Source organism: Nomascus leucogenys, chromosome 23 (genome assembly GCF_006542625.1).
Source record: "Nomascus leucogenys isolate Asia chromosome 23, Asia_NLE_v1, whole genome shotgun sequence".
In the NCBI taxonomy this organism is placed as follows: Eukaryota; Metazoa; Chordata; class Mammalia; order Primates; family Hylobatidae; genus Nomascus; species Nomascus leucogenys.
The window spans coordinates 25,939,358-25,990,028 of record NC_044403.1 but is presented as its reverse complement, the minus strand read 5'-3'; the positions used below and the strand labels follow the sequence as shown (position 1 = coordinate 25,990,028).

At 49.1% G+C, this 50,671-nt stretch overlaps 2 protein-coding genes and 1 non-coding gene across 19 annotated transcripts; 1 reads left to right on the top strand and 2 right to left on the bottom strand.

Annotated features, from left to right (window-relative positions):
- Window positions 1–1,158: 1,158 nt before the first annotated feature.
- Window positions 1,159–25,636, bottom strand: ZNF384 (zinc finger protein 384). 13 transcript variants are annotated; one of them, XM_030804886.1, is made up of 13 exons: window positions 24,390–24,466; window positions 24,121–24,182; window positions 23,194–23,253; window positions 14,145–14,215; window positions 13,636–13,873; window positions 13,353–13,400; window positions 12,817–13,150; window positions 11,854–11,946; window positions 7,895–8,119; window positions 7,029–7,211; window positions 5,431–5,509; window positions 3,709–3,867; window positions 1,159–2,804 (listed from the first exon to the last, which is right to left on the bottom strand). In XM_030804886.1, exons 4-13 carry the CDS (start codon window positions 14,208–14,210, stop codon window positions 2,391–2,393), a joined length of 1,839 nt encoding a protein of 612 aa, XP_030660746.1. In that variant the 5' UTR covers window positions 14,211–14,215; window positions 23,194–23,253; window positions 24,121–24,182; window positions 24,390–24,466; the 3' UTR covers window positions 1,159–2,390. The 13 variants fall into 13 exon arrangements, with proteins under 13 accessions (XP_030660746.1, XP_012357811.2, XP_030660749.1 ...); XM_012502357.2 differs by lacking the exon at window positions 24,121–24,182 and having other exon boundaries at window positions 24,390–25,636; XM_030804889.1 differs by lacking the exons at window positions 24,121–24,182; window positions 24,390–24,466 and adding an exon at window positions 23,480–23,965.
- A 1,585-nt stretch (window positions 25,637–27,221) lies between these two features.
- PIANP (PILR alpha associated neural protein) lies at window positions 27,222–35,809 on the bottom strand. 5 transcript variants are annotated; one of them, XR_004028343.1, is made up of 7 exons: window positions 35,550–35,809; window positions 33,012–33,071; window positions 32,283–32,788; window positions 31,437–31,518; window positions 30,417–30,638; window positions 28,377–28,556; window positions 27,222–27,471 (listed from the first exon to the last, which is right to left on the bottom strand). XR_004028343.1 is itself a non-coding variant. In XM_030804894.1 (6 exons), exons 2-6 carry the CDS (start codon window positions 33,026–33,028, stop codon window positions 28,547–28,549), a joined length of 837 nt encoding a protein of 278 aa, XP_030660754.1. In that variant the 5' UTR covers window positions 33,029–33,071; window positions 35,550–35,809; the 3' UTR covers window positions 27,222–28,546. The 5 variants fall into 5 exon arrangements, 4 of the variants coding, with proteins under 4 accessions (XP_030660754.1, XP_030660753.1, XP_003273794.1 ...); XM_030804894.1 differs by having other exon boundaries at window positions 27,222–28,556; XM_030804893.1 differs by lacking the exons at window positions 27,222–27,471; window positions 28,377–28,556 and adding an exon at window positions 28,804–30,044 and having other exon boundaries at window positions 33,012–33,066; window positions 35,550–35,806.
- A 6,937-nt stretch (window positions 35,810–42,746) lies between these two features.
- LOC115832956 lies at window positions 42,747–42,848 on the top strand. Its single transcript, XR_004028368.1, has one exon. It is a non-coding gene; the product is annotated as a U6 spliceosomal RNA (small nuclear RNA).
- The last annotated feature ends 7,823 nt before the right edge of the window (window positions 42,849–50,671 follow it).

Below are 50,671 nucleotides of genomic sequence, written 5' to 3'. Positions count from 1 at the left end.
AGTGCAGTTGTGCAATCTCGGATCACTGCAACCTCCGCCTCCCAGGTTCAAGTCATTCTTCTGCCTCAGCCTGTAGCTGGGACTACAAGTGCATGCCACCACACCTGGCTAATTCTTGTATTTTTATTTTTTTGAGACAGAGTCTCACTGTCGCCCAGGCTGGAGTGCCACGGCACGATCTTGGCTCACTGCAACCTCTGCCTCCTGGGTTCAAAAGATTCTCCTGCCTCAGCCTCCTGAGTAGCTGGTATTGCAGGCGCCCACCACTATGCCCAGCTTATTTTTTGTATTTTCAGTAGAGACGGGGTTTCACCATACTGGCCAGGCTGGTCTCAAGCTCCTGACCTCGTGATTTGCCTGTCTCGGCCTCCCAAAATGCTGGGATTACAGGCGTGAGCCACCGCGCACGGCCATCAATTTTTGTATTTTTGGTAGAGATGGGGTTTCACCATGTTGGCCAGGCTGGTCTTGAACTCCTGACCTCAAGTGGTCTGCCTGCCTCGCCCTCCCAAAACGCTGGGATTACAGGCGTGAGCCACTCCACCAAGCCTTAAAGCAAGTTTCTTAATTCTCAAAAAAGGTATCTTCAGAGTTATCTATTCCAATCCCTTCACTAACAGTTGAAGAAGCACCCTGGCCAACACTGGTTGATGGTAGGCAAAGGGCTGAAGTCCAGGTTTCATGACCACATTCTGCTCCACAGTACTACAGCTCTCCTGCATAAATCAATCTTGCATCCCTTAACCAGTTATGATTCCACAAGGTAATAAGCATACATATGTATACATATTGCCAACTGCAAGCCCGTTCCACAGACTCAGGCAGGAGTGTAGGTCCTTTCAAGAGGCTTCCATTTTTCTTCCATAGGGAGCTTAGCTGTTTTGTTAACACATAACCAAAGCCTTGCTCTCACATATTTAGGCAATGCAATCCCCATGACAGAATGTGTATGTAGAAGTCCTCATAAACCAGGATTTCACTGGAGACATCATGAAACTGTACCCTTCCATGACTGGAGAATTGCACAAATGGGGCATCACCACACAAGCACTTGCTCATCACACACACTCTGGTATAAATCCTCAGTACTGTTCTTGGACATCTCCCCAAATACCTTTTCCGCATGCTCGCTCACATCAGTAGCTCCACTGCCTCTGATCCTTTTACATGAATTTATTTCTATACAATGTTCTAAAAACACCCCTTGGTTTGTACATAAGTTTTTTTCTTTTTTTCTTCATTTTTAAATTGCTTTATAACAACTGGTTTCCTGATTTTTTTTTTTTTTTTAATTTCCTTTCCTCTGAAATCTGCCATGATTAAAAAAAAAAAAAAAAAGACGAAAAATGCTGTGGCTAGAGGACAGGGGTGGAAAGAGGGAAAAAAAGGACAAAAATAAACATCAAATATGAAAATTCTGAGATAATGCATTTATAAACACATAGATGGTTACAACAAAGATGGCCGTGATGAGTGGGTATAATATATTTATATATATATATTTATATATAAATCCGTGTCCGGCATCTGACCGTGGCACCTAGGGAGCTAAGTCCAGTCCTTGTGTTTGCCTTGAACTCTCCCTTCTCCGCAACACCCCTGTTTCGGAGTTTCACAGATAACACAAAGCCTCCCACAGCTCCTTGGCGGGTGGGTTGGGGAGACTGAGAGTATAGGGTCTTTGTAGGCAGAGGAGAGAGGCTCCAAGGAAATCCGTAAAACCATAACCCACACTTCTCAGCCACCTGTGACCAACTTGGGAATTTCTGGCCCCTTGGGGACCACATCTCAGCCCTCGCCCCCTTCAAATAAAAGGAGGTCTAGCCCCTACCCCAAATCTCCTTCTACCAGCAGTCAATAGGAAGTGAAATGAGACGATGTAGGGGAAGAAATGGCTCTCAGGGACTCAGGCATTTGGGAAACCTCTGTTCTTTTGCAGGCAAGAATAGAACAAGAGGCTGGTTGCATCTGGGGCTCCCTCTTCTCTGTTATCTGGGAGGGCCAGCCTCTAGTCTTACATCAGCCCAAACTTTGAGGATAAGGAGGGTAAGGATAGGGTAAGTGACCACACTGGACAAGTTTCTATGAGGTCATAGCAAATCCTTCCCTTGAGCACCAACCCCCAATTTTACAAGCTTTGCTTGGGAGGGGAGGCTGCTGGATGACACCATCAGCTCAGTATTCCTTTGCAATCAGGAGGGCTGATGTTCCTTTTGAAGAAGAGTTCAGAAAAAGGATGGTATCCTGTGAAGGAAAGCTGTGACTGAGGCCCAAGGAGATGGAGCCAAGGCCTGTCAAGGAAGAAAACGACTTTTCCCACTAAGAGGAGTTGGAGAAAGAAGAAACCAGGACTACTTCTTCCTCTTCCCAGTGGGTGGCAGCACGGATCTCTAAGAGCTGGCCAGGTGCTCCACCTGGATGGTGCTGGTGGTGACAGTGAGGCAGATGTCCTTATGATGTTCCGCCGTCTTATAGGGGGTCAGGTCAAAGGAACACTGGGGTGGAGGGTTGGGATTGCTGTCCCCACCACCCCCACCCTGGGGGGCTGCCCCAGGAGACTGGAAGTGTGGTGGTGGCTGTTGCTGCTGCTGCTGCTGTTGCTGCTGTGATGCCTGGGAGGCTTGGGCCTGGGCCTGGGCTTGAGCCTGAGCCTGAGCCTGGGCTTGAGCTTGAGCCTGGGCCTGAGCCTGGGCCTGAGCCTGGGCCTGAGCCTGGGCCACTGCTGCCGCCGCTGCTGCTGCCTGCACTTGTTGCTGAAGATCAGGAGGGTTGTGTTTGCGCATATGTTTCATAAGGTATGTTTCCTGAGGGAGATGGTAAAAAGAAGTTGAGGGATAAAGAGGAAGGAAAAGAGATTACTTGTAACTAGCACCCCAGGCTCTGATTCTGCTGTAAGCAGAGTAAGCTTTACACTGGTTTTCTGGAGCCAAGACTGAGCAAAACTCAAGTAGCACTTTCAGTGGCTCACTACTGAGAAAAAAAAAGGGGGAACCTTGAGAAGTCACTGAACATTCAACTGGCAAAGGAATGAGCTGCTATTTTTTTGAAAGACCCCTGAATGAAACAACTTTACAACCTTTTCTGGAGTCTCATGGAAAATATCTAACTGGGCCAGGTGTGGTGGCTCACACCTGTAATCCCAGCACTTTGGGAGGCTGAGGCAGGTGGATCACTTGAGGTCAGGAGTTTGAGACCAGCCTGGGCAACATGGTGAAACCCTGTCTCTACTAAAAATACAAGAAGTTGCTGGGCATGGCGACATGCACCTGTAATCCCAGCTACTTGGGAGGCTGAGGCAGGAGAATCGCTTGAACCCAGACGGTGGAGGTTGCAGTGAGCCGAGATCACACCACTGCACTCCAGCCTGGGTGACAGGGCGAGACTGTGTCTCAAAAAAACAAAAGAAAAAAGAAAATGCCTAACTGAAATCTGGCTCCCCTCAAAATTTCAAGTGGCTTTATTTTGCCTTATGTTTAAGTAAAATGAAGAATTACGGCTTATCAATCTCTACAGGATTAGGGGATCAGGCATCCCCTAAATTCCTCAGCTATGGGTCTAATTAATTTCTGAATATTCACCTGTTCTGCTAAGTTGGAGCTAGGGAGGCAGGGTATTCGCTGCAACAGATCTCTACCCAGAAAATGGGGTGAAGTGGACTGTACTCTTAGAGGACTATGAGGAAGGAAAGAGAAGAAACGGAGCACTCACTGATGTGTATGCCCGACTGCAGATAGTGCAGGTGTACACCTTGGCATGCTTCACTGTGTGCGTAGACAGGTGCACCTCTAGTGAGGCTGCATCCGTGTATGCCCGATGACAGTTGTGGCACTTGAAGGGTTTATCTTTGTTGTGTTGCCGTCTGTGGGACTGAGAAAATTGGGAGAAACCAGAATGAATACATTGTACTCTTCCCTCCTGCCCCCTTGACCTTGATGGAAAGCAAAAAGGTAGATGTCAGGCCTCCCAGCTTCTCTCTCCATCTGAAGAAAGTAGAAATTGTTTCAAATGAAACTTAAGAAGCTACAGGCTAAGGGTGGAAGCATACCTCATGTAGCACATACCAGGATCCCAAGACAGCTTATGCCCGTCTCACCAGTCCAGTGGTTCTTCAAGTGAGGCATGGGAATCTTTAGGGAACACTAAGACCTTCGCAGGGGGCCCACAGGGTCAAAACTTTTTTTTTTTTTTAGATGGAGTCTCACTCTGTCGCTCAGGTTGGAGTGTAGTGGCATAATCTTGGCTCATTGCAACCTCCACTTCCCGGGTTCAAGCGATTCTCCTGCCTCAGCCTGCAAGTAGCTGGGACTACATGCACATGCCACCAGGCCTGGCTAATTTTTTTTGTATTTTTAGTAGAGACGAGGTTTCATTGTGTTGGCCAGGCTTGTCTCAAACTCCTGAGCTCAGGTGATCCACCCGCCTCAGCCTCCCAAAGTGCTGAGATTACAGGTGTGAGCCACCACGCCCAGCCAAATCTTTTCAAAATAATAAAACAATGTTTGCCTTTGTCTCTCTTGAACCCGGGAAGTGGAAGTTGCAGTAAGCTGAAATCACACCACTGCACTCCAGCCTAGGTGACACAACGAGCCTCTGTCTCATACACACATGCGCGCACACACACACACACACACACACACACAAAGACGAAAAACCTAACTGAAATCTTGTTTCCCTCAAAATTTCAAGTGGTTTCATTGTGCCTTATGTTTTACATGTAACCTTTACAGAGGTTACATGATGTGTGATTAACACAATAGGCCAGATACAGCAGATCTGAGAATCTACTCATCTTCTAGCTTAAGACATTAGAGACCCCTGTGCCAGGTGCAGTGACTCATGCCAGCAATCCCAGCACTTTGGGGAGGCTAAGGCGGGAGGATGGCCTGTGTCCAGGAGTTCGAGACCAGCCTAGGCAAGATAGCAAGACCCCATCTCTACAAAAATTAAAAAAACAGCCAGGTGTGGTGGTGCATGCCTATAATCCCAGCTACTTGGGAGGCTGAGGTGGGAGGATCACTTGAGAACGGGAGGCGGAGGCTGCAGTGGGCCATGGTCACACCACTGCACTCAGCCTGGGTGACAGAGCAAGGTCCTGTCCCAAAAATAAAAAATAGACACCTGCAAAAATGTATAATAATGCCATTCTTCTCACTCAGTTGCTTTTGGAGGGTCTTGGAATATGTTATTTATGTTAACACACAATGGGTTTATTTTTGTTCTTTCTAAACAGATTACTATTATAAATATTTTTCAGGTTTTTCAGTTTTACAACGTCTATGTAGATAGCTCTTACCCACATAAACAAAAACTCTTTGGGTCCCTCAATAATTTTTGAGTGTAAAGGAGTCCTGAAAACGTTTGAGAACCACTACTATTCAAATGGCCCCAAGTCTCAGACTCAAGGTCTTGTGTGGAGGGTGGAACATTTACCTGCAGATTGGAGAGTTGTGTGAAGGCTTTCTCACAGCCTGGGTGTGCACATTTGTATGGTCTATCACCAGTGTGGATTCTGCACAGGATAAGAGAAGAAAGGGAAAGAATGTCAGCAAGGCCATTTAGGAACTGGCTCAACAAATCTTCTCTGGGCCAATCCTGCTCTCCTAAGGAGGCACATCAGATGGGCCTCCAAGAGGCACCAGCCTTCCTCTCTGATGTGGATCAGGTACTGATGCTTTGCTTCTGGTCAATGCCTGCATCACTCAGCTCAAGCTGAGGCTCCTCTCTGCTGGGGGAGGAGAGACTGAGGACTTGGTACCCAAGGGACAGGCAGCCCACAATTTGGCATACATGCCAGCTCCTACAGTAACTGTCCTAACGAACATTCAAGAACATAACATAAACACAATGGCAAGGAAAAAGAAAAGCACAACGCATCTTCCTTGGCCCCACCTTATAGCCAGAAACAGTCCCCTCAGGCTTGAGCATCACTTCCAGAGAATGTTACGGTAACAAAGAAAAGCAGAGTTACAGATTGTGGAGAGTAGTAGTGATATTAATGGAAACTCATGAAAACTAAGTGCTTTTTGCAGCCCAGCCCCCTAATGGCAGGAAATGCCTAGTTTAGTACCAATGTGACCTCTTTCCCCAACACCACAGGGCCCTCTGCTAAGATGAGCCAAGGACTTGAGGGTGCAGTGACACCCACTCCTCATCAGCAACCTTTCAGAACCTTATCTATGACTAGGTGCTTTTCTGGACCTCTGGTATAAAATCTCAAAAACATCACAGGACGTGTCTCTTATTTGTGAGGAAAGCCTGACTCCTCCTCTTCTCAAAGCAAGATGTCTGATCACTTTAAGCTGAGATCATCACATCCACAAGAAGCTGGGTGAGACGGTCTATGGCCTGTAAGTCTGGACTCCAGGTCAACTTGAGATAGCACCGAAGGAGATCATCACTTCTTCTAATTGGCAGGTTCACTTCTTCCTAGTCACTCCAGATTCACGGGATAAACACTGGGCATCTTTATGAAGCATGAGCTTTTTCATTTTCTGTTTGCTGATTCTCTCTGAACATTTAGTACACGTTTTCTTTTGTCCTCTACTCTTGGCATCCCTCAGAGCTTTGCTTGTTGCTGTGGGTGTCACCAGGCTGGTGCCCAGCTAATGTCTGATTTTATTTCCTGTTCATAATTGGTGCCCCAAGGGCTAGAGGTATGGTCTTCTCCACTCAAATGCCTCTGCTTTGGCATCAAGGGGCAAATCTTCCAAGATGGGTACATGAGTATTTTCAGGGAGGAAAATTAGAGAAAAGTTGTTTCCACTCCAGGTACGTGTCTGTCTCCCATGGATCAGTGAATATCATATAGTCACTGCAGCTCCCTGACGTAGCTCTTGCCCCAGAGAAGCTCTGTGTCCACTTGAATCTCCAATGTTGTTTGGTCTTCCTTCTCCCAGATGCCAGCCAGGTCTCTCCTCCAGCCAGGTCTCTCCCCCGCCCCCCGCATGCGGGTTGTTGTGTGTGTCCGGGGCGGGGGTGGGGAGGGCATGCCAGCGGGGCGGGGTCAGTAGCCCGCCACTCTCCCTTACCGTGTGTGCTGCTGGAGGTGGGAGAGCTGGCGGAAGGCCTTCTGGCAGTAGGAACAGTTGTAGGGCTTGGCCCCCGAGTGGATACGGAGGTGCTGGGCCAGGTAGGAGGTGTTGGCGAAGGTCTTGGAGCAGTGCGGGCACTTGTGGGGCTTGATGGTCTCCGTGTGCATCTTGGAGTGGATCCTGCCGGAGAGGAGAGGAGGGAAGGGGGGAGGAGGAAGCAGTTCGACACCAGGGGCTCAGCTCTCTGCTGGGTGAAATGATGTTGCTTGACGGATGAGAGCACCCCCTTCCTCCCTCCTCCCAAAAACACTCCAGCCTGGATAGGCAAATGAAGAGGACACCCAGATCTAGGTTGTTGCTGATCGTAAGTCGGTGGCTAGAATGGCAGTGAGATGATGAAGAGCTGCAACCCATGGCTCCTGGTAACCTTAAAGTAGTCAATCTCATCAACCCTCCGCTTTTTCCTAAGGTTAACACACTCACCACAGATACCCTGCTTCCAAATAGTAATTTGAACAAAGACCAATACCGCCTGTTCCCCATGGACCTGACGTTGAATGCACACCTTGGCTCTGAACTGAAGCATATAGTAAAAGCGGGCCTGCTCTGCAGAAGATTTCCAAACACAGACACAGAGAGAAACCACAAAAATTGTTCCAGACTTTGGAATTGGAGACCACCATTTTCAAGGCCCCCCAAATAGCTAGGATATATAATTTCCACAGACAGTAATAGGAGGTTGAGACTACCAATGGGCAAAGGTGAAAGGGAAAAAAAAACACATGTGGAGAGAGGAGTAGGTGCAGGCAACTTGGTCTTAGGGTTCATGGCCAGGTGGTGGGGTAAACCAAGAGCAGCCTTACCGGGTGTGCTGCTGAAGGTGGGAGAGCTGGCGGAAGGATTTCTCACAGAAGTTACAACTGTAGGGCTTAGCCCCTGAGTGTATACGGATGTGCTGGGCCAGGTAGGAGCTGTTGGCGAAGGTCTTGGAGCAATGTGGGCACTTGTGGGGCTTGGTCTCGGTGTGTGACTTGGAGTGGATCTGCATCTCCGACTTGGAGTAGAATGTCAGTGAGCACATCCGGCACCTGAGCCAAGTGAGGGCAATGGTTAGAACCCATCCCATCAAGAAGGTGTGGCTGAACCCTCCCCTCTACTTCCAATAGATGCCCACCTATCTGAGCTCTCTCCTACTCCAACTTGAGAGTAGAGCTCTATGTATTCATCTTTATGGCCTAAGCTTCTAACATGGTGCCCAGCACATTATAAATATTCAATAAATGTTTGCAGAATGACTGGACTGCCTCGATGTGCAAAAATGTATTTCAACCAGATAAAACAGAAAAACAGTATGAACTCTGGGCAGATGTGAATTTCAGTGGGCCAGGAATATCAGTTAACTTGTTTGCCTTCTGCCTACAGCTTGATTTCAAACATTTAAGGAATTCCTTTCTCTAATGTTCGTATGTGTGAAGTACATGCCTCTGTATTCCTCAAGACCCCTAGATGATAATGAGGAACAACTAACTAGATCCTCTCCTGTCTCCGCAGATAATTTTCTTCCCTCAGATTTTCCCCTACTTCCTTTTTGGCAGCGATTCCTAGAGGGACGGGGGTGAGGAAGTATCAGAATTATTTGGAGGGGCTTTTTCAAACTATGTATGTCTGCTCTCCACCCTCTTATCTGATGTTGCATCCATCATCTACCCACCCCTTGCCCACAGCCCCTTGATAATCAAGTGAAAACCACTTTTGCAATGACCAACATAGCTGCTAGGGGAAGGTGCCATCCCTCAAGCATTTGGGAGAAAAATGTTTACAAAACACCTATCTTCCATGCTAAACCTTTCCTCTTCCCTAGCACACGGAGCCAGTGTCAGCACTCTGGGTTGACATCAGTAGCACCTGATCGTACTTTCACTCATCCCAAGTTGGTAATCCTTTCCACTCTGGTATTGTCCACCAAATACCAATAAGGAGGCCTCTGAGCAAGTTAAGCCACAACTATTCAGACTTTACTGAGTAAAACCTATCTTTCATTTTTGTAAACAATTCACCAGTATAAAATGGGAGCTAGTAGAAAAGGCAATGGCCTGGAAGCCAGGCAATTAGCACAAGTCCCTCTTCTTTGGGTTCTCCCTAACTTATCTCCTTAAGACAGGCTTCAGATGGTGTGGGATGATGATTTCTGCATTTTTTTCATCTCAGGAGAATGTTTTAGTTACCAGCTTATTGATCCCTGGCGGTTGTCTGAGATGTCCAATCATTGCAGGAGAGAGGGGGAGACTCTGTTTATAGTGAGCATAATCCAAAGGACACAGCCAGTGGGAATCGGGATGCCTGGGTTCTACTCAGGGTTCAGTTACAAACTTGCTCATTAATAGACCTCAATTTTCTGGTCTGTAAAATGGAGAGATAAATTGTTGCCCCCAGAAGGGCCAGCAAACGCCTAGGACAGTCAAAGGTAAGCCAAGTGTTCTCCAGTAATAAAACTGCATTCATCTTAAGCCTTAGTGCTGATGTACGAGCTCATGCTAGTAAATATTTCATTAAGACTGAGGTTAGAAGCTGGACACATTGTCACTTGAAGGGCAACTGTACTAAAGTTGCAAACTAATTTCCCTTGATGCTACAATTTCTCAGACAGGTAGAACATATTTATTTTAACCCAAATAAAATCTCGTCAATTTGTGTGTGAGGGTGTTCAATACACAATTCTGCCCTTAACATTAAGGTTAATTTTAAAAAATAATAATAACCCACTTAGTCAAAGTTTCCAATAAGAGAACTTGCAAAACTTTAATTCATTTATAATGTGCTGGCAAGGGAATGAGCAATCTCAGAAAACACTAGGTATAATAATGATGATGACCACAATGATAATAGTTGCCATTTGTTGTTATGTCTGACAGTGCCAGGCACTAGGTTAGACACTTCAGACACATTGTTTCTACTCCTCACAACCTGGCAAGTCTTATCCATGTTTTACAGAAGGGAACACAAAGACTCAGAAAGTAAGGAATTTGCCAAAGGGCAGTTACTCACTACGAAGCCATGATGCCAGCCTACTTTAAGATTCCTAACACCAGAGGTATTCAAGCAGAGGCTGGAATCATCTGCCAGGAAGGGACTGACCAAGGAGATCATTAAAATATTTCCAACTTGAAAATTCTATGAAGTCAAATAAGAGAGTCCTCTAATGCAAGGTACTGGGTGGTTGGAAAGAAATTTAGTTTTGTAGAGTTGTGGCAGTCAGCAGGGGATAGAAAAGCCAGCATCCATATCACGGGGTGCCTTCCTCCAGGGGCACCATTCACATCCAACACAATGCGAATGGGTTCCCTTGGAAGCATGCAATGCAATGGCCTTGGTTATAATGATTACAATGGCCACTTTGAATTATCATCCATTTTTCCTAAAATGTTCAAAACAATTTCAAATATTCTGACTTTGCCTCAAAACATTTCTACAAGACAGATGAAGGCATGGCTGATCTTCCCATTTTACATATGGGAACAAAGAGTGGGAGATATGTTGACTTGCCCAGAGTAACAGAACCCAACTGCCCCAATACCCAGTCCAATGCTACTGACCACTGAAGAGGGTATGGCTGACCCACACATGCATCAAAACAGAAATTCACTGTGATAAAAAGATTTCTTTTGCCGGGCACAGTGGCTCACACCTGTAATCCCAGCACTCTGGGAGGCCAAGGCAGGCAGATCACCTGAGGTCAGGAGTTCGAGACCAGCCTGGCCAACGTAGTGAAACCCTGTCTCTACTAAAAATACAAAAGAATTAGCTGGGCGTGGTGGCGCACCTGTAGTCCCAGCTACTCAGGAGGCTGAGGCATGAGAATCGCTTGAACCTGGGTGGCGGAAGTTAGAGTGAGTTGAGATTGTGCCACTGCACTCCAGCCTGGGCGACAGAGCAAGACTCCATCTCAAAAAAAAAAAAAAAAAAAAAAAAAATTCTTTGGAATGTCAAGAGTTCTGAGTTTCTGAAGAAATTCTGTTTACCTAGGATACAATAAGTCTCCCTTCAATTTCAAAGTTCTTTGTAGTCACCTGGGTGGATGGTCATTCAGGAATTCCAAAAATACTGAATGTGTGAAAAGCCCTATGAGGCTTTCTTCCAACTGTATATTCACATTTCTTTTAACATATACAGTTTGGAAAGTCCAGAGATAGCTTTAATGTGGGTCACAGTGAAGCAAGGGCAGAATGAGAGGACCCTGATCCATTAGAAGGGCTCTACAGGATGTTAAAGGATCCTTCCACTACTTCTACAAATTGTGTATAGATGTATCTCCACGTCACAATGGCCTCACTTTAAACGAACACATAAGAATCCAGATTTCTATACGATAATTTAAAAGAGATTTTAATTTTATGAACTGATATATAAGAGAATGCCTTTAAATGAATCAAACTTGTCAGGTACCTTTATAATATGATATGATGGAAACATTTTCCAGGAACACTTTTATTGTATAAAGTGGGGTACACCTGTAATAATAAAGCTGCAGTGAACTTTTGGATTATGAGCTGGAATTCTGCAGTGCTCAATTCTGCATAGCAACACTCCTCTCATTTTCACTTATAAAGAGCGGTTTAAACACTCTGTAGGCTACTCTCCACGGCAGAACTATACAACACAAATAAAAATAAATGCTAAATAACTATTTCTTAACCTTCTTTTGAAGTTGCCAACATTTCAAATCTTATCTGATATATACTCCCAACAAATGGGAGGCATAAACAGAATTATCCCCATTTTACAGATGAGGAAACTGAGGCCCAGAGAGGGGAAAAGGACTTGCCCAGGGTCACACAGCAAATTCGTGGTGGAGCCGGGAACTGAATCCATGAGCCCAAGGCTCTGTCCATTTCCTGTGCCGCAGTTCCCTTCGCTCCTAAAATGGGAACAACATTGCCCATCTGGGTACACTAAGGAACTAAGGACAGACCCAGACTCCCAGCCATGCACATCTGCCCCTGTCTATATTAAAGCTGTGACAGTAGTTATCCCACTCTATACAGTGCTACCAAACTCCCCAAACCCACTAGGGCACGTGACAGTTCTCAAAGGGATTAAAAGATGTTCAACTTTCGAAGGGCAGGGAGTTTACTTATGTAATTATTTTTGTAGAGTATCACATGCAAATATGCATATAATGCTTTTTGGTAAAGGAGAACTTAAAGGAAGTGGAGAATCAAAATGACTTTCATAAATTAGAAAGTGAGCAAAGTCATTCTTTAAGTATATATTCCAAAGGGGGAGGCATCCTATTCCTCCTACCTTCTTCTTATGAAGGCCCCTCCCATCATCCCAACCATGCAGGGTAAGGCAGGCTCAGTGTTCAAACATGACCCAGGAACTGGTGGATGGCACATAGGTTAGGTGCTTACCAGAAAGGTTTCTTAGAAAAATAGGAATGGAACATGTAGAAAGCAAAAAGGAGCTGCAGCCAAGAGTCTCAAACCCAGCATAAAGCCTTATTACAAGAGAGAAATTCTACTTTGTTACTAAAAAATAAGTCAGTGTTAACGATCCCCAAAACCAGGGTTAAAAAAAGGAAAGGGTGAAATGGGTCTCTGCATCCTAACAAGATGCTAGCAGCTCTGCCTCCTATCCTATGATGGGACACCTGACATGCAAGTGGCTCAGAGCTGGGAAGCTGTCAGAATGTAGCGCCTGACTGGGGCAGAACACAATGAGGGTAGAGGGAGAATCACCAAGCCAGGGATCCTCGCCCCATCCTGCCCCTGGCTCTGAGTCTTACCTGTAGGTCTTGCCGTCTTTCTGATGGTCATCATCATCCTCAGGGGAGAGGACATAAGGGTCATTCATCTCGGGCAGCCCTGATTCCAGCATCCGCTTCTTCTTCCGGCCCCGGGGTGGCTTAGGAGCCACACTGCCACCTCCACCACCACCTCCGCCTCCTTCCTCGGTTAGGGTTGATGCTACCTTCTTGGAGAGGTCAGGGACAACCTGCAGGGCTTGTGAGCCAGGGGGAAGAGCTGAGACAATCATGGGAGCCGAAATGGGGAAGGTCTGAGCTGATGATGCTGTGGTCACAAGAGAGCCTGAGGGGGACGTGATTACCAAACCCGGACCTAGGATTGGGAGAAAAAGGAGATGGCGTCATGTTGTTCAGTCCTGATCCTAATCCTATTTCATTTCCCCCAGATCACTGTATAATTAACCCCTCACCCCCCCGCCGACCCAACCCAGAGTACACAGGAAACCCCAAACCCTGTAGAAAAATAATGGTCTCCTAACCCTTGTCCCCACCCCCCTGGTAACAGTGAGATTTACCCCTTGATTGACTCCCTTCTCTTCTCCACCTCTGAGAACAGGAGACTCCTTGATTCAGAGAAGGAAAGAATGTCACCTCCTCAAAGGCAGGGACCGCATCTTCTACTTCTTTGTATCCCCCACAATGCCTAGCACATTGCTAGGCACACAGTAGGCACTTAATAAAAATTTGATTGAATAATCAAACACATATCCCACTCCCCATGTCCTTGGAGCCCTCCAGCCTGGGGTACTGATCATGGAAGATCAACACCTCAGATTGGAGAAGAGCAGAGTTGCTCACCAGCAGTCATCAGTCCTGTAGACGGCACAGGGACCACTGTGATATTCTGGGTAACGGACGCTTGGCTGTGTGGGGTCAGCTGGTCTGACTTGGACTCTGTGTCCATACTGATGCCTGAGGGCAGGGACACTGAGGCAGGCACTGTCAGCAAGGTGGGGTAGTGAGGTGGAGCTAGACCACAGCCCTTCTCTGGCAACAGTTGATCCTTCATCTTGTTGATGAACATTGTGTTCTCAATCTAAGAGAAAAGGAAGGGGAAGGGAGCACCCTCTTCAGCCTGAGAGGCTGATTCTGCTTGCTCGTGAGCACACTTCAGTGTCTGTCCTCCTTAGGGATCAGGGATGAGCACTTCATGCCTCCGGCCTTCTACAGAGAAGCCAAGGCAGAAACACTGGATAATTCTCAGGGGTGGGGGACCCAGTAAAACAGCATGTGGTGTACTTTCAGTCTCCACAGCAACACAACTTACTACTGAGAGTTGGAGAGAGCAAGAAAGCAACACCACTTACCTGACCTGAGACTGTGGGGATAGAAGGCCAGAAGTACGGGTTAGAATTGAAGTGAGATTCTTCCATTCTACCTGAAGAAAAAATGAGAGAACACATCACACTCAGGAATTACTCTGAAAAAGCTAAGCAATGGAGAAGGGGAACTGAAGAGTTCCTGGTCTCGTCTGGCACCTGATCACATGGCTGGGGACTGGCAGTCAAGACCTTAGTGTCTAGCACATTACTCCCTTGGTCAGAGCCTCTTGTCACTGTATCCCCGTCCAACAGAGGCTATCCTACTTAATGACTGTGAAAGAACTTACACGTATCACATTTACTCACACAATGTTATTCATGCCCCCTAAAGAAAAACTGGTATTACTTTCTTTTGCTGGCAAAAAGAAACTGAGGTCACGAGAGGGGAGATGATGTAGCTAAGGTCACAAAAAACAAATCACTGACTGACTTGAAAACGGCCAGGTACCAGTACCTATCATGATTCCTCTTTCTCTTATTCTTCAAAACTATATTCCTTGAAATAAAAATTTTATTTTTTTTCTGTTTTTGAGACAAGGTCTTACTCTGTCACCCAGGCTACACTGTAGTGGCACAATCATAGCTCACTGTAGCCTCAATCTTCCAGGCTCAGCCTCCCAGGGAGCTGGGACTACAGGCCGTGTGCCACTATGCTAGACTAATTTCTTTTTTCTTTTTTTTTTTTCAAGTAGAGACAGGGTTTTTCCATGTTGCCCAGGCTGGTCTTGAACTCCTAGGCTCAAGGGATCAGCCCACCTTGGTCTCCCAAAGTGCTGGGATTACAGGCGTGAACCACCGTGCCCAGCCAATAAAAATTTCAAGAGTTCCAACCAATATGTCTACAGTTCTGTGTAGTTTGAGAAGGTTCCAGGCCAGAACACAATACGACTACGAAAATTAAAAAATGAAGACTGGGCGTGGTGGTTCACACCTGTAATCCCAGCACTTTGGGAGGCTGAGGCAGGTGGATCATTTGACCTCAGAAGTTCAAGACCAGGCTGACCAACATGGTGAAACCCCATCTCTACTAAAAATACAAAATTAGCTGGGCATGGTGGCACATGCCTGTGATCCCAGCTATTTGGGAGGCTGAGGCAGGAGAATTGCTTGAACCGGGAGGCAGAGGTTTCAGTAAGCTGAGATTGCGCCACTGCACTCCAGCCTGGGGAACAAGAGGGAAATTCCGTCTCAAAAAAAAAAAAAAAAAAAAAAATCAGAATCAAAACATATTTTGAGTACCAACTACTATCTGAAGACCACACCCCACCAATCCCACCAAGGTCTAAGAACATCCATGGTGCCACATTGGGTACCACACATGCCGTGCTGAGCAGTGAGAATCAAGGCATTACTAGTTTTAAAAAGTGTTCTGGCACTAGTAGTATCCCAGGTTTCCAAAGGGATTCAGAATAGGCATAATAGTGGGCCAGAATACACACACAGTGCCAGACTCCTGCTTTGTATTTCTCAAAAACTGTGCTTCCGGCTGGGCATGGTAGCTCACGCCTGTAATCCTAGCACTTTGGGAGGTCAAGACAGGTGGATCCCCTGAGGTCAGGAGTTCGAGACCAGCCTGGCCAACATGGTGAAACCCCATCTCTACTAAAAGTACAAAAAATTAGCCAGGGCATGGTGGTGCGCGCCTGTAATCCCAGCTACTTGGGAGGCTGAGGCAAGAGAATTGCTTGAACCCAGGAGGCGAAGGTTGCAGTGAGCCAAGATTGCGCCATTGCCTGGGCAACAAGAGTGAAACGCCATCTCAAAAAAAAAAAAAAATCTTTCTGAGAAACAAGAAGAAAAGTAACCCCTTCGAATTATGCCAACAAATAACAGATGGGTACAGAACACAGGCATCCCACCACCCAGTTTCACATTCTGATCACTTCTAGCAAGGTTTAATTGGCAGTATGTTGGTCAAGAGTAGCTTCCCAAAATCCTGGACCAGCAAAGATAGAGCCCCACAAAAGGCAAATAAGAGAGTGTGAGACTGGTGAAATGGGGAAATGAGAAACAAAAAAAATACATAAATAAACAGTATTACCAGGCTGCTACTCTGAGCAAAGCACAACCAAGGTTCAGGTGGGGAAGACCCGTGACAGGAAAGTTAGACCCACTGAGGATACACTGGAGGCAAACACTAAGATACTGAGAGCTAAAGGGTAGGCTGGGCACAGAACTCAGTTTTAAGTACTAAGGAAACAGGGAAGGATCTTCAACAAAGGAGCTGAAGCTGAAAATCACTCTAACATAACACTGTTCCTTATCCTTTTATAGAAAACATCACTTTTTTTGTTCTATTAAACAGCACCCCCAATTTTCATAAAATCTATGAAGAGAAAAACTGAATTTCAGCCTTTTTTAAAAGTAGCGAGGGTGGAATGTACCAAATCTGTGACTACAACAGCTTCATATAAGTAGGCTCACTATTAAATGACCAAAGATCAAGTATACATCAATTCTGTTTTCTGAGTTATAAAACACAATAAAACTAATCAGTCTCTGATACAGGTACTAACTTGGTCCTTCCAGCCACAGCTTTACAAAGGGGTCTTATGGCTGGGTGTGGTGGCTCATGCTTGTAATCTCAACACTTTGGGAGGCCTAGGTAGGAGGATCACTTGAGGTCTGGAGTTTGAGACCAGGCTGAGCAATATATTTGAGACCGTGTCTCTAAAACAAAATTGAAAAAAGAAAAAAAAAAAAAGAGGCGAGTGTGGTCGTGCATACCCATAATCCTAGGTATTTGGAAGGCTGAGGTGGGAAAACTGCTTGAGCCCAGGAGTTCAAGACTGCAGTGAGCTATGAACACACTACTGTACTCCAACCTGGGTAACAGGGCAAGACACCATCTCCAAAAAAAAAAAAAAAAAAAAAAAAAAAACATGCAAGTTGTGGTGGCTCACGTCTGTAATCCCAGCGCTTCGGGAGGCTGAGGTGGACAGATTGCGTGAGTCCACCAGCACAGGCAACATGGTGAAACCCTATCTCTACAAAAAATACAAACATTAGCCAGGCATGGTGGCAGGTGCACGTAATCTCAGCTACTTGGGAGGTTAAGGCAGTAGAATCATTTAAGCCCAAGAGGCAGAGGCTGCAGTCAGTAGAGACTGCACCCCAGCCTGGGTAACAGAGAGAAACCTTGTCTCAAAAACAAACAAAAAACAAAACGAAGCAAAGATGGGAGTCTCACGTTCTCTTCAGGCAACAGAATCAAGATACAATCAGATCACAGTTTAAGAGAATTCAATCTTGGCAAACTTTTTGGGAAGGAGCAATCACATCTTTTACATCTGTATCTTATAAATATCCCCAACATATGACTTTATCATCAAAGACACAATTACATATTTACTGAATTGAACAACGGTACACTACCTACATATAGATTTTGCATACAATGCTAGGGCTTCCAGTCTTAATCCACAATCCCTGTCTAACCTTCTAGTGGAAAGAAATGAAACAGACAAGAGATAAGAGTGGTGATAAATGGTGGGAATTAAGTAGAGAATCAGGATGGAGAGAATGGGTGCGGTGGCTCATGCCTGTAATTCCAGCACTTTGGGAGGCTGAGGCAGGTGGATCACTTGAGGTCAGGACTTCGAGACCAGACTGGTCAACATGGTGAAACCCCATCTCTACTAAAAATACAAAAATTAGCCAGGCATGATGGCACATGCCTGTAATCTCAGCTACTCAGGAGGCTGAGGCAGGAGAATTGCTTGAACCCGGGAGGCAGAGGTTGCAGCGAGCCGAGATCTAACCACTGCACTGCAGCCTGGGCAACAGAGCAAGACTCTGTCTCAAAAAAAAAAAAAAAAAAAGATTAAAAATAATAATTAGGAGGGAGAATAAACGAAAGAAAGGGCCAATGTATAATTTTCCCCCAAAGAATCAAGGAAGTTGGCTGGCTGTGGTGGCTCATGCCTGTAATCCTAACACTTTGGGAGGGCGAGGTCGGTGGGTCACTTGAGCTCAAGAGTTCAAGATCAGCCTGGCCAACACGGCAAAACCCCATCTCTAATAAAAATACAAAAATTAGCAAGGTGTGGCTGGGCGCGGTGGCTCACGCTTGTAATCCCAGCACTTTGGGAGGCTGAGGCGGGCGGATCATGAGGTCAGGAGATCAAGACCACGGTGAAACCCCGTCTCTACTAAAAATACAAAAAACTAGCCGGGCGTGGTGGCGGGCGCCTGTAGTCCCAGCTACTCGGAGAGGCTGAGGCAGGAGAATGGCGTGAACCCAGGAGGCGGAGCTTGCAGTGAGCTGAGATCGCGCCACTGCACTCCAGCCTGGGTGCCTGGGTGACAGAGCAAGACTCCGTCTCAAAAAAAAAAAAAAAAAAAAAATTAGCAAGGTGTGGTGGCACACACCTGTAGTCCCAGCTACTTGGGAGGCTGAGGCAGGAGAATCACCTGAGTGCAGTAAGTCGAGATTGCACCACCACAGTCTAGCCTGGGTGGCAGAGCAAGACCCTGTCTCAAAAAAAAGAATCAAGGAAGGAGATGCACTATGGATGTGAAAACATAGGAAGGAGGAGGCTGAGCACGGTGGCTCATGCCTGTAATCCCAGCACTTTAGGAGGCCAAGGTGGGTGGATCACGAGGTCAGGAGTTCAAGACCAGTCTGGCCAATATGGTGAAACCTCGTCTCTACTGAAAATACAAATATTAGCCAGGCATGGTGGTGCACGCCTGTAGTCCCAGCTACTCAGGATGCTGAGAAAGGAGAATCACCTGAACCTGGAAGGTGGAGGTTGCAGTGCGCCAAGATCGCACCACTGCACTTGAGCCTGGGCAACAGAGCGAGAATCCGTCTCAAAAAAAAAAAAAAAAAAAAAAAAGGGTGGACAATATCCCCACTATCATTATCATTAAAACTTATTAAAGACTTATTGTGTTCAAGGTAATCTAAGCACTTTACAACTACCACATCATTTAGTCCCTGCAACAATGAGGTAGGTACTGTAATTCCCATTTGAAATGAGGAAACTGGAGGCACAGAGTCCAACAGTAAATAGCAAAGCAGGAATGTGAATCCAGGCACCAAAAAGCAAGTTAAGGAAAGGGGTTCTACAAGGAACCAAAACCATATAACTGTAGTACACACTTTCTGATGTTAAGGCTTGATCCAGGAAATAAAATTTAGAATATTTCCAGGAATGAACTATGTATTTTCCAGCTAGTTCTCAAAAAATGTTTTCAAAATTGAAGTTTCTGATAACAGCAAAATGACATGCAGTTCAAGGTCATATTCTTTATTCTGTGAAACCTCACGTAGCTACTAAGATAACTTACTTTAGGATGACAGAGCCTGAATAAAGAGGCCAGACTTTACAAAGGAAAATAAATAAAAAGCCCCTCCACTTACTTGGATGCCTAGTTTATTGCTCTGCTGTGGTTCTTAAGAGAACCACAGCTGGTCCAAGGACAAGACAAGACAATACATGTGCATTACCAGCTTCCGATAAATAGGTCAGCCCAAAAGAGAACTGCTCATCCAACTAGAAGCAACCTTTACCAGCAAAATGACACCTGAGAAATGCTATGCCACTGTGCTACTGATGAGGCTGACTCAATCTCTGTACTCCTGAAATGAGATCAATGGAGAGTTAAGAATCAAAACTACTGCTAGAATACAATGTAAATGGCGCCCCCTAGAGTTGTGTAAAAGCGCATTCTGGTGCCAGATCACTCAAATATCTGCTTACTGTCTGTTTTACCGCTTACTCTATCTTTCGTGGAGGAAATTTCTCCAAATCATCCCAACATTCAATCAGGCACATATCAACATTCTCATCACCCAAAGCAGCCCACTGATGTTACACAGAAAACTCATGTCTACACAGACAGTGCCAATTTTAATGATTATGCCAATATATTTAAAGAAAGTATTTTGGGAGGCCAAAGTAAGAGAATCACTTGAGCCCAGGAATTCAAGAACAGTCTGGGCAAAATAAGGAGACCCTGTATCTACAAAAAATTAAAACGTCTCTACAAAAAATTAAAACAGTAGCCAGGCATGGTGGCTCACACCTGTAGTCCCAGTTACTTGGGAGGCTGAGGCAGGAGGATCGCTTGAGCCCAGGAGGTCGAGGCTGCAGTCAGCCATTATCACGCCACTGCACTCCAGTCTGGCCAAAAGAGTGAGACCCTGTCTCAAAAAGAAAAAAAAAAAAGGAAAAAAAGAAAAAGAAAAAGAAAGAGAAAGAAAAGAAAAAACAAAAGAGAAGGAAAGATATAATTTGGTGGAAAGAAAAATGCTGGCAGGCTGAAAATCTGGGTTCTCATATCAACTTTACTATTGCACCAAACCTCAACCGTTCTGTTAATAAGAAGTGAGGTTTACTGCTGGGCGAAGTGGTTCACGCCTGTAATCCTAGCATTTTGAGAGGCCGAGGCAGGTGGACTGCCTGAGCTTAGGAGTTCAAGACCAGCCTGGGCAACATGGTGAAATCCCGTCTCTACTAAAATACAAAAAATTAGCCGGGCGTGGTGGCATGCGCCTGTAATCCCAACTACTCAGGAGGCTGAGACAGGAGAATTGCCTGAACCTGGGAGGTGGAGTGGAGGTTGCAGTGAGCGGAGATCACACCATTGCACTCCAGCCTGGGCGACAGAGCGAGACTCAGTCTCAAAAAAAAAAAAAAAAAAAAAGAAGGCAGGTTTACTATAATTAAGTTGGAGAGTAATTTTCTCTCAAGAGACACAAGGAACTACATATTCCTTCTCCAATCTCAAAAGAAATCTCAGAAGCCCTCAGGAGATAAAGAAGAAAGACACTATCAAGTATTAATAATAGTCATGAAACACGGTAGGACTTGAACTCTTGGACCAGAGCTTTGTCTATCTGACCACATCCTCCCATAATGCTACCAAACATCCAGGGATAAGGATGACATGGCCTCCAGCAGGTGTTTTTGGCAGATATGGTGAAGACCACCATCTCTTTCCCAGAACCCACTAATTGTTTTTTACTGTTGTTTTTTCAAATAAAGCATGATTTTCTTTTCCCAAGAAAACAGCATTCCCTTAACACAACCAACCCTTAGAAAACCATGAAATACACTCATCAAGTTCAATAGCTAGAGAATGGCCTTGGGAATCAAGACTTCTGAATTCTTTTTTTTTGAGACGGAGTCTCATTTTGTTGCCCAGCCTGGAGTGTAGTGGCGCAATCTCAGCTCACTGCAACCTCCACCTCCTGGGTTCAAGCAATTGTTCTGCCTCAGCCTCCCAAGTAGCTGGGATTACAGGCACTTGCCAACACACCTGGCTAATTTTTGTATTTCTAGTAGAGATGGGATTTTGCTATGTTGGCCAGGCTGGTCTCGAACTCTTGACCTCAGGTGATCCGCTCTCCTCAGCCTCCCAAAGTGCTGAGATTACAGGTGTAAGCCACCGCGCCCAGCCAAGACTTGTGAATTCTAATTCTAGGTCCTATATCAGTGGATGACTCTTAACTATTTAAGTGGATGAATTAACCATTTTACTAGGTTTCTATTAGGATGGAGAATGGAAGAGGATGAGGCCTGTATAATAAGTTTGTAAGGCATATGGTGATGGGATACAGGCAGCACAAAAAAGAGAAAGAATGAAATGCCCCAAGTGCTCCTGAAAGGAAGAGTTACAGAAATACTTCCACAAGATGAGGACTATTAGCGACAATTAGTGAAAATTACACAAGGACTACATAATTACAAAGGAACTACCCAAAAGTAACAAATCTATAGCCTCCAGTTTAGAAATCATCTACAAGTAGCATCGACAAGAAAAAGATGGAAAAAAACAATCAACTTGAATTCAACTACAGAAAGAACTTAGACACTATTGAGAAACCATTCCAAAACACACAACTGCAGAAAGGTTACCTTAGCTCAAGACTTGAAATGAAGAAACACAGAGAAAGTTTTTTTTTTCTCAATAAGGAAACAAAATTTCTTTCTCTCAGGGTCTAAAGACATTCAAGAAGGGCCATCCCAGTAGGATGTGTGTTTCCTGCCACTATCCATAAACTCTTCCAAGTATAAGTAACTCAGAACAAATGCACCCCAATATTACTGGGAAACATCATCACACCATACACAAACAGACTAAACAGGACTGCTACCACCACACAGCTGGCAACCTGGGCCAACAGCTTCTAGCCTGGGCACCACCGGACCACTTAACCCTGCAACCTGTGGGAGGGACGGCACGGTGGTTCTCCTTGCCCTGTCTGTTCCACTATAAATGATGGATCCAGGGAATGTGAGGCCAAAATAAATAAATAAGACTGGAGAAAAAGAGATATGTACCCAATATTTAATCAACTTGGCTCAGAAACCCACAGGGCATTTTATAAACCAACCTGGAACTGGTTTTTAAAAGATACCTCTGGGATCATAAGTTCTGAACTCAAACTCTTTAGGTCCACTCACTGTCATTTTCAGGCTACCCAAAACTCTTCCAGACCTACTTCTGGAGTCTACTCCATAGAGTTTTATCCACTTCACTCCAAACTACCCATGAAGCAGTTTTTTTTTTTCCCTGAAAATTTCATCTTGCCACACCAAATTCAAACAACCCTGTGTCACAGATTCTAATCACTCCACAGACCCACTTCTAACACTCCACTGGACTATTTGGAACTCCATTCTATACTCAGCCCTGCTTGTTCCAGACACAGGAAAGCAATTCCATAAGGACTATATTGGCATTTAGGGTCTTTGTGTCCCAAAGAAGAATAAAAATTTCTCCTTTGGACACAAGGCAACACTATTCAGTGGCTTCACCTGAGCATTTCATGTTTCATTCCTGATGAGCATTAGTAGGAATGGAAAGTGATGGGGGATAGCGTCAACTTTTTACACAGAAACTTCCTGACCCTCAAGAGATAACAGAAAAAACTGATTTCTCTCCCACAACAATCTCAGCATTACAATTGCTATTACTTTAAGTATTCTATCACATTGTGAAACACACATACACGCCCCATTTGGTTGTGACCCTTTCTCCCCCAAAACCAGAAATGCCATTAACCCCAAAATTATCTTACCCTCTCTCTCTCTTCCTCCTGCCGTCTTATTCCTTCTTCTTTCCAGGGCTCCTGAACTTTCTGTAAACAAATTGTCTAGGTTACAGGGGCCAGGCAGGGTGCAGCCACCAGAGGACTGTGGAGAACCTCAGGAATTATTTGTCAGCAGTCAGTCTGGAAGGCAGGCAGACCCCCCAACCAGCAATCCCAAGATGGGTGGATATAATAACAGGAGTCTAGTGCCACCCTCTACGTGGATACGAGGGAAATAAATCCAATTCCCAGAAACTAAGACGAACTCTATCACCAGCGTTTGGGTTCCACTCCTAGGCTCAGAGACTGGTCCTTGCTCTTTCCCAGGCCACAGGTAACCAGGGGTCAGAGAACAGAAGAGATGGAGGAGGAGGGTCTCTGCCCTGAGTAGTGGCTTCAGAAGGCAAAGCTGAGGGCTGGGGGATGCACAAGCCCTTGTGTCAGGCACAGTGCCAGTTCAGGCCCAGCCACTTCCTCTAGCCTTCCCCCTACTTCTTCGAGGACTTCGCCCCCTGCCTACCCAAGGCCTTGTGCCAAGAAGTACCTCCCTCAGCCTGCACCGTGGTCTATCTACTGGAGACCCCAGCTGTCCCCTCAAAACCTTCGCTCCCCTGAGACAGTTCCTGGGAGCCTTCTCCTGATGTCGTCCCCTACCCCTTTCTCAAAGACCCTTCCTTGGGACGTCCCTCCTTCCCCTCCAGGGAGCTGAACTCTGCCACCCACCAGACAGGCACCCGCCCCCTAAACCCCCCCATTCCTCCCCATCGCCCGCTCCTCCACAACCACTTCCGGTTCCGGGACGGACACACACACAGTCACATCGTGGACCCCCCCTTCCTTGCCTGCCCAAGGAAAAGGGGAGGAGGGAGGAGCAGGGAGCTTGGCGCGCGCCGGCTGTACCGGCGCGAGACTCACCGGGCGGCGACGGCTGCGGCGGCGCCAGAGCCTGAGCCAGAGCGCCGGAGGGGCGGCGTTTGCTGGGAAAGGAGGGAGCCGAGTGGGGTGGGAGGACCAGGAAGGGGCGAGGGAGGGGAGAAAGCGCGAGGCGCAGCGCGCGGGCACGCACTGCTGGCGCGAGACAGACCCACACACTCACACGCACGGAACGCGCGCGAGACACCCGCAGGGCGGGGGCGCGAGGCAGTGGGTGGCCCCCCTCCCTGCCGCCCTCCCCTTGCACTCACCCGGAAGTGGTGCTGCAGCTCGTGCTCCCGCGAACCCCAGTTCCTCCACGCCCCCCTCCCTCCCCCCCCCAACAGAGAAGAGCTCTGCGGAGAGAAGGCGGGAGCGCCGGAAACGAAAAGGGGGGAGGGAGGGAAATAGCAATGTAGGGGGGGCCGCTAATGGAGAAAGAGGGGCGTGCAAAAGCCGAGTCACTTCCGGGAGTGGCTGGAACACATCCGGCGCCGCTAGCGCTACGAGATATTCAGGGCAGAAGTTACGATAACTCGGGGCGGAAGTAACTTCTGCCCAGCGACTGGGTAGAGGGGATGTGACGCTATAGCGGAAGTGAAGGCGGGTTCCGCTAAGAGCAAAAGCTGAAACCGGAGGACTGCGGCCCTGCGCTTCCGGAAGGGACATCTGGGGAAGGTGGGGGGGTGGAAATGCGACAGGTTCATGAATTATCCATCAAGGTAGGAGAGGAGGTGTGGGTTCTTCAGATGCTGGGACCCCGTTTCTCTTCCCTCTGGGTGTTGAATAAGCTGATGTAGGAAATTACCATTATTTTTTCCGATACCCCCAAGAATGTCTCAATGCTTTGTATATGCGGGAAAGGACTAGGACGTGTCCTTGTTTTTCTGAGGTCCCTACTTAGGTCCAGTTAGAACCTCTCCCAGCCATCAAAATCTCTCTCTGACACACCCCTTACTTTCTTTACTTTGGTCTTTTCTTGTTGCCCATACCCACATATCTATCCCCTTACTCTGCTTTACTTTTAAATGTAGCATTTATTACTGCCTGATTTATTGTTTGCTGTCCACCTCTCCCCACTAAAATATTGGCTACAGGACAGCGAGGACTGAATTGTTAGTTGCTGTATCCTCATATCCTGGCAGTTAAGTGGTCTGTAAACTCTTGTTGTATAAATGAACTATAATTCATTATGAACACCTAATATGAACCCTTTTAGGAAGCCTTGCCTGATTGCTCCAACCTGTAATGGTCCCTCTGAATTCCCATAGCATTTAATACGTACCTTTTATTGATATTTTAACTATTTCATACATGTGATTCCCCAGCAAGATTGTCAGCTCCTCATGGAAGGAAATACGTTGCTTTGCTGAGCATATAGTAAACGCTGGATATGTTGTTTGAACAAGTGAATGCTGTTACAAGCGTGCACCCCGACCTGGCCAGAATCCCCCTGGGCTCAGCTCTAAGCAGAACCGAGGTCGCTCCTACTAACGGTAAGAGCCTCTTGCTGAGAAAAATAATCTTTTTTTTTTTTTTTTTAAGACAGAGTGTCACCCTGTTGCCCAGGCTGGAGTGCATTGGGGCCATCTCGGCTCACTGCAACCTCTGCCTCCCGGGTTCAAGCGATTCTCCTGCCTCAGCCTCCTGAGCAGCTGGGATGACAGTCGCCCGCCACCACACCCGGCTACTTTTTTGTATCTTTAGTGGAGTCTGGGTTTCACCATGTTGGCCAGGCTGGTCTCGAACTCCTGACCTCAACTGATCCACCTGTCTCGGCCTCCCAAAGTGCTGGGATTACAGGCGTGAGCCACCACGCCCAACAAAAAATAACTTTAACAGAAATAATTATAATGCCCATTTTACAGATAATGAAAATAAGCCTCTAAAGGCTTAGGTGATTTTTTTCCCCCAAGGTCAAAGCAAGAAGGTAACAAAGTACACCTTTAAATATTTAAATAGATGATGCATTTCATTGTAATTGTAGTTTGTGTCTTTTTTAAAGTGTCTGTTCCCTTTATCACATTTTTGGGCTCAGCACTCAGTCTCTGTTGACTGAGTAGCAACAGTTGGCAGAGTAAGGATTTTAAGGGCTCAGATATGACCAGACCTATTGCTGTGTGGGTTAGAGATTGCTGATTCAAGAAACCTTGACATCAGGGGCTGGTATTGAAAGGTGGGAACAGGAAGTAGTAATAATAGCTATACTGGTTCTCCTCCTGCACTTTTCCTATTTACGTTCACTGGGCACTTCCTGGGTCTCAGTGTCTCTGTCAGCCCTATTCCTGCCCTTGCTATAAGAAGGAAGTTTCTCAGCTACTTGGGAGGTTGAGGCAGGAGAATCGCTTGAACCTGGGAGGTGGAGGTTGTGGTGAGCCAAGATTGCGCCATTGCACTCCAGCCTCGGCAACAAGAACTAAACTCCAACTCAAAAAAAAAAAAAAAAGACGTAAGTTTCAAGTGCTTTGAACTCCTTAGGGAAAAGCTTTAGAACAATAAATGTGGGGCGTAGGGGGAGGAGGGCTGTTAATTTTAGCCTGGGGTTCTCCAGCTGGCATACTGTTTCCATCTTGAATCACTTCCACACCCTGAGCTGTGCCTGGGAGATCCCTCCCTCCTCCTGGGGGCTTCCCCATTCCCTGGTTTGGTCTGAGCCACAGTGGCAAGCATTCCAGAAAAATGCTAAGAGAAGCTTGGCTGAGTCATTTGATGCACAGCTCAGGAGGCAAAGAAAGGATGGTGATGAGACACTGGTTCCAGTGGTGCCTGTGATGTGTGACCTTGAAGAACCTTCCAGTTCCCAAAAGAGCAGCATGGCCATTGTTTTGTTCTTGGTTAGTGACTCTGCTGCAGCTTTCTGAGGACCTCTCAAAGCCCCACAGTCTCTGTTTCAACTAGCAGGAGAGAAAAGTTAGGGTTTGCTCCCCAGGGCCTCATGACTCTTCATGGCTAACATGACAGTGCAGTATCATTTGGGAGAATTTTTTTAGTACAGTTCAGAGTCTGGAACAGCCTCCTTCCTCCTCTGTCTTTCCTGCCATCTGACTTTCCATGGGGAAAGGAGGACATTTAGGGAGAGGGAACAGGTGAGGATTTCCAGTATCTTGCTGGTGTATTTTAATTTATTTAAATTTAGAGAAACAGCGGCCTAATCAGGCAGTAATTAATTCCCTCTTCATTAGGGGCCTTCATGTGTGCCTTTTGCATATGGATGAGCCACGGGTCACACTGTCCCTTTGAAGAGATCCTTGCTGAAGGTGAGAGCCCTGTGTGCTCTCTGGCACTTGAGCTCCTTCCCCTTCTGTGCCAATGCTTCTCTTTTCTCCCCACCCTCACCTGACAAGGACTAGATTCCTGTGGGGAAAGAAGGAAAGGTTAATGAAGCTTCCTATCCCACCCTCCTTGGATCTGGATCCCTCCCTCATGGCCCACAGTGTATACCATCCATGCCTCATCCTGTACCCTCAGGTTTTATCCAGCCCACTTCCTCCCATCAGCCACCTGCTGGGATATCTTCATGCCCCTAGTGAGTTGACGCCTCAGCAGCTTGTTTGCCTGGCACCTCTGCTTTGAGTTGGTTCATCAATCCTTGGCCCCACTCTGCTTCTTTCGTCTGTAGCAGTCCTTTTCTTAGGGAGTGTGACGCCCTGAATGCACACACTGCTCTAGTCCTGAGAAATACGCTGCCTCCTCCTGGCACTCACCATTATGTGCTGCACAGGCTCAGCCACACTTCCCTCAGCTCACAGTAAAGCTCCCAACACCTAAAGCACACATCTACCAACACACAGACATTCCTATCCTAGCTTGAAAGATAAATGCATGGGGGCATATCCAGTCCAGGGCAGCCCAGGCCACCCTTTTGTACACTACATCATCCCTATCCTCCCTAGGGCCACTGCATTTCCAGGGAGCAAGTGGGGCACAGATTGGGGGAGGGGGGATAGATGGGACCTGGGTGGTTACCATAGCAATAGAGCCTAGCAACAGCTGAGAGGCTGATGTGTGGGTTTTCACAGGGCTGTTACAAGAACCAAACCTAGAATTGGGGACTCAGAGGTGACTGATCCCAGCTGGGCAGCCTGCATTCCCTCCCCAAACACACCCCTTGATCCCACCCCCACACCCCTGCAGTGCCTCTCTCCGAGAGGGCAGAGTAGGGAAAGCTAATGAGTTAACCACAGGGCTTCTGATTCTGCACAGCTTTTAGGGGGCAGCTGTGGGTGGGGGCAGGTTAGGGAGCAAAGCTGAAAATAAACCAAGCAGTGCAGCTTCTTTCGGATGGCTCCCTCTCATCTTCTCCATTGCTCCATTTTTCTCTTCTTCCTTCTCCCTCCGTCTGTCTTATCAGCACTCTCTTCCGCCTTGATCCACCTCCTATCCTTCCATGTAACTTTCCTTTTCTTCTGTCTCCTTCTTTTGGTCTCTCTTAACCCTCCCTGGCAAGGAATAAGTGAGCCACGATTTCTATTCCAGTTTCTCTCTTGTACCACTGCTTCTCATCAGGATGGCTCCCTTCCATTTTGTCCCAAGTTGAAGCCCCAGTTGGCCCCCAGCTCCAGGTCAGAGGAGGGCAGGTGACTTAGGTCTAGAGGGGGTCCCCACCTCATCCTGTACCTCCTCCTAGCTGCCCACCCCCTCTCCTCCTCTCTACGGGGGTCAGAAGGCAGAACCAGGGGACTTGAGTATCTTGCAAAGGCTTTATTTGAAAATTTTGAAACTTACATCCCACAGTAATTCAAGATGATCACCACAAGAAGAAGAAAGAGATAATACAAAAATATATATCACAGCATAGGAGCCAGGGAAGAAGGGAAGGAGGAAGGTGGAAAAACCAGTGTGAAGGAGGGAAGGACCTGAGGAGGGGAAAGGGCAGGGAAGCAAAAGGAAGGAGGGAGGAAAGGAGGGGACAGGAGGGAGTCTGGGAAGGGAAGGGTAGATTGGGAAGCAGAGCTCCTGATGGCCTTGAACCAGCTGACTCTGGTCCCTGGCAGCCTAGGTGGAGTTAGGGAGGCTGGGAAGGGAGGACTGGCTCAGGGCGCTCTGAAGTCCAGAGAATGGCACACACACAGACAGCCAGGACAGACGAGACAAAAGGGACTAGGAGAAAGGGAAGGGCAAATGGGAGTCCCTTTCTCATGTAGTGCAGCAGGCGACCCCCCAAAACCCATCTGTCAGAAAACAGATTTTAGCAGTGGGCTGGGGGTGAAGTCTGGGGCCTCACTACCCCCATTCCCAAGGGGGAGCCCTCAGGGTGATGCCGGCACCCTTGGAGTGGGATGGGGAGACAGAGAAACAAATGGTGTGGAATGGGACGAGACCATGACAGATGAGGGCACAAGGAGCCCCCAGCTCACCTCCCACCCACCTCTGGAGCAGCATGCAGGGGCTGCAGAAACGAGGCGAGTGGGTGTTCATGAGGGAGAGAGTGAGCACGCCGCACGACACCACAACATCAGGCCGGGAAACGCACGTGAGAGGTAAAGTGTGCAGCAAACACTGACCACTGAGTGAGCTGAGCACGGAATGTGGGAAGGCGAGAGAGTGCAAATGTGAGACGAGAGAGAACATGAGTCAGCTGAGCGGAGCGGTGTGGACGGGGAGAGGGTGCAGGAGTGTGTGCAAATGGCCTGTGAAGGTGGAGGTGAGTGTGCAAGGCTTTCATGTGAGTGCACAAGGGTGGGGACAGGGACCCGAAGTCACAGATATGTGAGGCCCCCACCTGCAGGAGGGTGAGCAGATAGGATTGCCCGTGGGGCTGGGGAGTGTTCCGGGGTGGTGTGCAAGGGCAGGAGCCAGGAGCCCCTGTGGCCCCAGCTCCCCACAGCTGCCCCATCCTCAGTGGGATGGGGGCTGTGCCGGCCCCTTGGCCTCCTGCTTGGCTGCACCCCAACATTGGGGGGCATCACAGATTCACCAGGGGAATCCTGAGAGGAAGAGGGAAAGGGCACAGTCAGGAACCAAGGGGTAGGCCAGAATAGAAGGGGAAGTTCAAGACAAAGAGGGGGAATCCAGGTTAAGAGGGCAGAGTTGTCTTAGACAAGGTGGCACGAGAAAAAACCAAAGAGGGCAGAGTTGGAGTTATGGGCAGCAGAGAATAGGACACAGATCCTGAGAGACTGGGAGAAGGAAGGGTGCCTCTCGGAGAGGAGCTGGTCCAGTCCCCTTGGGAGGGCCAGGGGCTGTGGGAGGCCACGCCTGCCTCCTCACCACCCACCCAGAGGGCACCCCCACCCCAGCTCTGAAGACGTAAGTTGCCTTCCCTCTTTGCCCTCCCATCCCATTGCCCCTGCCCTCACCGGTTCAACTGGAAGGCTGGAGCCCCCTTGGGGTGGGGCATCCCAGGCCGGGGTCCCCCTCGGGGCTCCTCATGGTCAGGGGTGGGGGTAGGTGAGTCCCCGAAGGCCCCCAGCACAGTGACTCCGGCTGGGGACAGGTCTGTTAGTGGCTGCTGGCTCTCCTCCTGCCTCAGGGCACCTTGCTGCCCTGAGGGTCTGCGCCGCTTCTGGCTGCGGTCCCAGCTGGGATACCAGAGGGAAAGAGGTTCTCTTGCACACTCAAGTAGGCCCCATCCTGGGCCTGCACCAGTGGTCACCCCCAGCCTTGCCCAGTCACTCCCAACATCTTACAGCGGAGAAACTGGCCTTAAACAGTTCCCTCTACTAAATCCCCTGGGACTCTGTGCCCATAAAACCACTTCCCCTGCCCTCTAGGGGCGCTTGGGAACCTAAACCTCCTTCCTGTCCAAACCTGATCCAGATCCACAGAATTAATATCCCCTCCCCACCAACCACAGTGTCCTCTCCCCTGCACGCCCAGAAGAGTCATTTCTGTCTTTGGCAGACAACTGGCAGGTTTAGCTCTAGTTCAAAGCAAGCTGATGACTTGGACACCTGACTCTAATGATTCTCTCAGTAAAGTGTGAAGGACTGAGTGATCCATTATTAAATGTGTGCAAAGAAAGCTCTGGATTTTCTTGCTCCCCCCAGGCAACTCTAAGAAGGGCTCTGCAAACTGGGTCAGCTTTCTCTGTTTTGGAGGAAGTAGGGGCAAGGGAGGCCCACGAAAGCCCCAAATGCACAGGAATAATTCCCCTGCCCTCCCTTATCCTTGTATTTCCCTGGGAGACAGAATGTGCCCTGATTTCTCACTGTCTTCCCCCAGCCAAATCCTTAATTATCTTTTCCCAAGGTCTTGCCTTCATCCAGCATTTCCCACCCACCCCCCAGCAAAATTGCTGCCACTGCCCCTCGTGGCTAGAGCCTCGACTGCCAAACATTCCTTCCCCATCCACCAGCACCCTCCTCCTCCCAGCTTACCAGAACTTGAAGATGATGCCAGTGGCCACGAGAACAATGATGATGGAGATGGTAATTGTGACATAGAGCTGGGGGTCCACACCTGATTGGGGTGGGAAGAAAGTTTTAGGGAGCCCCGAGGTGGTAGGAGCCAAGAGGGGCTGGGGGCTCGGCTGTGGGCTCTGTCGGCTGGAGTGGCATTGCTGTGTGGATCCACACTGCCGACTCTGTCTGCCCCTCTGGAGCCTCACTCTTTATTGTTATCACCAGCATTCCCCTGAGTTTTCAGCTCTTTTCCTCCACTTTCCCAAATGTATTTCACCAAATCTTATGTGTATATGTGATGAGGATGAGGCCCCATGATCAGAGAGAACCTATCACTGTGCCTAGAAACGAAGGGGTGGAGATGTCCTAGTCTCTGCCGTGGCCCAACTCCCAAACCACAGGCCCTGTTCCTCCATCAGCACTGCCTGAGCCAAGACGTCTCCCGGGTAGTGCCCTTCATCCACGGCATTCTCTGCCCGGAATACTCCCACTCTCTTTTCAAGGGCCAGCTCAAATGTCAGTTCTCTGACGGTGTCCTGACCCCCAAGCAGGAGGAGACTCTCACTTCTCTTTTTTCGTAAATCACGCTGCACATGCCTCTATTAAAGCATTTATTACGATGACTCCTCTCCAAGTCCTTTCATATCTGTCTGCTCCAGTGGACCTGAACTCCGAGAGGGTGTCTTTATCTCTGCATCCTGTTCCAGTATAGTGCCTGACACATTTGTTGAAGGAGCTAACAGACAGGGCCTCTATTTCTGCCCCTTGTGTCTTCACCCAGCCTCCCCATCCGTCATATCCCTCCCAGCCTTTCCCACTCACCTTCCCCACGGCCCCCGAACAGGAATGGCCGCAGGGTGGCAGGTGCCTCTCCGAGGATAAGCCCATCTCCATCACCTCGCATGGAGTCTGAGTTGGGGTGTGGGGTTGCGAGCCCATGAGGGGCTGCAAAACCATAGTCCAGAAATCCAGGATTGGCAGAGTTGGGGTCCCCTCCATCCTCTCGAGACACGGTGGGACCCCACACAATAGCCCAGGGGTACTGGGATGAGGGTGGCCCCTCCTCAAAGCCTGATGGGGTGGCTGGGGGTGCAGTGCCAGGCAGGACTTGCCGACGTGATCTTGGGACCCGAGGAGATCGGCTTGGTGGAGGTGCTCGCTCCCACACGCACACATGACGTGGGGCCGAGGGGCCTCCCCGGGCACACGGGGGGCGGGCTGGGGCTGGTGGGGTTCGAGGGGAGGATGAAGAGCCCTGAGCAGGCGGTGGGAGGGGCAGCAACAGCAGTGGCCAGAGAGGGAGGAGGTGGGACAGCAGCAGCGCAGGCCTGCAAGAAGGGAGAGAGCATGGCTGAGGGAAGGACAGGTTCACACCAGAAACCTCCAGGTTTCCCTGTGAAAGCAGGTGGGCCTTGGGAAGACTCGCCTCATTTCCCATCTTCCAAGGGAGGATGGCCCTCAGGAGGGAAGGCCCTGGACGGGTCTAGGAAGGAAGGAGTCATGACCCCAGGGAATGTGGTCTCCAAGCTCCCTCTGCTGGGCCAAACTTACCACATCCTGGACTCCATGTCTGAGGTCTTCCTCAGCTGTGACCCAGATTTTCAGCCTTTACTGGGAGAAAAAGGGGGCCGTCACACCCCAGCCCTGCCCTGTGTACTTCCCCAGCTAATTCATCCACCAGTTCTATCCGCATCTGCCCTCCCAGGACGCGCAGCTGCCAGCTATGCTGCTGCACCCAGGATCCACTGCTTCTTAGCATCCTTTTGGGGGAAAAACTCCAGCGTGGTTGCCTGACCAGACCCCAGCCCCATCTACAACTTCTCAGGTCCCTGTTACCTCTCCACCCCAGGGTCTACTCTGGCTTCTCTGGTTTCCTTTCTTTTCACTTCCTCTGCCCACAGCTCCAGGCTTTTCTTGGATCTTAATTTAGAGCCAAGAACCTTGTGATTCCTTGAGCACCTACCGCTAGGGAGGGAGTCTGAGGGTAGGGGGAGGGATGGGGAAGTCAATCTGAGCAAGCCAGTGACTGTGCGTGCGTGCAGGGGGGCCCTTCCAGCCCTCTCACCCCTCTGGCAGTGCCAGGCATTTGTCTTATGATTAGCCCCAGGAGTCTGCATCTTCAGGAGAAAGGAATGAAGAGCTGGAGGGATGGAAGGAAGGAGACAGAAAGAGAGGTGAGTGGGAGAAAAACTACAGAATATAATTTTTGCTCTTAATGTTTAATCATCCAAGTGCATAGGTGCCCTCTGAAGGGAGGTGGAGTCAGGAAGAAGCCACCCCCTCGAATGTGGCTCTCCTGGGTAAAGAATCCTGGGAAAATCGGGATGGTTGGTTTTGAAAGAGAAAGGGTATGTTCTCAGAGCTGAAGGTGGTGGATCCAGGAGCGGCAGGCTCCCCAGAGGGAGTGAAGATAGGACACCCGGTGTCCTGTGGATTCTGGGTCTAAATCTGCCCAATGGGCCAGACGCAGTGGCTCACGCCTGTAATCCTAGCACTTTGGGAAGCCAAGGTGGGTGGATCACCTGAGATCAGGAGTTCGAGACCAGCCTGGCAAACATAGTGAAACCCCGTGTCTACTAAAAATACAAAAATTAGCTGGGGGTGGTGGTGGGCGCCTGCAATCCCAGCTATTCAGAGGGCTGAGGCAGGAGAATCCCTTGAACCTGGGAGGCGGAGGTTGCAGTGAGCTGAGATCACACCATTGCACTCCAGTCTGGGCAACAAGAGCGAGACTCCAACTCAAAAAATAAAATAAATCTGCCCATTGGATCTTCCCAGAGAACAACAGGGGAACAAGATGGGAAAGTCATGGGAAGGGAGTGGGGAAGTAGGCAGTAGGAGAGATGGGAAAGGGGTGAAGGGCTGGGAGATGGAAGGCTGGTTAAGAGTGAGAGAGGAGAAATGTGAAGAGGAAGCTGGCCTGGAGTGCAGGGTGAGAGACAGCGGGCAGTCCTGAAAAAGAGAGAACTGGGAAGAGAGGAGGAGAGTGGGTACAGAAGACCTGAACTGTGGAGGATGCCGAAGGGAGGAAAGGATGAGAGAAAAGGTCAGGGAGGGGAAACGGAGAGGATGAAGGGATCACAGGGGCAGGAGGAGAAGGAGAGGGTGGTCCAGGCAGGACAGCCAGAGGAATGGAGAGTAAGGGGATGGGAGAAAAGGGGGAAGAGCCCAGGATAGGGAGAAAGGAAGTGGGAAAGGAGAGAACATAAATGCTTAAGGAAAAATGACACGAGGAAGGGGCTGGGAAGCAGAAGCGGGAGCAGCAAAGATGGAGGAGTTGGGAATTGCTCCCCCAAATGTAAAGGGATGTGTAGATACCGAAAGACATAGGGATGGGGCCATGGTGGGAAGAAGGGAGAGAGAGGGGAAAGGAAGAAAGCTAGAGGGAGGGAGCGAGGCGTGTAGAGCGAACCAGTGAAGCGGAGAAGGGCTCCCAGGCGCATCTGTGGCCAGCTGACTCTAGGACTATCGCCCCTCCGCCTGTGCATCCGCTCCCCAGCCAGCGCCATCCCAGCCCCTGGGCCCCACACAGCTTCAGCCGCCCCCTCCAGGAAGCCCGCAGTCCCCGGGCTGACGCGCCACCCCCACCCCTCTCCCAGCTCCTCACCGACCTGTTGTGCGCAGGAGACGAGCTGGGGGTGGGGCAGGAGCCTTGGGGTGAGGGAGCCGGGCCCCAGCCCCAGCGTGGCCCCCATCCCACCCATCCCGCAGGCCCGCACTCCCCGCACAGGGCTGGAGAGCGGCGAGAGTGGGGGGAGACGAGGAAAAGGAGGTCGGCGAAGGGACTCCGAGGCAGGGAGCGCCGAGAGCGGACGGGGACCCGAGGCAGGAGACTGCGCGGAGCCGCCCGCCGAGCCGAGGCGGGATGGAGGCAGCCGTGGGGACGGCGACGGCTGCGCCAGGGAGGGCGGGAGCGAGCCAGGACCGCGGAGGGATGGAGAGCCCTTCGGGGAAGGGGCGCTGGGAGGCTGGAGGCCTTGTCCCGGGCGAGGGACCGCGTCGGGAGGGGCAGGAGGCGAAGGGCGCGGAGCCGGGAAGGGCAGGGCCGGGCTCCCCGTGGGTGGGGGCGTGGGGGTCCCTCTCACTCACCTGCATGCTTGGCGCGGCGGCGCGACGACTGCGGGCGCTCGGGGCTGAGCGGGGCTGGGGGGTCGCAGGAGCGGGAGGGGTGCGGGGCATGGTGGGGAGGTTTGGCCCGCGGCAGGGCTCTGGAGCGGGTGGGGGGCAGGCGCCCGGGGCGCGGGGCGGCGGCGGTGGGAGATGCTCGCCTCGGCTCGGCTCGGCTCGGCTGGGCTCGGCGCGGCGGCTGGGACCGCTCCGTCTCCGCCTCCCCCTCCCGCCGGAGGCCACGCACGGTTTAACCCTCCTGCTGCCGCGCTGCAGGAGTCAAGCCGGGCTATGTCCCAGGTGGAGGGCTGAAGAGGGTGGCGGGGTCCAGCGACCGTCCGGTTCCCTGGGTTATGATGGCAGTCTCCCCACCTCCTTTACCTCAACTCCAGGGACACCCATGGTCGCCTCAGTCAGTTTCTGAGATTCTGAGTCACTCAGTGCTCTGCATTCCCAACTTTGTTCTTTTGTATTGTGTTTTGTAGAGATGGGGTCTCGCTGTGTTGCCCAGCCTGGTCTCCAACGCCTGGGCTCAAGCGATCCTTCCCGCTCAGCTTCCCAGAGTGCGGGGATTACAGGCGTGAGTCACCACTGCCTGTCCCCCAACTTTGTTTTGCCCACTGTGGAAAGTGCCTGAGGTCAAGGCTGGGGGCAAGGGGTGGAGGAAAGGACTGGGGAGGAAGGACCTTGCACCATCTTTGGATTATCCCCACAGCTTGATCCCCTATTTTACTCCGGCCCTGCTACCATGCATTAAGTGGATCACGTCGAAATTCCTGGGCGTTTCTAGCACTGGAATACCGAGACTCGTACTGTGACTTACAAGACCCTATATGACCTGGCTCCTTGGTGGCTCTCTGATTTCCTTTCCTGAAGATTTCTTTGCTTCAGCCACATGGGACCTGGTGGATGTTCCTGGATGGAGACAGGCTTAACCTGCGTCAGGGCCTTTGCATTTGCTGTTCCCTCTGTCTGTAATACTTTTCACAATGGCTTTTCACAATGACTCACTGTTTTCATTCCAGTCTCACTTAGATCCAACGCCTTCTGGGAGGCCTTCCCTAATGTCTCTATCAAAAGTAGCCTCTCCTGCCCCTTCTCCCACCACCTGGACCCCATCCCTCTCTACCACACTACCCTGTTTTTCCTCAGGGCACTTCTAGGACACCACATTCTCTTCATTTCCTTCCAACTTCACTGGCTGTTCTTAGTCTTCCTCGGGTGACCTCTAAATGTTGGAGCCTCCTAGGGCTTAGTCCTTGGCCATTCTCTCTTTCCACATTCTCTGTCCAGTGATCTCATCCGGTCCCAGGGCTTAAATACTATGTAAATGTCAGTGAGTCCTAAATTTATATCCAGAGCGCCAGACTCATTTATCCAACAGCCTACTTGACATCTCCACTTGGACGTCTAATAGCCATGCAAAGCTAACGTGACTAAAATGGATGTCTTGAATTCCCCCACCCCCAATCCATTTTTCTCCCAGTGATCCCCATCCTGGGGCTTGACAACTACTAGTTGTTCAGGCTAAAAATCTAGGAAACATCCCTCCTTTCCCCTTTTTTTCACTGATTCTCTCCCTGTATCCAATTCGCCAACAAGTCCTGTGGGCTCTGCGTCCAAAATATGTCCCGAATTCATCTCCTTCTCTCTATCTTTATTGCTATAGTCTTGGTCTAAGCCATCGTGTCTCATCCAGATTATCATAATAGCTTCCTCACTGGTCCCTGCTTCTGCCCTTGTCTTTACAAACTAGTTTTTGCTATATTGATAATATTTTAAAACTCAAAACCATGTCATGCTCTTCCCTGCTTAAAATATTCGAGTGGTTTTTCATTACACTTGGAATAAATCTGAACTCCTTGTAAGGAGAAGCCCACCAGCCTGTACCCACCTCATACACAGTGCTCCTGCTGGATCAGACTACTTGCTGTTCTGTAACATCAGAAGTCATTCTCTTAGCATCCCTGTACTTTTTTTTTTTGAGACAGTGTGTCTCTCTGTTGCCCAGAGTGCAATGGCACGATCTCAGTTTACTGCAACCTCCACCTCCCAGGCTCAAGCAATTCTCCTGCCTCAGCTTCCCAAGTAGCTCGTGTGTGTGCGTGCAGGGGGGCCCTTCCAGCCCTCCCAGCCCTCCCACCCCTCTGGCAGTGCCCATTACTGCCCTGCTAATTTTTGTATTTTTAGTAGAGACAGGGTTTCACCATGTTGGCCAGGCTGGTCTTGAACTCCTGACCTCAAATGATCCACCAGCCTTGGCCTCCCGAAGTTCTGAGATTACAAGCGTGAGCCACCATGCCTGGCCCCTCCACTTTTGAGTCCCTCTTCTTGGAATGTTTTGCCACCCCTCTCCCCATTTTCACCTGGTTGGCTCCTTCATCCCTGCTCAAAATCTAAAGTGGCCCCCACTCTGTTTCCTCATTATGTTTCATTGTCTTTCCAACTCATCACTTTCTATTTATTTATTTATTTATTTATTTATTTATTTATTTATTGAGATGGAGTTTTGCTCTCGCAGCCCAGGCTGGAGCGCGATGGTGCGATCTCGGCTCACTGCAACCTCTGCCTCCCAGGTTCAAGCCATTCTCCTGCCTCAGCCTCCCAAATAGCTGGGATTACAGACGCACACCACCATGCCTGGCTAATTTTTGTATTTTTAGTGGAGACGGGGTTTCACCATGTTGGCCAGGCTGGTCTCGAACTCCTGACCTCAGGTGATCCTCCCACCTCGGCCTCCCAAAGTGCTGGGATTACAGGCGTGAGCCACCACGCCTGGCCCGACTCATCACTTTCTGAAATGATCTTATATGTGTTCACTGTTTACTGTCTGCTTCCTCCTGCCCCCCTGTAATTAGAGAGCCAGGATCTTATTTGTCTTGTTTACTGTGTATTCCAACTCCTACTGCAGTGCCTTGGCATGTAGTAGATGCTCAACGTGTACCACTTAATGAACTTCTCCTGGGACCCCTGCCCGCTCTGAACTCTCCTCTGCTGTCCTCCTGCCGTTCCTCTCTAGCTGCCTGCCCGCTACTGATCTCTGCCCTATGCCAGATGCTTCAGGTTGAGCCCATGTTCATGTCCACACCCCTTCAGATGCTCCTCCTTCATTTACTGCATTGTGAACCGTCGTCAGCCTGGCGTTCCTGCCTCCTGAAAGGAAGGAAGCCTGCTGTTCTGACCAGCATCTGCAGCAGCTGCCCTCTTGCTTGTCTGTCCCTGACAGCCCTTCATCTGAGGTCAGAACAGCAGTGAGTGAGCCGTCCTCCTAGTGTCTCCCAGTGGTGGGGGAAAGACAAGGCACACTGGATTTGAACCCGGCCAAGGGGCCGTGTGAGTCAGGTGTGCAACTCCTGCCACATCCTGGGCCCCTTAAGCCCCAGAGCATCCTGAAGATATGCTCCAGGTGAACTCATGTCACTGGCATGGACCAAGTTTATCAAGTGAATATTCTTGTTCAGTGTAAGTGCCTTTGACACTGAGGACCTTGGGTCATTAATTATTTCTATTATTCTTGATTCACTCATTCTTTCCACATTTTTTTTTTTTTTTTAAGACAGGGTCTCACTCTGTCGCCCAGGCTGGAGTGTAGGTGGCACAATCATGGCTCACCTCCTGGCTCAAGCAATCCTCCCACCTCAGCCCCCAAGTATCTGGGACTACAGGTGTGTGCCACCATGCCAGGCTAATTTGTGGTGGTTGTTGTTTTTTTGTTTTTTGTTTTTGTTTTTTTTGGCAGAGATGAGATTTTGCCACGTTGTCCAGGCTGGTCATACAAATATGGTCATTTAAATGCTGTGACATGCCAGGTACCATGCCATGGCTGGGGATACAGTGGAGAGCAAGAATGAAGTCATCACTGTCTTGGTGGAGTTTACAGTCTGGTAGGGAGACAGTGCAGTGATAAATGTGACTTCAGATGAATTTCAGGACCTACCCACACTCTACAGTCTCTATACAGTCTCTATACATCCTTGTCCTGTTTCTGGCTCTGCTGGTATCTTCATCACTATCTCTGGGCTCATTTTTAATTTATTTATTTATTTTCAGAGACAGGGTTTCGCCATGTTGGCCAGGCTGGTCTCCAACTCTTGAGCTCAAGCAATCTTCCCACCTTGGCTTCCCAAAGTGCTGGAATTACAGGCGTGAGCCACCGTGACTGGGCTCATTTAGTGTGAATTTCTGTTTTCCGTCCTCAAATATCCAATATTCTCCTTCTGAACTCTTCTCTCTCTCAGCTGATGATCTTGCTTGCTGCTTTTCTGAGAAAATAGAAACAAGCAGGAGAAAACGTCCGTGCTCCCACCAGCACACCCTTAGCCCCACTGCACCTACTGTGGGGAATCTCAAACACTGCCACCCACCCAAAGTCATCACTCCTGCAAATGTCCCTCCCTCTCCTGCAGCATCAGTCTCCTCCTGTCTACTTTTTTGTTGTTGTTGTTGAGACAGAGTCTCACTCTTTTGCCCAGGCTGGAGTGCAGTGGCGCTATCTCGGCTCACTGCAAGCTCCGCCTCCTGGGTTCACACCATTCTCCTGCCTCAGCCTCCTGAGTAGCTGGGACTACAGACACCCGCCACCGTGCCCAGCTAATTTTTTGCGTTTTTAGTAGAGATGGGGTTTCACCACGTTAGCCAGGGTGGTCTCGATCTCCTGACCTCGTGATCCGCCCGCCTCGGCCTCCCAAAGTGCTGGGATTACAGGCATGAGCCACTGCGCCCGGCCCTCCTCCTGTCTACTTGATCATTGCCAGCAGCACACAAACACGCTGTAATTACTCCCAGCTTAAAATATCCTCCTCAACTGGCTGTCCGGACCCAGCCTCTGCCCTTCTCTGCTTCCCTTTACAGGAAAGCTTTCCAAGAAGATGCTCTCTATTCACCATCTCCTCTACTTCTCCAATTCTTTCTCTTTTGTATCAACTTAAATCTAAACTCTTTAACTTTTGTAATTTACTTTTTTTTTCTTTTTGAGACACGGTCTCACTGTGTCGCCCATGCTGGAGTGCAGTAGTGTGATCATAGTTCACTGCTGCTTGGAACTGCTGGGCTCAAGCACATCCTTCTGCCTTAGCCTCCAGAGTAGCTGGGACTACAGGTATGCACCACCAGCCCAGCTAATTTTAAAATTATTATTTTATAGAAGTGGGGGGTCTCACTATGTTGTCTAGGCTGGTCTCCAACTCTTGGCCTCAACTCAACACCGTAGCCTCTCTTTTTTTTTTTTTTTTTGAGACAGTCTCACTCTGCTGCCAGGCTGGAGAGCAGTGGCGCGATCTTGGCTCACTGCAACCTCCGCGTCCCGAGTTCAAGCGATTTTCCTGCCTCAGCCTCCCGAGTAGCTGGGATTACAGGTGCATACCATCACGCCTGGCTAATTTTTGTATTTTTTGTAGAGAAGGTTTCACCATGTTGGCTAGGATGGTCTCAATCTCATGTCCTCATGATCCGCCCGCCTCGGCCTCCCAAAGTTCTGGGATTACAGGCGTGAGCCACCTCACCTGGCCTAACACCTTAGCATCTCAAAGTGCTAGGATTACAGGCATGAGCCACAGCTCCTAGCCCCCGTTTTTATTTTTATTTTATTTTATTTATTTTTTTGAGATAGAGTCTTGCTCTGTTGCCCAGGCTGGAGTGCAGTGGCATGATCTCAGCTCACTGCAACCTCCACCTCCCAGGTTCAAGCAATTATCCTGCCTCAGCCTCCCAAGTAGCTGGGACTACAGGCGCGAGCCACCAGTCTGGCTAATTTTTGTGTTTTTAGTAGAGACGGGGTTTCTCCATGTTGGTCAGGCCGGTCTGAAACTCCTGACTTCAGGCGATCCACCTATCTCGGCCTCCCAAAGTGTTGGGATTACAGGCGTGAGCCACTGCACCTGGCCTATTTTATTTTATTTTGAGACAGAGTTTCACTCGTCGCCCAGACTGAAGTGCAGTGGTGCTATCTCTGCTTACTGCAAACTCTGCCTCCTGGGTTCAAGTGATTCTCCTTCCTCAGCCTCCCAAGTACCTGAGCTACAGGCGTGTGCCACTACACCCAGCTAATTTTTGTATTTTTAGTAGAGACAGGGTTTCACTATGTTGGCCAGGCTGTTCTTCAACTCCTGACCTCAGGTGATCCACCCGCCTCGGCCTCCCAAAGTGCTGGGATTACAGGCATGAGCCACCATGCCTCACCCCCTGTTTTAAAAATATGGTTTTCAGCTGGGCACAGTGGCTCACGCCTGTAATCCCAGCACTTTGGGAGGCCAAGGCGGGCAGATCAGGAGGTCAGGAGTTCGAGACCAGCCTGGCCAGTATGATGAAACCCCGTCTACTAAAAATACAAAAATTAGCTGGGCATAGTGGTGAGTGCTTGTAATCCCAGCTATTTGGGAGGCTGCGGCAGGAGAATCGCTTGAACCGGGAAGCAGAGGTTGCAGTGAGCCAAGATTGTGCCACTGCATTCCAGCCTGGGTGACAGCAAGACTCCATCTAAAAAAAAAAAATTAAAAAAAAATTTGTAAAAATAAAAATAGACCAGGAGCCGTGGCTCACACCTGTAATCCCAGCACTTTGGGAGAGCGAGAAGGGTGGATCACGAGGTCAGGAGATCAAGATCATCCTGGCTAACACGGTGAAACCTCGTATCTACTAAAAATACAAAAAATTAGCCGGGCATGGTGGCAGGCGCCTGTAATCCCAGCTACTTGGAAGGTTGAGGCAGGAGAATTGCTCGAACCCGGGAGGCGGAGGTTGCAGTGACCCGAGATTGCACCACTGCACTCCAGCCTGGGTGACAGAGCAAGACTCCGTTACACACACACACACAAATAAATAAATAAATAAATAAATAAATAAATATAAAAGAAAATAAAAATGGACGGGCATGGTGGCTCGAGCCTGTAAGTCCAGCACTTTAGGAGGCTGAGGCGAGTGAATCATCTGAGGTCAAGAGTTCGAGACCAGCCCAGCTAACATGGGGAAACCCGTCTCTACTACAAATGCAAAAAAAAAATTAGCTGGGCATGGTAGCGGTCACCTGTAGTCCCTCTACTTGGGAGGCTGAGGCAGGAGAATCGCTTGAACCACAGAGGTAGAGGTTGCAGTGAGCTGAGATCACAAGACTACACTCCAGACTGGGCGAGAGCAAGACTCCGTCTCCAAAAAACAAAAAAACAAAAACAAAAAACTACTACTGCTTACTTTGGCAACACATATACTAACATTGGAAGGACACAGAGATTAGCAAGGCCCCTCCACAAGGATGACACACACATTCATGAAGCATTCCATTTTTTCGTAAATCAAAAAAAGAAATAGGGCAGGCACAGTGGCTCACACCTGTAATCCCAGCACTTTGGGAGGCCAAAGTGGGAGGATCCCTTGACCTCAGGAGTTTGAGACCAGTCTGGGCAACATAGCAAAACGTCATCTCTATGAAAAATTTAAAAAATTAGGCCAGGCACGGTGGCTCACACCTGTAATCTCAACAATTTGGGAGGCCAAGGTGGGCAGAGCACCTGAGGTCAGAAGTTCTAGACTTAGCCTGGCCAATATGGTGAAAACCTGTCTCTACTAAAAATACAAAAATTAGCCAGGTATGGTGGTGGGTGCCTGTAATTCTAGCTACTTGGGAGGCTGAGGCAGGAGAATTGCTTGAACCCGGGAGGTGGAGGTTGCAGTGAGCCGAGATTGTGCCATTGCACTCCAGCCTGGGTGACAAGAGTGAAACTCTGGTGTTTTTTGTTTGTTTTTGTTTGTTTGGTTTTTTTTTTTTTTGTAGTCCCAGCTACTCAGGAGGCAGAGGTGGGAGAATCGCTTGAGCTCAGGAGTTTGAGGTGGCTGCAGTGAGCTATGATTGCACCACTGCCCTCCAGCCTGGGAGACAGAGTGAAACACTGTCTCCAAAAATAAAAATTAGGCTGGGCACGGTGGCTCACGCCAGTAATCCCAACACTTAGGGAGGCCAAGGTGGGTGGATCACGAGGTCAGGAGTTTGAAACCAACCTGGCCAACATGGTGAAACCCTGTCTCTACTAAAAATACAAAAATTAGCTGGGCATAGTGGCACGTGCTTGCAATCCCAGCTATTCGAGAGGCTTAGGCAGGAGAATCGCTTGAACCCAGGAAGCAGAGTTTGCAGTGAGCCGAGATTGTGCCACCGCATTCCAGCCTGGGTGACAGCGAGACTCTGTCTCAAAAAAAAAAAAAAAATTAAATTAAAAAATAAATAAAAGAAAATAAAAATGGATGGGTGTGGTGGCTCACACCTGTAATCCCAGCACTTTAGGAGGCCGAGGCAGGCGGATCACAAGATCAGGAGTTCTAGACCAGCCTGCCCAACGTGGTGAAACCCCATCTCTACTAAAAATACAAAAATTATCCCAGGGTGGTGGCAGGCACCTGTAATCCCAGCTACTCAGGAGGCTGAAGCAGGAGAATTGTTTGAATCTGGGAGGCAGAGGTTGCAGTGAGCCAAGATCACGCCACTGCACTCCAGCCTGGGTGACAGAGCAAGACTCCATCTCGAAAATAAATAAATAAATAAATAAATAAATAATATAAAAAAGATTAGCCTAGGCAACATAGCCTCTATAAAACAATAATTTCAAAAATTAGCTGGGCTGGTAGCACACGCCCATAGTCCCAGCTACTCGGGTCGGGAGGCTGAGGCAGGAGGATTCCCGTGAGCCTAGGAGTTCTAGGCAGCAGTGAACTATGATTTCAACACTGCACTCCCGCATAGGCGACAGAGCTAGACTCTATCTCTAAAAAATGACTGTCTGGGCATGGCGGCTTATACCTGTAATCCCAGGACTTTGAGAGGCTGAGGCAGAAGGATCATTTGAGCCCAGGAGTTCAAGACCAGCCTGGGCAACATAGGGAGACTCTGTCTCTGCAGAAAAAAAAAAATAAAAAAATAGCCGCATGTGGTGGCACATGCCTGTGGTCCCATCTGCTTGGGAGGTTAAGATGAGAGGATCTCTTCAGCCCCAGAAGTTGGGACTGCAGTGAGCTATGATTGCACCATTGCTCTTCAACCTGGGTGACAGAGCAAGACTGCCTTAAAACATAGATAAATATGACCAGGCACAGTGCCTCATACCTGTAATCCCAGCCCTTTGGAAGGATGAGGTGGGTGGATTGCCTGAGTCCAGGAGTTGGAGACCAGCTTGGGCAATGTGGCAAAACCCCGTCTCTACAAAAAATACAAAAATTAGCCGGGCATGGTGGCACGCACCTGTAATCCTAGCTACTTAGAGGCTGAGGTGGGAGGACCACTTGAGCGTGCAAGGTTGAGGCTGCAGTGAGTTGAGATTGCACCACTGCACTCCAGCCTAGGCCATAGAGCCAGACCTTGTCTCAATAAATAAATAAATAAATAAAATGATATTATATGTAGCTTTCTAGCACTGTTTACTTGCTTTTTCACTCACTATTACATTTCCAGGATTTAGCCATATTGTTCCATGTGGCTGCAGTTCATATGTTTTCACTGGAAGGTAAGGTGCTACTGAGTGAATATACCAAATATATCATACTTTGTCTATTCTCCTGTTGACGCATTTATGAATTTGTTTTTTTTTTTTTTTTGCTATTATAAACATTGTTGCTGGCTGGGCACGGTGGCTCACGCCTGTAATCCCAGCACTTTGGGAGGCCAAGGTGGGTGGATCATGAGGTTGGGAGATCGAGACCAGCCTGTAACATGGTGAAACCCCGTCTCTACTAAAAATACAAAAAATTAGCAGGGCGCAGTAGGGGGTGCCCGTACTCCCAGCTACTCGGGAGGCTGAGGCAGAAGAATGGCGTGAACCTGGGACGCGGAGTTTGCAGTGAGCCAAGATCATGCCACTGCACTCCAGCCTGGGCAATAGAGCGAGACTCTGTCTCAAAAAAAAAAAAAAAAAAGAAAGAAAAATCAGCTTTGGCTGGGCACGGTGGCTCACGCCCCTAATCCCAGCACTTTGGAGGCTGAGGTGGGTGGATTACTTGCAGTCAGGAATTCGAGATTAGCCTGGCCAACATGATGAAACCCCACCTCTACTAAAAATACAAAAAAATTAGCCAGGCATGGTGGCACATGCCTGTAATCCCAGCTACTCAGGAGGCTAAGGCAGGAGAATTGCTTGAACTTGGAGGCAGAGGTTGCAGTGAGCCGAGATTGCAACACTGCACTCCACCCTGGGTGACACAGCAAGACTCCATCTTAAAAAAAAAAAAAAGAAAAAGAAATCAGCTTTGAGAAAGAATGCCAAATTGTTTTCAATTTTCACCAACTTTTTAAAGTTTTATTTATTTATTTATTTATTTATTTTTTAGGTGGAGTCTTGCTCTGTCACCTAGGCTGGAGTGCAGTGGCACGATCTTAGCTCACCCAAACCTCTGCCTCCTGGGTTCAAGCGATTCTCCCGCCTCAGCCTCCTGAGTAGCTGGGATTACAGGCGCACGCCACCATGCCAGGCTAATTTGTGTATTTTTAGTAGAGACAGAGTTTCCCCATGTTGGCCAGGCTGGTCTCAAACTCCTGAGCTCAAGTGATCTGCCCACCTCGGCCTCCCAAAGTATTCAGATTACAAGCGTGAGCCACTGTGCCTGGCCAGTTTTCATCAATATTTGAATACTGATTGATCTACATTCTCTCCAACACTTGTATTTTTAGACTTCTTAATTTTTGCCAATCTAGTGGGTATACAGTAGTATTTCCATGTGGATTTTTTTGGCATTTCTCTAATTACTAGTGCAGTTGAGCATCTTTTTATATGCTTAATAGCCTTTTAAATTTCCTCTTCTAGGAAATGCCTGATCATTTGAGTTGCTTGTGTTTTTCTTATTGATTTGTAGTGGTTTTTTTTGTTTTGTTTTTTTGAGACAGAGTCTTGCTCTGTTGCCCAGGCTGGAGTGCAGTGGCACAGTCTCTGCTCACTGCAACCTCCATCTCCCAGGTTCAAGCGATTCTCCTGCCTCAGCCTCCTGAGTAGCTGGGATTACAGGCGCCCACCACCATGCCTGGCTAATTTTTGTGTTTTTAGTAGAGACAGGTTTTCACCATGTTGGCCAGGCTGGTCTCGAACTCCTGACCTCAGGGGATCTCCTGCCTCAGCCTCCCAAAGTGCTGGGACCATATGGACAATTTGTAGTTTTTTTTTTTTTTTTGGCTGGGGGATGGAGTCTCGCTCTGTCGCCCAGGCTAGAGTGCAATGGCATGATCTCGGCTCATTGCAACCTCCACCTCCTGGGTTCAGGTGATTCTCCTGGCTCAGCCTCCTGAGTAGCTGGGACTATAGGCATGCACCAACATGCCCGGCTAATTTTGTATTTTCAGTAGAGATGAGGTTTTGCCATGTTGGCCAGGCTGGTCTCGAGCTCTTGACATCAAGTGATCCACCTGCCTTGGCCTCCCAAAGTGCTGGGATTACAGGTGTGAGCCACCGCGCCCAGCCAGATTTGTAGTTTTTTATATATCCTGGATACTAATCTTTTGCCAGTTATGTATGTTGCAAATATCTGTTCCTTTTTTAAGGTATTTGTGATCCTCCTTTCACTTTTTCCTTGACATATTTTAATTATCAGAGGTTCTTAATTTTCATAGGGGTATATTTGTCAACTTATTTTGTGGTTATGCTTTTTGTATGTTGAATTTATTTATTTTATTTTATTTTATTTTTTTTTTTGAGAAGAAGCCTCGTCTGTCGCTCAGGCTGGAGTGCAGTGGTGCAATCTCAGGTCACTGCAACCTCTGCCTCCCGGGTTCAAGCGATTCTCCTGTCTCAGCCTCCCGAGTAGCTGGGATTACAGTCACATGCCACCACATCCAGCTAACCTTTTTGCATTTTTAGTAGAGACAGAGTTTGCCATGTTGGCCACGCTGGTCTGGAACACCTGACCTCAAGTGATGCACCTGCCTTAGCACTTTGGGAGTGCTAGGAATACAGGCGTGAGCCACTGCACCCGACCTGTATCTTGAATTTAAAAATCATTCTGTAATCCCAGCACTTTGGGAGGCGGAGGTAGGCAGATCACGAGGTCAGGAAATGAAGACCATTCTGGCTAACACAGTGAAACCCCATCTCCACTAAACACACAAAAAATTAGCCGGGTGTGGTGGCAGCGTGTCTGGAATTGGTGGGTTCTTGGCCTCACTGACTTCAAAAATGAAGCTGCAGACCCTCACGGTGAGTGTTGCAGCTCTTAAGGTGGTGCGTCTGGAGTTGTTCATTCCTTCTGATGTTCGGATGTGTTCGGAGTTTCTTCCTTCTGGTGGGTTCGTGGTTTTGCTGGCTCAGGAGTGAAACTGCAGACCCTCGCAGTGAGTGTTACGCTCTTAAGGCAGCGTGTCTGGAGTTGTTCGTTTCTCCTGGTGGGCTCGTGGTCTCTCTGGCTTCAGGGGTGAAGCTGCAGACCTTCGCGGGGGGTGTTACAGCTCACAGAAGCAGCTTGGACCGGAAGAGAGAGCAATAGCAAGATTTATTTCAAAGAGCAAAACACCAAAGCTTCCACACCACAGAAGAGGACCCGAGCGAGTTGCCACTATCAGCTGAAGCAGCCTGCTTTTATTCTCTTATCTGGCCCCACCCACGTCCTGCTGATTGGTAGAGCCCAGTGGTCTGTTCTGACAGGGTGCTGATTGGTGCGTTTACCATCCCTGAGCTAGACATAAAAGTTCTCCACGACACAAAGGTTCTCCAAGGCCCCACCAGAGCAGCTAGATACAGAGTGTCGATTGGTGCATTCACAAACCCTGAGCTGGACACAGGGTGCTGATTGGTGTGTTTGCAAACCTTGAGCTAGATACAGAGTGCCGATTGGTGTATTTACACTCCTTGAGCTAGACATAAAGGTTCTCCAAGGCCCCACCAGAGCAGCTAGATACAGAGTGTTGATTGGTGCATTCACAGACCCTGAGCTAGACACAGGGTGCCGATTGGTGTATTTACAATCCCTGAGCTAGACATAAAGGTTCTCCACATCTCCACCAGACTCAGGATCCCAGCTGGCTTCACCCAGTGGATCCTGCACCAGGGCTGCAGGTGGAGCTGCCCGCCAGTCCCGCGCCGTGTGCTCGCACTTCTCAGCCCTTGGGTGGTCGATGGGACTGGGCACCGTGGAGCAGGGGCTGGCGCTCATCCCGGAGGCTCGGGCCGCACAGGAGCCCATGGAAGGGGTGGGAGGCTCAGGCATGGCGGGCTGCAGGTCCTGAGCCCTGCCCCGCGGGAAGGCAGCTAAGGCCCGGTGAGAAATCGAGCGCAGCGCCGGTGGGCTGGCACTGCTGGGGGATCCAGTACACCCTCCGCAGCCGCTGGCCCGGGTGCTAAGTCCCTCATTGCCTGGGGCCGGCAGGGCCGGCCGGCTGCTCTGGGCGGGAGGGGGGTCCCGCCAAGCCCACGCCCACCTGCAACTCCAGCTGGCCCGCAAGCGCCGCACGCAGCCCCGGTTCCCGCTTGCACCTGTCCCTCCACACCTCCCTGCAAGCTGAGGGAGTGGGCTCCGGCCTTGGCCAGCCCAGAAAGGGGCTGCTACAGTGCAGCGGTGGGCTGAAGGGCTCCTCAAGTGCCACCAAAGTGGGAGCCCAGGCAGAGGAGGTGCCGAGAGCAAGCGAGGGCTGTGAGGACTGCCGGCATGCTGTCACCTCTCAGCAGGAGCCTGTAGTCCCAGCTACTTGGGAGGCTGAGACAGGAGAATGGCGTGAATCCGGGAGGTGGAGCTTGCAGTGAGCCGCGATCGTGCCACTGCACTCCAGTCTGGGCGACTGAGTGAGACTCCGTCTCAAAAAAATAAAAATAAATAAAAATAAAAATCATTCTCAGGTTGGTTGCAGTGGCTTACGCCTGTAATCCCAGCACTTTGGGAGGCCAAGGCACGTTACAGGCCGAAAGAATGAGGGGCCGCCTTTGCTCACAGAAGCAGGGAGCTCTCTTCTTCTTCCCCTGGACCCTTCCTTTAAAACAGTTTCTTTTGTCTTAAGTTTTCATTTGTATGTTCGTCCCTTCGTCTCTTCATTCAGTCTTGTAATGACGGTCTCAAGTAGTGACAGTAGTAACTGTTGTAATGACGGTCTCATGTAGTAACAGTAGTAACTGTTGTAATGAGGGTCTCCAGTAGTATTTGTGGCAGTCAGCCACAAAGGCAGGAGGATTGCATGAGGTCAGGAGTTTGAGACCAGCCTAGGCAAAATTGGGAGACTTCAACTCTACAAAAAATACAAAAAACAGCTGGAAGTGGTGGCACACACCTGTAGTCCCAGCTACTCGGGAGGCTGAGGTGAGAGGATCACCTGAGCCTGGCAGATTGAGGCTGCAGTGAGCCGAGATCATGCCTCCACACTTCAGCCTAGATGACAGAGTGAGACCAAAAAACAAAAACAAACAACAACACTAAAAATACCAACAACACTCTCTATCCTCCTCCTAGTCAGAAAATTTTTGTGTTCGTTTTTTCGTTTATGTTTGAAACAGGGTCTCACTCTGTCGCCCACGCTGGAGTGCAGTGGCGCCATCTTGGCTCACCGCAATCTCCGCCTCCCAGGTTCAAGTTAATTTATTTGTATTTTTAGTAGAGACAGGGTTTCGCTGTTGGCCAGGCTGGTCTTGAACCCCTGACCTCAAGTGATCCGCCCACCTCGTCCTCCCAGTCTCCCAGTGCTGCGATTACAGGCGTGAGCCACAGCACCCCACCTGTTCCTGTTTTTTTTTTTTTCTTGAGACAGAGTCTCATGCCCAGGCTGGAGTGCAGTGGCACGATCTCGGCTCACTGCAACCTCCGCCTCCCGGGTTCACGCCATTCTCCTGCCACAGTCTCCCAAGTAGCTGAGACTACAGGCGCACACCATCACGCCCAGCTAATTTTTTGTATTTTTAGTAGAGACGAGGTTTCACCGTGTTAGCCAGAGTGGTCTCAATCTCCTGACCTTGTGATCTACCCGCCTTGGCCTCCCAAAGGGCTGGGATTACAGGTGTGAGCCACCACTCCTGGCCGTTTGTTTGTTTTTTGAGATGGAGTCTCACTCTTTTTGCCTAAGCTGGAGTGCAGTGGTGCGATCTCGGCTTACTGCAACCTCGGCCTCCCAGGTTCAAGTGATTCTCTTGCCTCAGCCTCTTGAGTAGCTAGTATTACAGGCACCC

Coding starts and splice junctions, on each gene's coding strand:
- ZNF384 (XM_012502357.2), bottom strand. CDS start 24,786: ATGTCCCTTCCGGAAGCGCAGGGCCGCAGTCCTCCGGTTTCAGCTTTT. Junction 11,947..12,816: donor AAAGACGGCAAGACCTACAG/GTAAGACTCAGA, acceptor TTCCCATTTTAG/GAGCGAAGGGAACTGCGGCA. Junction 2,805..3,708: donor GCAGTCGGGCATACACATCA/GTGAGTGCTCCG, acceptor CATCTCCCTCAG/GAAACATACCTTATGAAACA.
- PIANP (XM_030804893.1), bottom strand. Junction 31,519..32,282: donor GTTCGGGGGCCGTGGGGAAG/GTGAGTGGGAAA, acceptor CACCCCAATCAG/GTGTGGACCCCCAGCTCTAT. Junction 30,639..31,436: donor GGCATCATCTTCAAGTTCTG/GTAAGCTGGGAG, acceptor CTGGTATCCCAG/CTGGGACCGCAGCCAGAAGC.